Raw genomic sequence first — 71046 nt, 5'->3', positions numbered from 1 at the left:
AATTTCATCGGGAGACCAAAACCAATTCCTCCTCTCGGTCCCTATCGTAGCCTCTTGTATATAGAGATTTATACCCACCACATACCCACCTTCTTACCCAACCAATAGGGGCCGGCGAAGCCAAGCTTGAAGCTCAAGCTTAGGGCCAGCCAAGCCTAAAGGTTGAGCCTTAAGGTGGTCGGCCACATCGTATTAAAAAGGGATTTTTGTTAAAATTATTTCTTATGTGGATATCATGGTTTTAAAAGAGAGTTTAAAATTTAAATTTTTCCTTTTATAGCTTTCTACAAAATATTAAGAAAAGATTTGAAATTTTCCTTATTTGTAGATTGAAAGGTAGATTTTAATTTTGAGAAAACTTTCCTTTTTAATCATGTTCATGATTTAAAAGAGAGTTTAAAAATTAAATATTCTCTTTTATAAGTTTCTACAAAAAATTAAGAAAAGATTTGATATCTTTCCTTATTTGTAGATTAAAAGAGATTTTAATTTTTTTAGAGATAACTTTCTTTTTATCCACATGTTTAAAAGAAAGATTTTAATTTATAAAATTTTATTTTTATAAACCACCATGAAGGGAAAAATTATTGGAGAAATTTTTTATAAATTTTCGGAAACAAATTAGGAAGTTTTAATTTTTGTTTTAATTAAAACTCTCTTTGTTTTGGGGAAATAAGTAGCCGGCCATGTATATTGAGAAGAGAAAATTATTTTTAATTAAATAAATTTTCTTTTTCATGGAAAAAGAATTAAGGAAGTTTTTATTTAAATTTCCTTATTTGCCAAGACCAAGGATTATAAAAGAGGGGGTAGAGGTGCCTTCATGGGTGAACGACTCTATTATTCTTCTCCTCTCTTTTCCTCCTTGGTGGTCGGCCCTAGCTTCTCCTTCTTCTCTTCTTCTTGTGGTCGGCGTCAACCCCTCTTGGAGCTCTTGATGGTGGCCGGTTCTAGCTAGGAGAAGAAGGAGAGAAAGGAGTTTTTGTTTCTTGCATCCCTTGAAGCTTGGTGGTGGTGGCCGGACCTCTACTTCTCTTGGAGAATTGTGGTGGCCGAAACCTAGAAGGAAGAAGAAGGTGCTTGGTGGTTCTCATCTCGGAAGATCGTTGCCTACACAACGTCCGAGGTTAGAAGAGGAATATAGTAGAAGATCAAGAGGTTATTTTTGCTTACAAAGAAAGGTATAACTAGTAATTGTTTTCCGCATCATACTAGTTTTCTTTGTATTGTTATTTTTGGAAATACCAAACACAAGAGGCATATGATTCTAGAGTTTTCGAAATAGTTTTCGAGTTTGTGTTTTCTTCTTTTTCGAATTTGTGATTCGATTGTTCTTTTTGGTTAACCTAGAGTTATTTAAGGAAATAAATATTAGCTTTCCTTAAAAGGCTTTACCTAGGCAGTGGTGGTTGCTCCCATATCCAAGAAGGTCATGTGCCTCGCCATGCAGTCCTGGAAGCTAATTTTGGAAATTAATATTTATGGAATTAATAATTTAGGTAGATTTGAATCAATAGTGTTAAGTTCCGCTTGCGATTCAAATCTAAACCATTAAGAACAGATAAGTTAAATTTGGAATCAATGATGTTAAGTTCCATCTGCGATTCCTAATTTAACTTTTAAAGAACACAATAGGTTATTTAAGGAAAGGTTCGACACTTGTACAAAAAATTTTTGTACAGTGGAAGCGGTACGATTTTCTTAGGACTAACCAACAGGAGGGAGGCGAAGTGTGTGATGTCGGCACACAGAGGGGGAGACAGTGTCGTCGTTCGACCATGAACAGTGTAGAAGAAATTGCTGGTGGGCAACTGTGGATGCCAGAAAGAAGAGAAGGGAAGATGTACCATCGACCAACTAGAGACGAGGTAAAGAGGTGCATTCGCGTGGGGGATCGACGACGTGCGTCGAGGGACGAAGGAGGCAGCGCTAGCGTCCGGCGCCAGCGTGCGTAGCTTTCGTGGTGGCGGAAGAACCCAGCTCCCTTTGTGTAAGGTGGCGGTGGCAAGCACGAAGGAAGAAGAAGAGAATGTCATGACCTGCGGCATCTGTCGCGACGTCGACATCTCTAGCATAGGCAGCGACTGGAGGCGTCTACAGGTGAGAGGAGAAGGAGAGAGGAGACAGCGGCTTTCACTAGGGTGGTGGCGCTGGCGCTGGGGGTAGGCAGCGTTGGCCGAGTGAGAGAAAATGAAGCGTCGTCCATGCGAGAGAAGAGGAAGGACGGTCTGCGACGCAACCCTTGAGGGGCGACGGTCTGGTGAGAGGCAGAAACGGTGTCCCTATGCACCTTCATCATGGCGGCGGAGAAGAAAACCCACGCACCCCCCCCCCCTTTCCATGAACAATGCCTCCCTTTTTCTTAAAGCCCTAAATAGTGCAAAGACTAAAATGCCCCCCCCCCCCCCCCCCCCCCACAATTTAATTCCTCCTCTGCCCCTAAACCATATCCACATCACTCGGCCAGCGTGCCGATCTCATATCCCGGCCTACGTGCTAATGTTATATCCCGGCCGGTGTAGCGCGGCGAGGTCCTGGCCTGCATGTCGTCTTCCATATCCATGTCACACTCGATCAGCTGTCGTCAGATCCAGCTCTCGTCCTGCTCAGAGTTATCTGCTCTTCCTGGTCACGACTGTTGGTGTGGTTAGCACTAATGATCTAACTCGGGTTTTGATGAATGACAAATCAGGTTAAGTTAGGTTGTTGTAATCTAACACTCTGACCGAGTGTGCAGACGAAGTCCAGACAGGTCGACGGGCTGACTGGATGTCTGGAAAGAAGTCTAGCTAGGTCGACGGGCTGACCGGATAGCTGGCGAGAAGTCCAAGCGGGTCGATGGGCTGACCGAACGCTTGGCGAGAAGTCCAGACGGGTCGAAGGGCTGACCGGACGTCTGGCAGGTGAGTAAAGGTAAGTCACTGGAAGGGAGTGACTATGAGGACGCGTTCCCAGGAAGGGAACATTAGGCGTCGATCTGGCTTAGATCCATTTCGGATATCTAAGTCGAGATCGTGACTAGATTCTGGTCTCGGAAAGACGGAATCTAAGTCATACTCTTTTTGCTAAACTATAAACTAAACTAACACTCTGTTTTGCAGGTTATATAATCTATATATTTGCCTCGGACTAACCTTATTTTGCAGGAAATGTGCTCCCTGGAAAAAGATGGTCCGGGCGCCCGGAGGGGATCCGGGCGCCCGGGAGGCAAAGTTTATCCAAACGCGTCGTCGCCACGTGGAGCTCACTGGTTGGACCTGCCACGTCCCACCAAGGCGCCCGGAGGGAATCCGGGGTGCCCCGAGCTTCATATAAAAGAAGGGGCAGGGGTGGAGCTTCAACAACAACTCAGAATCCAAGATCTGCTGCTCTGTGCTCTTGCGACGCCACGAAAAGCTTTCTGACTCAGTGCTGGTTTTGTTTTAATTCTATTGTCGGTATTTTCTTTATCTGTCAATTCTTGTACTTAACTCTGTAATATTCGAATTGATAGTGATTGCCCACCGAAAGCGGTCAACGACCGCGGGCCTTGGAGTAGGAGTCGACACAAGCTCCAAACCAAGTAAAACCGAACTGTGTTAGCCTTGCCTTCTTACTTTGTCTGTACTTTTCCGCTGCGCTTACTTGATGAAAGTTTTAATCGATATTCACCCCCCCCCCTCTATCAAACGCTTACGATCCAACAAGTGGTATCAGAGCAGGTACCGCTCTGATTTGGTGCAACCACTAATCAGACAGGGGGTGAACTTTCTGTTAAGTTTTTTTGGTTTTATTTTTTTCTCTTGCATAATTCCAAATCGGTAATCTTGCCTTTTTGGAAAGATTCTTTTTCCGTTATCCAAATCGGTGCAACACTCATTTAGATCTTTTTATCATCTTTTTCTTCCCACACTGCTAATCCAAGACCAAGTCTTGGGACTTTTTCTTGTCTATTTTTCACTTGTGTGCAGGATTAAAATGTCTCAACTTGAAGGATTCAGCACAGTGCGTCCTCCCCTTTTCAACGAGGATGACTTCCCGTATTGGAAGAAGAGAATGGAAGTCTATCTCAAAAGGGACTTCGACCAGTGGATGAGCATCACCAGACCATATAAAATACCAGTACACAGTTCCGAAAATCTACTGGACCCAGAACATTGGACGTCAGACCTAAAGAAGAAGGCGTTAACAGAAAACAAGGCAATCAACACCCTACAGTGCGGATTGACCAGAGAAGAACTGAACCGGGTCGGACCACATAAGAATGCCAAAGAACTATAGGACAAACTGATCGAGCTGCACGAAGGAACAAGTGACGCTAAGGTAACAAAATGAGACTTATTATTAAATAAAATATTTAATATAAAAATGCAGGAAGGAGAAACTGCAAGTCAACTTCACGCGAGGATCAAGGACATCCTCAATGGGCTCCACGCCATCGGCCACCAAATGGAGAACTGGGACTTAATAAGGTATGCATTAAACGCATTTCCACGTAATAGTTTGTGGGCATCTATCGTAGATGCCTACAAAATTTCTAAGAATTTATCGAAACTTAAATTAGACGAGTTGTTTTGTGGATTAGAACTACACGAACAAACTAACGTCGGGGCCGAGAAAGGAATTGCTTTGTTTGCAGGTCCCTCCAAAGAAAAGAAGAACAAGCCTGAGCCTGAAGCAGATTCTGACCAAGACTCTGAAGATGAAGAGCACCTGGTGAACTTGGTAAGGAAAATGTTCGCCAGGAGAAAGAAGGGCTTCACCAAGAAAGACCTTCAGAAAATCAACTCCCTCGAATCAAAGAGTGTGACGTGCTTCGGATGCAACAAAAAGGGGCACTACAAGAACAAGTGCCCGAAACTGAAGAACGACAAACCGAAGCTGATCAAAAAGAAGGCGCTTAAAGCGACGTGGGACGACACTTCCTCGAATGAATCGGAAGCCGAAGAACAAAAGAACCAGAGCTACCTCGCGCTGATGGCCCATGAAGAAGAATCGGAGGATGAATCGGAAGACGGGTCTGAACCCGAATCAAGCCACGAGTCCGTACTCATTTCCGAAGGTTGCGAAGAGGTATACCGATACCTAAACAGGAAATTTTTTAAAATTATTTCCTTCTTAAATAATAAATTAGTAAAAATAGAAAATGAAAATAAGTCACTCCTCGAGGAAAATCAAGACTTCAAGGAACAAATCAAAAACTCAAGTCCAACTCAAGATCTAACACTTGAGGAGGAGAATCTATCACTAAAAATAGAAATTAATACTTTAAAAGAAATATTAGAAAAATTCACAACGAGGTCAAAGAACTTAGATTTAATTCTAAACAATCAAAAAGCAAGTTACAACAAAACTGGATTTGGTTACAAATCAAGTTCAACTAAAACTTTTAAATCATTAATAACCCAACACAAACCAACAAAAAAAGCTTGGGCTCCGAAAGCGTGTTTAATCACGCAAGTAGGACTTAATCAATACTACATCCCTAAAGATAAAATATATTATAAATCAAATAAACCAGAATACAAACCTGAACCAAAAGGGTTAAAATTTAAACATATTAAAACTCAACAAAATGTAAACTATCATCAAGTGAAATTTAATTATAAAAGAAATAGACATAAATCGAGAACAAAGTTAAATTAAATGATAATCAATTCAGGGGGAGGCTCCAGAATAGCTGGTACCTCCAAAACTAACCTACCCGGCAGGGTAACCCTAACCAACCTACCCGGCAGGGTAATTAGGATTAGTTAAAAAGGATTCAAGTTTAACTTGAAAAATGGTACTGGTGAAATATTGGATGATAGTACGTTAGGGAAGCTTAGTCTATGCATGTCTAGGAAGATATGGCTTCGACTTGGTGCATTTGGCTAAGTGGAACTGACCGAAGCTACCCTTTATGAATCCTAACCAGTTAGACTAAGGTTTTGTACTAAGTCCAGTGGATAGGACTATTTGGAAAACCTCGAAGGCATGGTTACTTTAATGATGTCCGAGTGACTCACCATAGCCCAGAAGTTTATCCAGAGAACGCCTATTTATTGAACCCAAAGCTAAACCTGAATCTAACACAAGTTAAAAACAAACTCTAAAATTGAATCTAATTCATCTCACAAAATTATAGGATTCCCTGATTGAAAACATAGATCGAGTGAGATGACTAAGAAAATTGAAATTAAATTAATTAAATTAAATTAAAATTAATTAAAATTAAATTAATTAAATTAAATTAAAATTAAATTAAATTAAATTAACATTAATTAAAATTAAGTTAAATTAAAATTAAATTAAATCAAATCAAATTAAATTAAAATTAAATTAAATTAAATTAAATTAAATTAAAATTAAATTAAATTAAAATTAAATTAAATTAAATTTAAATTAAATTAAATTAAATTAAAATAAACTTAAATTTTTTTTATCTTAAAAATTTATTTTAAAAAACTTAAATTTTTTTTAACTTAAAAATTTATTTTAACTTAAATTTTTATTTTAAAACTTATTTTAAAATTAAAACGTAAATATTTTAACTTAACAATTTATTAAAACTTAAAACATTTTTTAAGTTCAATAGTTAGACTAACCCCAATTCCTACCTATTGTAGGAAACTAAGTGGATTTTGGATAGTGGTTGCTCCAAACACATGACTGGAGATCACACAAAATTCACTCAACTCACCTACAAAAGCCTAGGAACAGTTACCTTTGGGAACAATGGTAAACTCAAGGTAATTGGTATAGGTAACATAGAACTAAAAATTGACTTTATTATTACAAATGTTTTACTTGTTGAAAATTTTAAATATAATCTCTTGAGTATCAGTCAACTGTGTGATACTAGGTATAAGGTTAGGTTTTTATCTACAGAATGCTTAATCAAACACCTAGACAATCCTAACATAAGCCTAAAAGGGTTTAGAAAAGACAACATCTATGCAATCAACTTAACCACTTCTTCAATTGAGTGTCACTTAACACAAAAAGAAGAAACCTGGTTATGGCATAGAAGGATGTCACACACAAATTTTAGAAATATAAGTAAACTAAATGGATTAGTTAGAGGTCTATCAAAATTACCTAACTTAGACTCAACCATATGTAATGCTTGTCAACAAGGTAAACAGACAAAATTCACCCACAAACCAACTAATCAATCACAAACCAACTCAATACTAGAACTATTACACTTAGACCTATTTGACTCCCATGGAGTCAAATCAATAAATGGAAGTCTATACTGTCTAGTGATAATAGATGACTACTCTAGGTTCACCTGGGTAAAATTCTTAAAAAATAAGGATGAAACTTTTGAAATTTTTTCAAACTTTTGCAAACAAGTTGAAAATGAAAAGGACCTTAAAATTAAAAGGATTAGAAGTGATAATGGGGGAGAATTCAAAAATCATAATTTCAACAAATTCTGTCTTGAAAATGGCTACCATCACGAATTTTCGTGTCCTAAAATCCCCCAACAAAATGGGATTGTAGAAAGAAAAAATAGAATCTTACTTAAAGCCTCTAGAACGATGTTAAATGAATACAACCTACCTAAATACTTTTGGGCAAAAGCTGTCAGTACAGCTTGCTACATACAAAACAGAACAACTCTAAATAAAATCCATAACAAAACATCTTTTGAAGTTTATCATAATAAACAACCCAATATAAAATACTTTAGAGTATTCGGGTGTCCCGTTTTTATCCTAAACACAAGAGAACACTTAGGAAAATTCACCTCTAAAGTTGAAAATGGAATCTTTCTAGGCTACTCCCTAAATAGTAGAGGCTACAGGGTTTACAATAAAGTTACCTTAAGATTGAAGAAACTACTAATGTGAAATTTGAAGAATCCAAACAAAATCCAGAACAAACACAACTTCAACCAATTGAATTTGTTCAACAAAATAATAATTCTGAAGGAACTAACCAAACTCTAAGTCCTGAAGAAGAAGAACAACCTCAGGAAAGTCAACCCTCTAGAACTATAAGAGTCAACCCAAATCACCCAACTAATCAAATTATTGGTGACCCAGATCTTACAGTTCAAATTAGATCATCCTTCAAAAATCTAAGTCAAATATCTTTAATTTCAAAAATTGAACCCAAAACCATAGCTGAATCACTACTTGACCCAGACTGGGTCATAGCTATGCAAGAAGAATTAGCTCAATTTGAGCGAAATGAAGTTTGGGACTTGGTACCACCACCCAAAAATAAGAAAATAATAGAAAAAAATGGGTATTTAGAAATAAATTAAGCGATACTGGAGAAATTACACGAAATAAAGCCAGGCTAGTTGCTAAGGGGTTCAGTCAAGTAGAAGGACTTGACTATGATGAAACATATGCCCCAGTAGCTAGACTGGAATCCATTAGAATGCTACTAAGTTATGCAGCACACAAAGGGTTTAGACTATACCAAATGGATGTTAAGTCGGCATTCCTAAATGGACTAATAAAGGAAGAAGTCTACGTAGGACAACCACCTGGGTTTGAGAGTCTAGAACACCCTGATTATGTCTATAAATTGAAGAAAGCCTCATATGGACTTAAACAAGCACATAGGGCATGGTATGAAATATTAACATCTTACCTAATTTCTAAAGGATTTAACCAAGGACAAATTGACCCAACCTTATTTGTCAAATTAATAAAGGAAGATATCTTTATAGCACAAGTTTACATAGATGACATAATCTTTGGTTCAACAAATTCAGATTTCCTAGATGAATTCACAAGTTTAATGGAGCACGAGTTTGAAATGAGTCTGGTAGGTAAATTAACCTACTTTTTAGGATTACAAATCAAATAAACAAATGAAGGTAACTACATTTATCAACAAAAATATACTAAGAAATTACTTAAGAAATTTGAAATGTAAAACACCAAAGAGATGAAAACACATATGGCAGTAAACACAATCCTAGACGATGATCCCAATGGAAAACCAGTTGATCTAAAGCATTATAGGAGTGTCATAGGTAGCCTACTATACTTAACTGCAAGTCGACCAGATATCTTATTTGCAGTTAGTATGTGTGCAAGATACCAAACCTGTGCTAAAGAATCCCATCTGACTCAAGTCAAAAGAATCTTTAGATACCTTAAAGGAACAACAAATGTAGGCATTTGGTATCCTAGGACTAATAACTTTGAATTAATAGGGTACTCTGACTCAGATTATGCTGGATGCAAGTTAGACCGCAAAAGCACAAGTGGCAGATGTCAATTATTAGGTCTATCACTTGTCAGCTGGTTTAGTAGAAAGCAACATTGTGTTGCCCTTTCTACAACTGAGTCAGAATATATAGTAATAGGAAAGTGTGTTGCACAATTATTATGGATGATGCACACCCTAAAAGACTTCAACTTGAACCTCACAAATGTCAAAGTTTTAATTGACAACATTAGCTCAATTAACCTAACAAAAAATCCAGTGCATCATTCTAGAACTAAACATATTGAAATTAGGCATCACTTCATCAGGGATCATGTTACTAAAGAGGACATTGAACTCAAATACATTGAGTCAAAATCCAATTTAGCTGACATATTCACAAAATCACTCCCTGAAAGTGAATTTAGCAATCTGCATAGACAGTTAGGAATGTGTTTAATAGACTAGGATTTTCAAAATTCAGAATTGCTTTCAAATTGATTGTTTTAAATTCTAGGTTAAATTTGTTTTCATTCGTTTTAAAACCTTCCAACTTTTAGAATTTCAAAACAACTTTAGCCTTAGCCTAGAAAAATCCCCTTAGAAATCATGTTCCCCCAGAGCTAGTATTTGAGCATCTCACCAACACCCTAAATTTACCTTGCTTATGATTGACAAACTTAGAAAGGGGTGAGATGTATAGGCCAATTGCCTGGACTTAAGATGCTTATGTCAGTGCATCGATATAAGTATGGGCGTTAAATACAAAACCTACATTAATCAAGTTAAGTTATTCAGCTTAGTCAACCACTAACTGATCACAATGAACTTAACTTGACTAACCAAGTGAAAATTGTCATCTTCTGATAGTCAGTAAGTAACTAATTGGTTAGACAGCTATTTTAAAATGTCAGGTTTAGGGGGAGGATTAGTTAGTCTCACATTTATTTTTTCCTTTACCAAAATTGGTTTTTGAAAAATATTTTCTTAAAAATATTTTAACAAATCTGACTTTTCTTTGTAAAATCTAATTTCTGAAAATCTTACTTTTGCAAAATTATGTTTATAAAACTTATGTTTAAAAAGGTGTTTTAACCTTACAAGCTTATTTTGAAAATTTCAATAATTGGATCTAACCTTAAAGTTTGATTTGAAAAATTAAACTTCACTTCATTTTTGAAAATCTAGATTTTGCAAACTTTGACTTGAACAATAAATTTTAATTAGCTTTGAAAAGTAGATTTTTCAAACTTAGTCTTAAAATAAACTAAAGGTTTAGTTTTGAAAAGTAGATTTTCAAACTTAATTTTAAAATTTTTTATTTTGAAAACTCATGTTTGTAAAAAATTCCAAGTTGAAACTTATTTTGAAAATTCAATTTCTTGAAATTTGGATACCTATACTTGAAAATTAGCTCTTAAATTCATACTAAGTTATGTTGCTAAATTAGTTATCTTTCAAAACTTAGTTATGTTACAAAAGTTAAACTACTATATGGTGAAATTTAAAACTCCCCCAAGTTAACTTGACATCATTTCCTATATTTTTTTATTCTGTATTTTTGAATGTTTTAATTATATCCTTGTTTGATGAATGCCAAAGGGGGAGGGATAGGTGGTTAAGTTAAAAAATCAAAATTAAAAACTAACTTAAACCTCATGCTAGAACAAAATGTTTAACCTTTTTTTCGCATATTTTTACTAACTTAACCAGGTTGTCATTCCATCAAAAAGGGGGAGATTGTTGGTGCGGTTAGCACTAATGATCTAACTCGGGTTTTGATGAATGACAAATCGGGTTAAGTTAGATTTGTTGTAATCTAACACTCTGACCGAGTGTGCAGACGAAGTCCAGATAGGTCGACGGGTTGACCGGATGTCTGGCAAGAAGTCCAGCTAGGTCGACGGGCTGACCGAATAGCTGGCGAGAAGTCCAAGCGGGTCGATGGGCTGACCGGAGGCTTGGCGAGAAGTCCAGACGGGTCGAAAGGCTGACCGGACGTCTGGCAGGTGAGTAAAGGTAAGTCACTGGAAGGGAGTGACTGTGAGGGCGTTTCCGGGAAGGGAACATTAAGCGTCGATCTGGCTTAGATCCATTTCGGATATTTAAGTCGAGATCGTGACTAGATTCCGGTCTCGGAAAAATGGAATCTAAGTCATACTCTTTTTGCTAAACTATAAACTGAACTAACACTCTGTTTTGCAAGTTATAATCTATATATTTGCCTCGAACTAACCTTGTTTTGCAGGAAATGTGCTCCCTAGAAAAAGGTGGTCCGAGCGCCCGGGAGGCAAAGTTTATCCAAACGCGTCGTCGCCACGTGGAGCTCACTGGTTGGACCTGCCACGTCCCACCAAGGCGCCCGGAGGGGATCCGGGGCGCCCCGAGCTTCATATAAAAGAAGGGGCAGGGGTGGAGCTTCAACAACAACTCAGAATCCAAGATCTGCTGCTCTGTGCTCTTGCGACGCCACGAAAAGCTTTCCGACTCAGTGCTGGTTTTGTTTTAATTCTATTGTCGGTATTTTCTTTATCTGTCAATTCTTGTACTTAACTCTGTAATATTCGAATTGATAGTGATTGCCCACCGAAAGCGGTCAACGACCGCGGGCCTTGGAGTAGGAGTAGACACAGTCTCCGAACCAAGTAAAACCGAACTGTGTTAGCCTTGCCTTCTTACTTTGTCTGTACTTTTCCGCTGCGCTTACTCGACGAAAGTTTTAATCGATATTCCCCCCCCCCCCCCCCTCTATCGAACTCTTACGATCCAACAACGACAACTCGAGAAGCATTCCGACCAGCTCACCGGCAGAGCCATACCGATATTTGACGAGGCCCGAAGCAAAAATAAAAAGTGACCCTTTTGTTGATAAATAATTGTAATGTTCAGTTTGCAAATAATAAATACATAAAATACAAAATAAACCAAAAATAATATATTGCATCAATAAAAAGTTAATAAATATTTGAAATAATTACGCAAACACTACTCGTCTAACTGTTTTAGAGGCAAAAATATTTATCAAATCTACATAATCTAATTGTAGGACTATTTCTTTCTCAATCGATAACATTGCTAGTCTATTTAGTCTATCCTGTGACATTGTTGATCGAAGATAATTCTTGATTAACTTCAACTTTGAGAAACTTCTTTCTGCGGATGCAACTGTTACTGGTATGGTTAACAAAATCTTATAGGCAATGCAAATATTTGGGAATAAACCATTTAGTTTTGCCAAACATTGTAGCATATCAATTGCTCTTTTTTCATTTGTTAAATAACATCTCACGACCATCAACTCTGAACACAACTCATCGCCATTAATGCCTGAACGTCCATCGTGACTCAAAAATTATTGAAGCTCCATACAAGACTTCATCAAGCTAGTTAAAGGCTCCCTCTTTAATTTCTCCAAATTCAATAAAAACCCAAAAATCTCTTGATATTGTTTAAATTGTTCAAATCGAACTTGAAAAGAAGATCGAGCTTGATCGATTATAAATAGAAAATATTCAACTCTAAAAGACTCTTCACCTTATCGTGTCACATTATCATTGTCACTTTCATCAAATTGTTTCTTTCTTCGAATGATGCGTTTTTCTCAAAATTTAGGTTCAATCCCCATTTCACTTGCCATTTGTTTAGCCTCATTCATGGAACTAGCAAACCCTTATTCTCTAAACTCATCAAGAAATTGATCAAGTCCTTGTAACAGATTGATCGCAATATCAATATCCATATCTTCAGATTGAATAAACTTACTCACGGTATTTATTGCTCGTAATAAGTTATACCAGATTACTATTCCAAGCAAGAACTCAAAACTCTCAAGACCATATAGGGCTAAGGTCTCAGCATCACTCTTTGTTTTAGAATCTTCAGCAACTTCTGCCAAGTCAAGTAAAGCATCTCTTATATGTACAATTTGCTCTTTTATGGCTTCACACTTTCAACATGACTTCCCAACGGGTATGTGACAATGGCTTAATAGTCAAACCAGGCACCTTACCTTTAAAAATTTTCCATCTCTTTGTAGAGGAAGAAAACAATGTGTAGATGCGTTGCACCACTCCAAAGAATGACTTGGCTTTAGGACAACATTCCACCATATCAACTAAGGTCAAATTAAGACTATGACAACTATAGTTGTATAAAAAGTTCTAGGATTTATTTCAAGCAATCTTTTTTGTACACCTTTGTGTCTTCCACTCATGTTAGATCCGTTGTCATACCCTTGTCCTCTTATGTCATCAATGTCAAGCCAACTCTAGTTAACGCATTCATAAGTTCACTTGATAACCCAAGACCTGATGTGTCATCCACCTTCAAAAACTCAACCCAATATTCTTCTACTTTTGGTGTGTATGTTGAATCATCCAAGCATCGTAGCACTAAAGACATTTGTTCTTGATGACTCGCATCTGGAAAAATATTTTGCATGTTTAACTTTTGCAATGATTGACCTTTTCACTTCATTTGCCAAAGTTTCTATCAATTCATTCTGAATTTTGGGACTAAAATATGTATATTGAAATTCCTTTGCTTCACAACGTCGAACATGCTCTTCCATCACTAGATCAAACTCAGCAATCATTTCTATCATTTGCAAAAATAACCCATTATTCTCAACATAAAGTTTCTCATCATCTCCTCAAAAGGCCATAGTATTTTTAGCAAGTGTTTTCACAATGAAAATTATTCTTGTTAACACTTGCCTCCAATGTTGTCTTTCTTTGTTGATTTGAAGTTGCATACTATAATCAATTGTTTGATTTTTTTTCGACCTCTTTTCTGATTCAACCCAAGCAATCATGCAATCCATATAATCTCTACTAGCTTCATGTTGTTTAAGACTTCTATGCATATTACGCCAGTCTTTGTATCCATCATTACCCAAATTCTTGCAATAGAAATAAAATATTTTATCCAATGAAATAGAATATACAAGCCATCTTCTATCTATTATTTGTCCATTTGTCATTACTCATGTATAATGCGATGAATCAAAATGTCTATTGTTACTATCCTTAGGAAACAAAAAATCATTCACTGTTTTTGGACTCATTTCTATTAAGTAATCTCTCAATTTTTAACTAATGTTATTCCAATTTTCAGGATCCTGAAAATTCATAGTTGAATCTAATTTTAAATGTTGAGAGTCTTCTTCTAAGTTTTCATTCAACTTGATCAAATTGGCAGCCTCAACCAATTCCTCATTTTCATTGTGACTTTGTTCTTCAATTACCAAATTATCCCCTAATTCCTCTATTTCTATTTTGCTACTTCTAATAAAATATTTGTTAATATCACCGGCTTGACTTTAAATTAATGTCTCTTCCCTTTGTTTCATTTTCTCTTTTTTTGAGCTCCAAACATATATTTAGGAGGCATTTTCAATATTCTTTTACTATATCTGTAAGGTATTAAAATTGAATATTAACTCAATAATTCGTGTCTACATTGAAGAGTAACAATATATTATGTCAGATTTTTTTGGATAGTTTTCTGATAAAAAATTGCTTAAACCAAATGACATTTAATAAGAAGAGACAACTATAATTAACTGACAATGTATATAAGAATACTATTAGACTAATTTTAATTTTCAATGAATAAGAAAATACATTATCTTACAATTTACATAATATATTTATATAAGCTAATTGCAAGTTCAAAAGATTCAATGACCTAACTGATTTTCTAATAGGTGATAGATACAAACTACAAAGTAAAAGACGTAGCACGGAAAATCATCAAAAATGAAAGGAGTTTAACCTTTTCTAGAAAATCATCACAGTAAGCTAATTGCATGTTCAATTATGAATTAACAAGCCTGAAACTAAAACTGATAAAAGAAAAAATATATATATGAAAATGATAGCACAAAAAGTAAAACATATAAACTTCTTCATGAAGATCACCATTTAAAAATATATTCTTGACATCCATCTGAGATATTCTCCATCGACGAACAGAAACAACAACAATCAAAATACGAACAGTCATCATTTTTACAACAGGAGCAAATGTTTCCTCATAATCCATGTCATACTCCTGAGAATAACCTTTAGCAATAAGACGAGCTTTGTATCACTCGATAGATCCATCAGATTTAGTTTTGATCTTATATACCCAATGAGAACCAATAGTATATTTTCCTGGTGGCAACGGAATCAAATCTCATGTATGAGTCTGATGAAAAGCAGTTAGTTCCTTAGCCATAGCACTCTGCCAAAGTGGATTACAAACTTCTCTATAGGATATAAACTCAAAAAGACAATAAATAGATGTAACAAATGAAGCACAAGAATGAAAATAATAAGAGTAAGCAAAGTCTGGCAGTCTAGTAGACTTACAAACGATGGTGGAGAGAAGGATCATCCGCAACTTCAGGAGATGATTGGGTAGTGACAGAAGGAGGAGCACGTGGAGCGGATATCTCAAGAACCAAAGTACCAGATTCAGTTGAGCTACCAGTAGGAGCTGTGGGTGAAACTTCCTTGGTGTCGGTATTGAAAGGATCAATATAAAGCAGATCTAACTTGATCATATTATGTGAACTAGCTGGAATAAAAAACAATGGAATATGCTCAAAAAACATAACATGACGAGAGACGTAAATTTTGACGTCAGCATCGAAATCGGTAGGATAGGTCGTCAGCGTCGAAATCGGTAGGACAGGTCGTCGGCATTGAAATCGGTAAGATGGGCATCGACACTTAAATCGATAGGATAGGACGTCGGCATCGAAATCAGTAGGACAAGACGTCGACGCTGAAATTGGTAGCATGAAGTGTCAACATTGAAATCGATAGCAGTAGGAGACGACAATGCCAACAGGAAGCAATAACAATGATCGATAGAAAAATTAAATCAGGATAACCTTACTCTGATACTATGTAAAAATTAAGAAAAATATTAATTATATTATTGAATTCAAAATTGATGTTTAAAAATACATAGTATAAAATTTTATATAATCTTATATAGTTCAGTTAAGAAATCCTAAACTCTAAATATAAAATAAATATTAAATTATTTTTTAAAATATAAATAAATAAATATATATATATATATATATATTCTAATGAACTTAATTTAAATTGATAAACAGATGCAATATCAAATTACACAAACATAATTTGAATTGAGAAAATGGTGATGTGCTATTGCCAAATTCAAATATACGTACATGGCTGCCACTACCTAATAATATGTTCCTTATACAATAATTAATGAATAAATACTCAAACATGTCAACGTTTTTAGCTTGAGTGGTCACCCATAACCAAGCCCAAAGTTAAAGGAGTTACGATTGACAATTAGGATAATTGCTCTCATGGATGTAATGCAATAATAAATTTAAAAAAAAAACAGAATTTAAATTCTAATCAAATCTGACATTCTAGAGACCAATCTCTGTATATGTAAAATTAAAAAAAAAAACTCTATATAAATTATACTTTCAATTTTTCCGATAGGTAAATAAAAAGCTGAGTGAAGCTGATTATAATAACAATAAAAAAAGAGTTTATTAGAGTAAAAAATTTCTTCATATAACTTGTGCCCTCTGCATTTGTAGGCAATCCCTTCCCTTTCTCGTTGTACTTGTAAGGTCTTGGAACCGATTAACCATGGGAACATGCGTTAGCAAATGCTATTCATCTGATCCTTTCATCCATTTAGATTCCGATCAACTTAATGACGAACTTGTTGTCTCTGAAACCTCTCCTCCTCTGCCACCAACCTCCTCTGTATCTTCTTCTTCTGCAGCTTCTGTTTCGTCTCCTAACCCTAGCACTCATGCGGCATTCTCGTCTTCTTCTTCCTCTTCCTCTCCTTTTGCTGCGCCGAGTGCCGAATCATCGTCGAAGAAGCCCTTGCCGCCCACCGAGATTAATCCGATCGTATCAGTTGGTCCGCGGCAGAAGGAAGCAGAGAGCCAATCGGACCGCAAGCGTGCTCCTCCTGCTCCAAGGGCAACGAAGCAGCAACCACTCGCGCGAGCCAGCACCGTGCCGGCGCCGGCCAAGAGAACCCGTTCGTGTTCGCGGGCGGCGATCGGCGAAAGAAGAAGTTCCACCGAGTACACGCGCGGAGGGGCTGCTTCTCCGCCAAAGGTTCCGCGGTCGAGAAGCCTGGTTGTGAGGAAAGAGAGCGTCCCATCGGCGGCACGTCCCGACCGGGCGACGTCGATAAGCCGGGGAGGTATGGCTTCGCTGAATCAGACTGATCGCCGAGTATTCCAAAAGGGATCAAACTCTATTGTTGGTCGAAGTGTCGCTGTGGAAGACCTGGATAACCCTCTAATTTCTATGGATTGCTTCATTTTTATCTGAGGATTCAACATTCTTTCTTATTTCTTGGACTCATTCCCATAGATTGCCTCACATCCCAGCAATCGAAGCACTGTAAATTAAGGATTGAATGTGTTCTTTTGTGTATCCCAAATTTAAGAATCAAATGCGACCCCGTAATATACACAGCTTATCATTGCAATACGGTTCCACTCGAACGTTTTATTTACAAGAACTGCTACAAGTTCAAGTTACGGAAACGGACGCAGTAGTGACACATGATTACTCAAGGACAAGAACACACATCACAGAACACACTCCGGAACAGAACACTGAACACGCACAAGAAAAGTAGAGTATATTTTCGGTGAGAAATGAACCTGAGCATCTAGTTCCCAGAGATCTCAATGGACTTGACATCGGGCTTCTTGACCTCCTCCTTGGGCACCGTCACCGTGAGCACGCCGTTCTCCATGCTCGCCTTCACTTGGCCCACCTTGGCGTCCTCCGGCAGCCGGAACCGCCGCAGGAACTTGCCGCTGTTGCGCTCCACGCGATGCCACTTATCGTTCTTCTCCTCTTTTTCTCTGCTGCGCTCGCCGCTGATCTGGAGGACTCGCCCTTCCTCCTCCACCTCCACCTTCATCTCCCCCTTGTTGACGCCGGGGAGATCGGCCTTGAAGATGTGCGCCTCGGGGGTCTCCTTCCAGTCGATCCTTGTGTTGGCGAAGGCAGAGGTGTCGCTGACGAAGCCAGGCCGCGTCTCGGCTAGCGAGCGGAAGGCGTCGAGGGGGAAGCCTTGGAAGGGATCCCAGAGGTCGAAGGAGAAGGGATCGCAGATGTCGCTACGCTTCACAATCGACATTGTTGAGATCGGAATGTATGCTACGCTGCTACGGCTGTTGAGGAGATTTGAGGATTCGATTGCGCTGCTTCTTATTCGATGGTTATGCTGCGACGGTGTTGAGTGTTTATATAGGCACGTAGAAAGCATTGATACTTCGAGAACCAGTTTTTCATCAGGTCCTCTCCAGAAGCATCTGGAAGATGATCGGCCGACGCCTAGCCAGATCGGGATGGTTCAGGAAGCTTACCGGGCCATGGGCTTTGTGGGCTGACAGCAACCGTTTTCTCATGCTATATCCCTCCTGTATATATATATATATATTTAAAAAAATTGACTAAAAGGCATTTAAGAAATTCTTAAATCAGGGTGCACTGATTTTACATACCCTTCCCATTCTACCCCTTCTACCAGGCTAACTTTTTATATTTTTTTCTCACTTTTTTCCATATTAAATTTATTTTTTCTCTCCTTTCTTACATACGTATAACAATCATTGTAATATTAATTTTTTTAAAACTAACATCATAACTTAATTATATTAATATTATGATAATATTGATTTCTAAAAATCAGTATCATAATGATGGAGAAATCAGGATCAATTTAGTCCTTATCTGTTCTTAGATCAAACACGATGTAATTCTGATCTTTAGATGATCATATCTCAAAGTGTTCTAATTGAAAGTTAAAAGATTAGAGCAAAATAAGTAATAGATGGCACATTTAGATTCATTATAATCTTAAAAACTCATAGAACTTGAAAATGAATGTAATTTGAACTTTTTAAGTCGATCAATGAGTTTTGACTGAAATGGACCTAGACTATTTAAATTTTATAAACTTACACTTATCCAGTATAGTTGAGTGAGAGGAAGACAAATGTTGGTTTTGATAAAAAAAAAAATATATATGAGATCAATACTACTTTCCTTGATCTGCTCTCAATTCAAGCCTAACTTGGTCTTGGTAGGAAATCAGGTCTACTTGGCCCTGATTTACTCTTAGATCAGGTCTAAAGTGGTCCGAGTCTTCCTACATTATACTCATTATTTTTTTTTATCAAAATTAAAATTTGACAACATATTTATCTTTCTCTCATTCAATTTTACTGGATGGGTATAAATTTACAAATATTCAAATAATTTAGATTTATGAGTAGATTGGGTGAAAATTAAATGATTAATTTAGAGAATTCATATTATACTAATTGTATGTATGTTCAATCAATTTTTAAGATTATAAAGTGTCTAAAGGTTCCATCGTTATTTATTTCAGACTCCTAAAGAAGATGTTTTAATATTATATTAATTTTCTGTTAAAATATTTAAATATAGACCTGTTACATTAACGATCCTCTTAATATCGATCCTACATATATGAAAAGAGGTATATGTATATACACATATATCTAGTGCATGATGAAGTATATCTCATATCATCAATTTCTAAAAATCAATTCTTAATTATTATATCAAAAATATTATATGTCTACTGTTTAGCTACATTCTGGATACTTTTGTTAGAATATTTAAGCTTCATCTTCTAGAGATGAGGATCCGTAATGTTGATTTTTAGAGGTTAGTATTGAAGTGATAGTTGCATGTATTGTATTTGGTAAGAGAAAAAAAAATTAATTAAATGACATAGAAGAGAGAAAAGTTAAATTAAAAAAATGATAAAAAGATATTAAAAAGTCAATTAGATAGGAGAGATAGAACGGAAAAGCCATCAAATTAGTGCATCTTTTAATATTTTCAAAATACAGTGCGTGATTTAATAATTTCTTAAATCTGCGTAACTCCTGATCAATTCCCTCGTTTTTTTTGCTTCTCGTTAAATTAATAATGTAAAAAATACTTAGAATGAAAGTTTAAAGTTTAAACCAGATTTGTCAAACCTTACTAAAAAAAACAAAAAATAATGATACCGAATCGGAAATGACTGATTTGTCTCATATAAATTTTCCACCGATCATAAATCCGTGTTCGTGATGGACAGCATAAGCTATGGTACATCCCTTTAAAGGAAAAATCCTTATTAATAGCGCCGGGGCAAAAAGTGAAACCACGGTATTGTCAAATCTCTAGATTTAATTAATGGAGGAGTTGTAGTCTTCTGATGATCTCATAATGTACATAATTGTTATATATATATTTTAAAAAAAATTAAAGTTAGAGAAAAGGCGATTTTTGGCATTTGAATTGTATCGTATCAATCATTTGCTTCCTCTCTCACGATACCCTACCAGAAGGGTTGCTGAAGAGTCGGGAAGATAGATCTCGCGCATGGATCCTTCGGTGTCTTCTCCGTCTTTCGCCTCCTCCTCCTCTTCCTCTTCCTCTTGGTTCCCAGGTATTTTCCGGTCTCGTTCGGGGAAGTCCGGCTCCGCCGGCGGGGGTTCTCTGCCAGTCATGGCGTCCGCCGATGGGATGCCGGGGAGTCGCAAAAACCAGCTCCGTGGCTATCTGTTTAAGTATGGATCTAAGTCTATTCAGGTATGGAGGAGTAGGTCATGCGCTTGTCGTTCTGGGTGTGATGCCTTTCTGATTTTGTTTTTGGATAAGTATAGCTAGCTCTCTGTAACTAACTGTGACAATAGCCATTTCGACGCGTGAATTTGGAGGCTTCCTGGGGTGCTCCGATGTGTTGTAGGCCTCTAGCTCTTGAACAGCTAAATCTTTTCTTAACCTTATTTTTTTGTTTGATTTTATCTCGAAGGAAGGTGTCCGAGTTCTCTTGGTCAATGAATCTGAATCCTTTGTTTCGTCTGAATAATCTAATATGTTGTAGGACTAGGGTAGTTATTCTAATTGGGTTCGCTTGCACATACCTTTGTGTTGGGTTGAACTTCATATTCGAAGGGATAACTCAAATTTTCATGCAGGTTTCTTTTTCTCTTTATTGCTGCATCCAGTTTTCATAGTCCTTTTTGTTCTCTTTGTCTGATAATATTGGTGAGCTTCTTTGCCTCTCCAACTATGGTGAGCTTCAAATCACGTATTTCACATATATTATCATGTGACAGCATCACCGTTAACAAGTCGTGTAAGTCCCAACTATTTGGGATATATTACATGGATGTTATCCCTCTATTATGCTCTATGCAATTTTTTTTTTTTTTGAACGAAGGTGTGATAACCTATTATTTATATGGAAGCGAGCCCCAATTTAGTGAAGCAGACTAAGGTCATTACCAACTTGGTAGTAGGTACCGCAACCCTATGCACATATTAGTATATCTGATTTGGACACTGTTATTGAATAGAACTTTCTAGGTATATAGATGAAATTGGAATAATGTATACCTAGTAAACAAAAATTAGTGTAGGACTAGTCTAATAAAATATACTATAACTTCCACATGACTTATATCTTGATCCATTAGTAGTTGCAGATGAAGACTGATATGAGAGAGATATAGGAGTGTGTTGATCACCAATTCTTACAGATCAGGTCTTGTGTGAAATTCCCTGATGGGATAATGGGACCAGTGGTGGATTCCTTGGTTTGTCATCTGCTTTGAAATTTTCCATAATTATGGATAAGTAACTAATGCTTGGCCTTTGAATGTCTATGAATCATCTACCATCGTGGGCATTTACTTTACAAAATCAGGGCTCATTAGTGTTCTTCATAAATAACTATGTTTTTCATTGATCAAATTATGCATTTTCATATTTTCTATTTGCATAGGTTGCATTCAAAACTGGTGAATTCAACCAGCAAGTCATTTTTATTGGTGGATTGACAGATGGATTGTTAGCAACTGAGTATGCCATTTTTCTTTTAGCATATGTTTTTTCCTTGCTGTTTTTATCAAATAACTTCAGTATTTTTCTGTGTAAGTATTGATTTGCCTATCTGTATTAAGATTTGGATTCAAATGTTTGGGCCACAATGCAGATATTTATATGGAAACACACACCTCATTTGATCTGTTTTGACAACGTAACCAGTTTACACCTTGTTCTCCCTCCGCAGAAAACCTATTATTCTTCAGTTTGACTTTCCATCTGCAAGAGTAAATGAATCCTTAAAGAAAAGCTAAGAGAACAAGAGCAACAAGAGAGCTAGAAAGATGTATACTGGCTACAAATGCCTATCAAATATTTGTGAAATCATGAGAACTGATCCGGCGGTAAGAATGGGGGACCCACTTCCTGAAGGGTCCCAGCCTGAGGACGGATGGAGGGCTGACTAAGCGGGTAATGGCCGCGTCAAGCAGTTGAGCAGGTCCGAGCGGAGCCAGAGATAACCCAGCCATAGGCTTGGGTTTCCGACGCCAAGGCGGGAGGACTGAATGGCCGAGCGGGTGTCTGGGCCGAGCGGGTGGTCCGTTCGGCCAGGATAAGGCGAGGATACAAAGGTTAGCCGAGCGGCCTATTCGTTCGGCTCGGGATATGGGATGTCGATAAAAGCAAGTCATTATATCGTACACAAGATTTCACGATAAAGGATCTTGTCGTCACATCATGGAGAGGTTGATACGATGGCGGTATGGCCTTATGGATGCCCTTCTGACAGGCACACCATGGTCGAAAGCGGTGATTGCTTTGATTGGCGCGCTCCCTCGAGAGGTCTATATAAGGTCTCCGTTTCTTCACCGGAGATGCGAGTCTTCATCCTGCAACCGCTTTCTTCATCTATTCCCTCGCCTGACTTGATCGTCGGGACACCCCCCCCACCCCGGCTCGGTTTTGTTGCGGGTTGGCGGAGCACTCGAGGATCCACCAGGGAGCGCCACGTCCCAGCGTTCGTTGACCCTGGTTGGACAGGATCGATTTGGCGCCGTCATGGGCGCTCCTGCGTCCGAAGGAACAATGGGCGAGGTGGGCGACGACACTGCAGTGGCGCTTTCCACGGAAGAACTTGGCTCTGGTCGAGATAAGGGCCGCCAACTTGTGGAGCAAAAACAGAAAGGAGCAACAAGCAACGTCTGCGTCGGGTGGCCGAGCGGATCCCGCCACCGTCGCATTCCATCGAGCCTTATTTCGCACCCATGAACTAGCTCGAAGAGATAGAGGATCTTCTTGAACGAGATGCCTAGGTGAGATGAAGGGAAAGCCCCGGCGGACTCGTCTCCGGCGGATCAATCGTCGATTTTGGAGGCTATTCTACGAGACCCTCCGCCAAGCATTACGTGCCTCCGACGATCGGCGAGTACGATGGAACAACAGACCCGGATGATCATCCGGGTAAGTTTGATAACATGACCACGCTCCATCAGTACACGGATGGGTGAAATCCCGAGTTTTTCTTACCACTCTCTGGGATCGGCTCAGCGGTGGTTTGGAGGTGCCGGACGGATCTATCACCGACTTGAAGACTTAGAGCGGCTTTCCTCCACCACTTTGCAAGCGGTCGGCGATATCGAAAAACTAGCGTTAGTCATTCGCTATCAAGCAAGAAGCCGTGAATCGCTCACGAGCTTATATCCGATTTAACCAGTGGCGATGGATATTCCAACGACCTCGGAGACCGTGATGAATGCCTTCACCCAGCCCTGTGGATGGGGACTTCTTCCGGTCGCTCGTCCAGAAACCGCCCGAGATTCACATGCTACAACGGGCCAACGAATACATAAGCGTGGAAGAAGCGCAAGCCGGAAAAACTCCAATGGCGGGCACTATTCGCCGACGGAAGCAGACGCCGCTTATCGGTAGCCCGGAGGACCGAGGGCAAGCAATCCGATCCCCACGCGGATCACACGTCTGAGGTGGTGCTCGGCTAAGCCAAAGAAGAGATGGACCCTATGTTCGCTCCTTCCACTGGACGGATACGCACAACACGAGGGATTGTCGAAATCTTCCTTCGTGGCTAATCCGTTCCAGGAATGCCGAGACGGTCTCCTCCCATCAGCGGAAGACAAAGGACCCATGAAGCCGTAGGACCCGCGAGGCGGCATCAACGAGCCCGTCGGCGGATCTCGAGCAGGAGAATCGGCGGCGTCCGGAGAATGGTCGGACCGTCCACTCGAGAAGAGGAAAACATGAGCAATACTTCCGGGCGAGATCAGCGTTATTCTTTGGTGGCCGGAGGAGACTCAGCCGAGCCGAAAGGCGGGTGTCCGGCGACTCGGATCCACGCATGATCGGTTGCGGCGGGCAAGTGGTGAAATCACTTCGGGCCGGGGACTTAGAAGGAGTTGAAGTGCCCTACGACGACGCTCTGCTCATTAAAGCGGTAATAGCAAATTACACTATTCACCGTATATTTGTTGACCAGAGAGTTCGGTCAACATCGTATTCGAAGCGTTTGACCAAATTGATCGAGCAGTTGCTTCCATGACAACCCTCTGCGGGTTTCGGTAGGTTCAGGCGGATCCTGGCTACCTCATTGGGAGAGGAGCCGCTCGGGAGACCAAGACAATAAATTTCGTGGTGGTCGACTCTCCCTCGTCCTCTAACGTCATTTTGGGACGGCCGGCTCTCGTTCCGAGCGGTCGTCTCGACCTTCCACGAAGATGAAGTTCCCTGTAGACAATGAGGTGGGAGAAATTAAGGGAGACCAGTTGGCCGCTCGGCGGTGCTATGTCGAGATGGTCAAATCTGAAGCAAGGGTCGCGTGGAAGATCCCGCGCTTGGAAGTTAGCACCATCATGGAGGAGCCTCTCTCTTTAATTTATGAGAAAAAGGAGGAAGTCTAGATTCACCGCCGGTCGGAGGCCACGACATTTGCCGCCTCCGACTGGACAGAGGAGAGGAAGGTAGAGTTGGTCGCATGCCTTGGCGAAATCATGATGTATTTGCCTGGTCGACATACTAGGTCCCAGGAATTTCGCCAAGCGTAGCTCAGCACGAGTTTCATGTCCAACGGACGCTCGACCGGCGAAAAAAAGGAAGAGGGCGGAGGTCGAGAAGCTCCAGGAGGCCGACCAAGTGCAATTTTCGAGTTGGTTGGCTAACGTAGTATTAGTCTCCAAGCCGGGCGGCAAGTGGAGACTTTCGGGACTTGAACAAAGCATGCCCCAAGGACTTTTATCCTCTGCCCCGGATAGATCAGCTGGTGGACTCTACGGCCGGCTGCGAATTGATTTGTATGCTCGACGCCTACCAAGGCTATCACTAAGTGCCGCTCGCCCGGGAAGATCAAGAACAAGTAAGCTTCGTAACGGCCGACGACACATATTGCTATAATGTGGTGCCATTCGGATTGAAGAATGTCGGGGCCACCTATCAACGCTTGATGAACAAAGTGTTCAGGGAGCAGATCGGGCGGAATCTGGAAGTTTATGTGGGCGACATTCTTATCAAATCCGCCCGAGCGACCGATCTCTTCAAGGACATGGAAGAAACCTTCCGAACGCTACGCAAATATGGAGTCAAGCTAAATCCCCAGAAGTGCCTGTTCGGAGCAAAAGGAGGGCGTTTCTTGGGGTATATAGTGACCGAGCGGGGAATTGAAGCTAATCCCAGCAAGGTGAAAGCTCTACAAGACATGCCGCCTCCAAGAAATACAAGGGAAGTGCAGCGTTTGACCGGTCGGATAACCGCATTGTCCCGATTCATCTCCAAAACTGCCGACTTGCGCAAGGCCACTAAGTTTCACTGGGATGACGAATGCGATCGGGCGTTCGAAGACTTGCAGACGTAACTTAATTCTCTGCCTGTACTTGCCAAGCCGGTCCGGGGTGAGTCACTTTATATTTATCTGTCTTCAACTGAGCATGCTGTAGGCTCGGCACTTGTAAGGTCCAGCGGCGAGGAACAGCCGGTGTATTTTCTGAGCCACATTTTAAAAGATGCCGAATCTCGTTACACTGGGCTCGAGAAGTTGGCCTTTGCTTTGGTTCTAGCCGCTCGGCGCCTTCGACCATATTTCTTGGATCACACCATCATTGTCCGGACGAACAGTCCACTAGGAAGAGTACTGTTGAATCCAGAAGCGTCTGGACGGCTCATCAAGTGGACGACAGAACTAAGTGAATTTGACATCCAATACCAACCCCGCTCAGCGATCAAAGCGCAATCCTTGGCTGATTTTGTGACCGAAGTGCAAAGGCCAGAGCCGGAAGCTATGTGGAAAATATATGTGGATGGGTCTTCCACTCGGCTCGGAAGTGGGATTGGAATATTGTTGCTATCACCCCAAGAAGAAAAGATGCACCTATCCGTCCGGCTGGACTACAAAGCCACCAACAATGAAGCAGAGTATGAGGCCCTCATAGCCGGATTGCAGGCAGCACGGCATGTGGGAGCCGGTCGGGTGACTCTCTATTCGGATTCATAGTTGCACCTTTGAGATCAACAGCGTTCGGCTTAAACTCTACGTTGAGGCCTTTGAAAAACTTAAAGCTACTTTCCGAGAGGTTCTTATTCAGAAGATTCCCCGAACGGAGAACCAGGCAGCCGATGAGTTGGCCAAACTAGCAAGTTCTATAACGCCGGTCGTCATTCAGCAACCAGTTGAAAAAGTACTGCTGGTGGCGCACGTCGACCGGATGGAAAGTCTTACATTTCCAAGCGATTGGCGGACACCCATCATAGAATTCCTCCGCTCGGGCGCCGCACCATCCAATGCGTATGAAGCCCGGTTGCTAAGAAGGAGGGCCGGTCGGTTCGCACTCATCGGCGATCAGCTTTACAAGAAAGCTTTCTCGCGCCCGTTATTGAGCTCAGAGGACTCGGTTTACATCCTCCAGGAAGTGCATCAAGGATCATGCGGGGGGCATCCGGGCGGACGCTCGTTAGCCAAGAAGATCCTGCTTGTCGGAAACTGATGCCGCTCGGACGATATCTACATGCCTTTCGTGCGAAATATCATAACGTCTCCCACCGAAGAAATGAAGGCATCCACCATTTCATGCCGATTCGATCGATGGGGAATGGATATTGTCGGTCCATTTCAGATGGCGGCCGGCGGAGAAATTTGCTAGTGGTCGTCATTATTTTTCCAGTGGGTGGGCAGGCCAGCAGGATCACCGAGCGGATGGTCAAAAAATTCATCCGACACATCATCTATCGGTTCGGCATCCCTCGCCGATTGGTTTCGACAACGGCGAAATCACGGGGAAGGTGCTAGAAGATTGGTGTAAAACTACGGCATCGAGCAACACTTCACGTCCGTGGCATACCCCAAAGCAACGGTCAAGCTGAAGTAGCCAATCGGGAAATTCTCCGTATTCTGCGCGCTCGGCTCGACCACTTGGGAGGAAGTTGGCTGGATGAAGTACCGGGCGTTTTATGGGCCATCCGAACGACTCCTAAGGAAGGAACGGGCGTCACACTAGTGTACGGCGTAGAGCGGTCATTCCGGTTGAAGTCGGCGTCGAGTCCGTCCGGGTCGATGTTACGATGAAGGCAACGCCGAGCGAAGGAACATGGAGCTGGATTTGATTGATGAGGAGCGGGCCAAGGCATCCGTTCGGTGATGGCGTACCGTCAACGGATGAAGCAAAACTACAACCGGCGCGTCGTTCCCGATCATTCCGGTCGGCGATCTTGTCGGAAGAAAGCCGGTCGGCGACGTCGGCAAGCTTGAAGCTCCGTGGGCAGGCCCCTTCAAAATCATCGAAAAGCTCCGCTCGGGCGCGTATTATTTGGAGGATGAGGACGGTCGGCAGCTAGATAGGCCGTGGAGCGCGAATCATCTCCAGCCTTACCGGGCGAGGTGAAAGGTGTGCCAATGTAAATCATCCTGTGTACTTTTTTCGACTGAATACTTGAAATGCAGAAATGAAAAATCAAGAGAACAAATATAAGGCATCGTCAACGAAAAAATGAAGGCCCCGAGCCGTTCGGCCGGAGGTATAATAATCGAGCCAAGCGCTCGACCAATGAAGGCCCCGAGCCGTTCGGCCGGAGGTATAATAACCGAGCCAAGCGCTCGACTAACGAAGGCCCCCGAGCCGATCGGCTTGGAGGGTTATATATTTACTTGTAAGCGAATGATCCGTGCTGTTCGGCCGGGCATAAATATTGTTCTAGCGCGGGATATGATACGAAGGCCAAGGTCGCTCGACCTGGTAAGGAGTTAGCCTTGAAAGGCCGACGAGTCCCGTCGTTAAAGATCGAGAGTCGCGCCGACCGGCTATAAATATCCGCGCCGTCTAGCCCAGACGTTAAACCGTAGAGATGAGCCGGCGTCTATAAACTCTCCGAGCGGAAGACCGTCTAGCCCAGACGTTAAACCGTAGAGACGAGCCGGCGTCTATAAACTCTCCGAGCGGAAGACCGTCTAGCCCAGACGTTAAACCGTAGAGACGAGCCAGCGTCTATAAACTATCCGGCGGAAGACCGTCTAGCCCAGACGTTAAGAGACGAGCCAGCGTCTATAAACTCTCCGGCGGAAGACCGTCAGCCCAGACGTTAAACCGTGAGAGGCAGGCGTCATAAACTCTCAGCGGAAGACCGTCAGCCAGACGTTAAACCGTAGAGGCGAGCCGGCGTCTCCGAGCCGACGAGCCCAGACGTTAAACCGTAGAGGCGAAGCGTCTATAAACTCTCCGGCGGAAGACCGTCAGCCAGACGTTAAACCGAGCCAGCGTCTATAAACTCTCCGGCGGAAGACCGTCTAGCCAGACGTTAAGACGAGGCAGCGTCTATAAACTCTCCGAGCGGAAGACCGTAGCCCGACGTTAAATCGTGACGAGCCAGCGTCTATAAACTCTCCGAGCGGAGACCGTCCAGCCCAGACGTTAAACCGTAGAGGCGAGCCGGCGTTTATAAACTCTCCGGGCGGAGACCGTCTAGCCAGACGTTAAACCGTAGAGGCGAGCCGACCGGGCCGACGAGCTCCGTCGTTAAAGATCGAGAGCTGCGCCGACCGGCTATAAATATACGCGCCGTCGAGCTCCGACGTTAAAGATCGAGAGCCGCGCCAACCGGCTATAAATATCCGAGCCGTCGAGCTCCGACGTTAAAGATCGAGAGTCGAACCCGCGACTGTGAGCTTACTGGACGAAACTAAGGACGCCAAATAACGAGCGTTCGCAAGTACTAAATTGATTAAGTCCGATCGCCCATCAGTTTGCCAATACTTCGCATTCACTGAATGCAAACAGCATAGCCAAGCGCTAAACGATTTCGAGGAAAACAAGTCAACTGATTAACCTGATCGGTCGTCTAGTGGGGAACACGTGGAGCTTAACTGACTCTACGGATGAGCACCAAACAGACAAAAGAAGGGCAATGAAGGGCAAACAAAAATACAAGCAAAGGAACACAACTATGCCGAACGGCGCGTACAAAAATTTTACATCCGCAAAGCGGATGAAATACAGAAAATACTTGGAAGAACTCGCCTCACTCCGGGTCTTCAAAGTTAAAGAAACCGTTCCAAGCGGAGGCGGGAATGTGCATTTCCGCCGGGAGGTGGCCACCCTTCTTCAAGTACGCCATGGTGACCTTGACCGCCTCGGCGAAAGTTGAGGAGACGTTGCCACCGAACTTTTCGCCGAACCGCTCCAAGCGGAGGTATTCTTGGCGCGTTGCTGCTAGGCGACTCGGCTCCCCCTCCTTGTACTTTCTGAGCGCCGCTCGGGAGGCAATTAGTGAATCTTGGAGAACTTTTTGGTCCACCTCTGCTTTAGTGCGTTCAGCGGAGCGCTCATCCCGTTCGGCAGCTAGTTGGGCTTCTAGCTTCTTAGATTGCTGATCTAGGGCTCGGACTTCAACTTTCATCTTGTCCAGATCTAGGGCTCGGACTTGTTGGAGGTCGGCATATTATCAAAAAATTTGAATCCTATTCTACTTTGGAAAATAAAAGTGCCCAACTCGGATTGTTTGGGGTAGAAGAAGAAGTGGAATATTTTGGGGTCGAGTGGGATACTGTGCAGCCTAAAGAGGACGACCACCCCGCTCAGTAGCCTAAAGGAATTCGGCACAAGTTGGCCGAGTGGGATGCGGAAATAATTACAAACTTCCAAAATAAACGGATGGGTAGGAAATCTAAGGCCGCCTTGGAATTGGTCCAGAAAAAAACAAATGGTACCGATCGGCGGGTTATGGGGCCGGTCGGTCGGGTCGGCTACAACTATTTCATGGTCGTCCGGGATCCCGTACGTCCGAACGAGACGCCGAGCGCCCTCCTCGTCAAATTTACTCTCCATGGTCATATACCAGGGACCATGAACATCAACAGCGGGTACGGAAGTGCTCGCCATGACTAAAGTACCAAGAAAAAGAAAGAAGGAAGCCGAAAGAAACTCGGAAACGGAGGACAGATGAAAGTTCGCAAGCAAGGGGACGAAAGGAGTTCCCCGCGAAAGGGAAAGGCCGAACAAAAGGAAGGGAGAAGCTTACTGAGGGAAGATGAACGGAGAGGATCACCAGAAAGCCGAAAACCACCAAGAGGCAAGAACTAGGACAGCCGGAACGACGCAGCCGCGGGCACCTTCGACGGAGGACGCGCAATTAAACAGGGAATGCAGCGTAAGGGCGAAGACGAAGGCTTTATGCGAACGAGGCTGGTCGGCCTCGTCCGTCGGATGCAGGTCACGAAAGACGAGGTCATCATCTAACCGTCCATTTCAAAACAATCGGCGTCCCATCGTACTGATCATCACCGCCACGCGAGAAGAGCCACGTGGCGCTCTGTCACCAGGCGCAATTAATGCGCCCATACCGCGCATGCTTCGACTTAATGAAAAGGATTTGCGTGATTTTCGAGAAGATTTAGACAAGCAAACATCCACGTTAAACGCCAAGACATCCAAAACGAAGAGTCGAGCGGCTGAATTTATATTAGGGGCTCAGCGATATTGGCTTGACATCGAGAGCGGCAACTTTGCACATAGCGTCCAGTCGGTCGGACTCACGCCTCCTTCGACTAGACTTGAAGGGGAGGCAAGTGATCCGGATGTAGATTGGGACCCATGAAGGGAATTAAGAAGAGGAAAGGGGGCATTTGCGTCATTAGGAAGGAGAAGGCTTAGGGATTTGAGTGCTTATAAGCACTGTTGACAGGGGCGAAAAGGGGAGGGGGTTCGTGAGAGGAACAGGAGGCCGCCGCCAGGGGATAAGGGCGAGGATACAAAGGTTAGCCGAGCGGCCTATTCGTTCGGCTCAGGATATGGGATGTCAGCAAAGGCAAGTCTGATGATTATGCCGTACACAAGATTTCACGATAAAGGATCTTGCCGTCACATCATGGAGAGGTTGATACAGTAGCGGTATGGCCTTATGGATGTCCTTCTGACAGACCCATACCTGGGCATGGTCGAAAGCAGGTGATTGCTTTGATTGGCGCGCCCAGGCTCCCTCGAGAGGTCTATATAAGGTCTCCATTTTTTCACCGGAGGTACGCGAGTCTTCATCCTGCAGCCGCTTTCTTCATCTATTCCCTCGCCTGACTTGATCGTCGGAGGGCCGTCGCCGGGACACCCCCCCCCCGGCTCGGTTTTGTTGCAAGTTGGCCGGAGCACTCGAGGATCCAGCAGGGAGCGCCACATCCCCAGTGTTCGTTGACCCCTGGTTCGGACAGGATCAAGAACAATAAAGATTATGTAGGAAAGAGTGGACACTTTGGGAGCACTTGCATGTTGCTTGATTGGTTGCATATTGACCTTGAGATTAAAGAATCCTTAAAGAATGCCCCCCTAGACTTTTAAATGTTTGCATAACCTTGTGAATTGTGCATACCTCTTTAGGTATCAGTATGGTGCATGGTTGAATTTAAGTATTCTAGAAGCTTATGTTGAGTTGGGCCTAACTAAAAGCATGTACGGCAGCATGTTGTATGCACAACTATGATAATATCTATTGGGTTAATTTATACAGCTTGAACCATGCCACGAACAAATTTATACTGTTGATATACTTACTATGGCACAAAACGTAGTTTGCCAAAGTTTTCAAGGCTGGGTAACTATATCTTTGTTGAAGAATATATTTCTTTTCTTTTTTGTTTTTGCTTACAGGGTATCATCCATAATCAGGAAAATCTTTCATTATACAGGTATTTGGAACCTTTATCAATTGCTTTGGAAAATGAAAAATGGTCTCTGGTGCAACCTTTGCTCTCTTCCTCTTATCTCGGATATGGTACTTCTAGCTTAGATCAAGTAAGACTCTTGTTCATTGCTTGTGTGATATTTTTGTTCAAAATTTCTTTAATTGAAGTTTCTTGTATCCAATGCAAAAACCTAAAGTTTAACTTGTTGGCTAGGTGCAATTCTACTATATCCTTTCTTAAGGTTTGTCAAACTCTTTTTCAATGTAAAGATCCATGTTTCAATCCCACATTTTTGGGACTTGTGACTTGTAGGTTGTAGCACTTTTTGAAATTTGCTACTTTCCTTTTTTTGTAAGTTAAATTAATAGTAATTGACACTGGGTAGGGTATTTTTCAGCGTCCATGGAAATTGGAAAATGATATACTTGTTTTGTTATCTCACTTAACACTGATGATGATATTGTGGAATATAAAGTCACAGTAATTTGTATAATTTAATAAGAAACTATTATGGTTAAATTTTTTTTGTTAGTGTTTCATTATCAAACATGTTATTGCAAGATTTCTTGTGTTTACAATAAGATCTATTTGTACCAACCATACATTACAAGATTATATAGAGAATTTTGTCAAGGTAACCTATGTGATTTTAGTCCTCATTGCAATTCACCTATGAATGTGTCAATCAACACCTTGGAGATTAGCTAGGTGCTAATCTTGTAGGATGTGTTAGCATCTGAAATGGAATGACAATCAACTTCAATATTTTGCTGCTTATGTAAAGTAGGATTATGGATAATGTAGGTAGAAAATTGGTTGTCATAATGCATAAATATAATCACTAAGTGCCACTTGGGATTTCCATTAAGTGTTTTAGGCGGTATCTTCTACTAGATTAATATTGTTGCATAAGCATAAGAAATTGTTTTGCACTCCTTTTGTTGTCTGTCACCTAGATATTATATAAGAATATTTTTTGAAATTAATCATTCATTGGATAACCATTTCTAAAACTAGAAAGATCATCACATATTTGTGCAAGAGCCATGATCATTTTGATGCTAAAGAAATTAACAAAAGGCAAGGATTTGATTAGACTAACTATTATTGGATTTGATAGTTGCATGAGATGAGTATTATTTTTCCAAATTGAATTGACTTGAATCATGTAGAATTATGCTCTGTGAAGTGGTAGAGATAGCTAATAAAAGGTTGTAAAAAGTTTAAAACTGTCTATGTATGAATTGGGCTCTCTTAATTTGAATAATTATAATGGCCTTGATAGGCATTATAGAAGCATGAGAATGTATTGATTCCTGCGGCTAGCAAAGGCAATTGGGCTCCTTTTGTTTCAGCATAGCCTTGATTTTTTTCCCCTTCTTTCTAGTCTTCAATACATTCATTGTTTTTTTTTTCTGTCAATAGGATGCAGTAGAGCTGGATCAGTTAATTGGCCACTTGATTAATAAGGAAAATTCTGAAGGTGTTGTGCTACTTGGGCATAGTACTGGTTGCCAGGTTGGGATTAGTGAAAATCCATAGAGAGTTTAACTCTTTATCCATTTTGGCATTACTGCCGACACTTTGTTCATGTGTTGCAGGATATAGTGCATTATTTAAGGACAAATTCTGCATTCTCCAAAGCTGTTCGGGGAGTGATTTTGCAGGTAATTAATTGTATGTGTAACTGGTTATTTAGGATGTGAACTTGTGGGTAGTTTAAAACATTTATAAAAAAGGCGCTGTTACTTTCTCCTTTTCTTCTTTTTTGGTTGAAACTGGTAGCTTTGAAAAATAACCGTGTGTAAACTAGAAAGGTGTTCTTCAAGCTCCAACCATGGCAAGTACTAGTTGGAGCACTTTCAAGATTTGTAAGGACACTTTATGAACATGAGAGAGTCTTCAAATTTGTGAAATTTGCCTAGAGCTAGTAAGAAAATAAATGTCTGTGCGTTTATAAGGTGTGACTGATGGCTTCAATTAAGAAGGGGAAATGGTAGATTCTGTTGAGAAGATTAATCCAGAAAAAAGAGGGAAAGAGTTACTAGGGTCTAGGGTATGGGGATCCATAATTATTTGATTCTGGTTTACATCTCTAAAGAACTAACCTAAATTAACTTTTTAATTAAAGTTGTGCTAATTTAATTTAATATTTGCACGCCCAATTTGACTTCAATTCAATGCTGAAAATCAAATTTATTGATTTGGTTCAACTCATTTTGCTTTTAAATATATATATTTTTTTAAAATTAATTTAAGATGTGGGAAAATTAAATAGATGAAAACGTGATATCTAACAATTCCACAACCTCTTCCTTAGTCAATGACAATTGTTTGAGACTTTGGCCTTTCTAGAGCTTTTTATGAGTCTAAAAAGAAACTCTTTGGATTCGTTCCACCTCCACAAAGCTTTTTGGAAAAAAATTCCCTAAAGTTGTATTGCAAGTTGTGGGCCCTTGAAGATGCTCCTTCATTGTCGTAAAGAACAAATTGTGGTCTGCTCGGGTGTTTGGTTGGTGGATTTGGGAATGAAGGAATGAAATGATAATAAAAGATAGTGTTTGGATTGTGGGTTTGGGAATGATTTTCAAATTTATGGGAATCAACCAAACCCATATAACTAGGTGAGTTTCATTCTCATTCCCATTCCTATTCCACCTTCCTATCAAACTCATACCCATAGTCATTCCCATTATTTAACCAAACGTCACCTAAGATTTGCTTGTCTGATTTTCTTTCAGTTAACATATTTATTTATAACAAATAGGATTATAGCATTCAGATAATAAATTAAATTAAACTTTGGAGAAACAAATTATAAAAAAGGAAACATTATTTGAATTTATCTTGATGCATGCCAAAGTGTGTGGAGTATCAGCATGGTACAATATTTGTTGACATAGTTTACAGGTGACAAAAGAGAGACACTCATGCCGTTCTGTGTTAGGTTTCACTATTTCACTAAAATAGTACATTTTGACCATGTTGTTTGGTACAATATGAGATTTCAAACCATGACGTACTTTTTTGGTACATGATTTTGGTTCATTTTGAATCTTGTCATCCATAATGCTACCTGAGTGTGCTAAGTAACTAATTTCATTCTTTCCCCTTTAATTTGTTAACATAAAAAAGTGTAATTGATGGATTATTGAGGGTTATGCATTATATAGTTGTTAGGGCGTGATAAGATAATTATTGAAATCTTAAGAAGCTTTACTAGTTAACTGGCATATTCACTGATCAGGCCCCAGTAAGTGACAGAGAATATCGAGCCACTCTACCTGAAACTGCTGAAATGATAGATTTGGCTGCAAAAATGATTGGCGAAGGTAGGGCAATGGATTTAATGCCAAGGGAAGCAAATCCAGATGCCCCCATAACTGCGTACAGGTCATTTTGTCTCATGTTTTCCATCTATTTTATGTAGCACATGTTTATTTTTCTTGGCAATTCATTCTCGTATCACAAAATGAACTTGCATAAACATGCATAAGTATCATTCACGATAGCATGAATAGTTTTATTTGTAACAACCTAGTACATTATCATGGATTTAGATTTTACATTGGAGCAGGTTGATACCACATGTATCATTCTAACAGTATATCAAGGTTGCCACATGTTCCGGCTGTAAAAGTAGGCATTAATATTTGGCAATTCTACTTGTGTTGCTCAAAACGAGATGATACAAGCAATACAAAGTTTGCTAAGGAGCTTGGTGCAAACGATACATATCTCAATAAAAATGATACGGAACCTGAAAAAGAATAATAGAAATTCAAAGAATTGGTGGTATAATTACTGTTTCGTGTGTAACATGCATATATGGTTATAGCCAAAGAAAATTGTCAGATAAAATCAATCTAGAAAGAAAATTGTGTAGTTATCCAAAAATGATTAAGTTAGAGAAGCTATGATTAATAACATAATTTAATCTTTTCAACTAAAAACATAACCTTATAATTATAAACATTTAATCTAGTATTGCTATTAATTTCAATATGGATGCAACATAATAAGATCAGTTTTGAAATCTGGAGGTATCAAGATGAAAAGACAGGTGTTGTTGGTCGATGTCATAAGTTGTCAGAAGATTGGCAATTTGGTGAGGTAAACAATGAAAATTCAAAAATGTTATAACCTTATTGGTACTAATTCTAGAGGAATAAATATCTAATTTAAGAGAGTTGAGTGAGATTGGTTTAGAAATCAATAGATTATCTTTGTAGGAATATTTATTGTAAATTCATGCAAAACCCCCACCAGGTCAACACAGTCAAACAGCTGTTACCTGAATCATGTATCCTTACAAGATGGCATCAATTTGGTAAGGTTCCAGGCTAAGGACAAATACAGTATCAAACCTAAGATTTAAAACCTTATCTACTTTATAATAGTTGGATGAAGGGATGCAAGATTATATGCAAGTTCATCATATTTGCCTAATATGGTAACAAAATATTCCTCAAATCTAGAATTTTCTTATATGTATACCTGATAAATGCAAGAGACATTATATTCATGAGTAGACATGTGGCCTAAAGCATCAGATGTTTCAGCCAGAAAGAGTGACATCATAAATGATGCAACAGCTGGTCCATGTGATTAAGCAGCAAGTTAAAATATAACACCTTTGCCTTGGCATGCAAAAATGACAACACTTCAAATCAAGGAACTGGAACGATACGTTTTCGGTATTGTTCCATGCCAATATAGTTTCAGTATTTTTTTAAAAAAAATTAAATATAAATGTATATTAATGATATTTGGTTATTAAATATGCTTTATATTTTGAGATGTTTAATTTATATTTCAATATTTTCTCATAAAATAATGTTTATTAAATTTTCATATTTTTTTTAAAAATAAGTAATTCTCAAAATTCAAAACTAAATTTAAAATTATAAAATCATTTGAAAGGCTAAAATAATTATAAAATTATTTGAAAATCTTAAATTATTTTTTAAAATTTATTTGTAAATTTTTAATTTTAAAAAATTTATTTGACATGTTTAAGAATTATATATATATTTTTTTTTAATTTTAGATTAATTTTAAATTATACTTAATTTTAAAATTTTAAAATTATTTTATAAAATATTTATTAAAATTTTAAATTATTTAAAAAATTTGAAATAATTTTAAATATTTTATAACTATTATTAATAATAGTTTATTCATAAAAAAATTCATATTTAAAAAATAAAAAATTAACTAAACAAAAAAAAACCTAAAAAAAATCGTTGCTATGTGACTCGCAAGGTCGTCATGACATTGCGGCCTTGCTTTAGAATTTTAAATAATTTTTTATATATTATAATGGGTTAATTCGATTAGGATTTTAGGAAATATGTTTGACTATCTATTTAAATTAGGTGTTGATTGGATCCATTAAAAAAATAATAACATAGCTAGAAGATAAATAAATAAAAATTTTATTATATATTTTTAGAATTAAAATAAATAAAATATATCCCTAGAGGTGTCAAAAATATTTTTGATTTGACTATCTAAAATATTATATTAGATAATTTTATTAGGGTTTAATTAAGCCTTTTGAATTATCCCTAGAGGTGTCAAAAATGAACCCGACTCACCAATTCGATCCAGTCAACCCGAAAAAAACCAGGTTCGGGTTAGGGGTTTTTGAGTTTCAGTTAGGTTCGGGTTGGGGGTTTTTGGGTGTTGGATTCAGGTTGACCTAGATTTAGGGTTTAGGGATTCTTTTGGGGTTAAATCAAATTTTATTTTAAAAATTATATTTTATAGACATAAATAGCATTACGTAGTATAACAATGTTGAAATATTGAGATAAAAAATGAAAATTTATAGGGAAATAACAAAAAAAAGTTTTTTTTTTAGCTTGGGCGAGTTATTTAGGTTATCCAGGTTCAGGTTTAGGGTTTCAGATTCGAGTTGGAATTTTTTTTGGTAACTGATTTTCAACCCGACCTGAACCCACCCAACCCACCTGAATTGACACTCTTAATTACCCCAATCATAGCTAGGAGTTGATTGAGATAATCAAACTAAGTTTAGTTTTAATTAAAAAAAAAACCTTGGGCGCAGTCATGGGGGTCGCGCGATCCCTTTGGGGTGGCCATGGTGTCATGCGAGCCTTTTGCGGCAACCGCACTACGCCTCTTCAGCTGTTGTTATCTTGGTGTCGGGCGCTGCTAGTTGGCGGATAGAATGAAATGTTTTGCCCATTTCAACTGGCTCGACATGAGATTTCAATCCATGCTTCAAATGCTCAAGTCCTGAGAGGATAGTTGGAACCATCAAGTTTGATATCTGGTGTGATGGAAACATGGGATATGGGTTCATTGGTCAGTGGATATCATGTGAAATAAGAAGTGACACAAGAAGGATGAAAAGGTCATAGTTGCAAAGTGATAATTCCTTGAAGGAGTTTAAAGATTCACACACCTCAACCATAGGAAGATGGAGAAGAAGGGAGTATCAGTGGAAGAGGTTGGGAGAATAGGCCTACGGAAGCGAGAGTGGATATACTGAACTTTCAGTGGTGGTGAACAGGTGGGGGTTAGTGATGGGAGAGAGAGGGACAATGTTACCTTGAGGACATGAGAATGTTACCAAGAGTACTTATTTGCTGTGTATGATAAGGTATGCTCTTGCTCTTCTGGAATTTTATTCCAAGTATGACAAGGTTATACCATCCACTGGCATTTATGTTGAGGTCATGGATTGGCTGACATTGTAATGTTTTACAGTAGATTTAATTCCATCACATGAACTCGTAGAATTCTGGTTCATTATGCAATTTGGTCCATATTCAAAGCACACATTACTAGGTCTACTAGCCTATGCTCTTAATCTTCTGGTCCTCAACATTGACAATTTTATTGCAAAGTATAATAAGATTATATCTTCCACCAGTGTTTTATGGACCAAAAAGTTATGTCTATCTTCCAAATGATCAATTGGAGCAAGGAAAATGTTCTGAACACATTCACAAGTTGACCTTGCACTCTTGTATGTGGAAACTGTCAAGTTGAACGTTGCTAGATATAGAGGTCTGGCATGCAAACTTAAGCAGATATTTAACTAATTATTATCATCTTCAAAATTGTAATGGCATAAATGAAATTCTGAATCATGGAACTAAAATACTATGTTTATGATAATGCTAATTTATCATGAGCCGTTGCTGATATTAAATGACATTGTAAAGGTATCACTCTCTTTGTGCATACACGGGCGATGATGACATGTTCAGTTCTGATCTTAGCGATGATCAACTGAGATTGAGACTTGGACACTTGTCAAATACACCTTGCCAGGTTCTCTTGATCCTTTTAATTTACAAGCATAATTTCCTATTGCCAATGTTGTCATCTTGCTTATTTTCTACTGAGCAGTTTATTTCTTTTGTTATTTTTCTAACAGAAGTTTACTTATGACCTCCATATCCAATGATAAATCCATCTCTTACCTAACTTTTCTTGAGGGGAAGATGGATAGGGAATTACCCACCAATATGTCAAATTATATTTACCGCGGTGTGAGTGAGCAATCCAGGTGCAAATAAACAATGTGAGGTTACATGAAAGAGAACTAAGAAAGTTAAGAAACACACAAGTCCATGTTTGCCTTCAAAAGAAATCTGAAGTTCAGCATTGTGCAAATGAAATCCAGGGCCCCATGCCAATTTTTTAAGCTTATATGGATGATTAGTTGGCTCGATGAGCGCATATGAGGAAGCGGGGCAAGACGTATAGCACATAAGTTACAACCAGTTACCTCTTAACTTTGGTATGATAAGCATGAATTTGATATTACAATGTTGTTGTAGTTATGCCAGTTCAAGCTAACAAGGACGTTGGATCATTATAGTGATATTGTTTTTAGTCATGATTTGACAAGTGGATCCTATGAATAGATCAGAGAAAAGAATAAGAAAACCAAACACCTCACCAATTCACAATTATCTTCAATTGGATTATTAGATTAACATAGTAATATCTAATTTATGTCATGCCAATTAAATGTCAACTAACGACTCCAATAACTAGGCTAACATTTCATACTTCAATTAACCATAGTGGAGACAATAACAATATCTAAATTTTATCATTTTTACGGTTTGGTGTTTCTAGGAACTTCCATGTTTGTTTATGCATTGAAGTGAATCTGTTAGGTAGTAAACATATAAAAAATTAATGTAATAGAGATGAAATTTTAAGATGGAGGTGTCATGTTACAAGAAAGATTTTTTCATTTAAGAAAACCCCTAATATCCAAGAGCAATTAGTTGAAGTTGAAATTCGAAATAAATTATAAAATAAGGAAAATAATTTGAGATGATATGGACATGTCCAAGTATGACAAAGGATTAAAATTAGAGGAGTCAAATCAGTTTAAATGAAAGGTAAAAAAGTAGAGCAAGACTAAAGAAACTATTAGTAAATGCAATATAGAATGATTATTTTGATTCGAGTATTTTGATTGATAGCTTTGGGTATACTAGGAGCGTAATTTTACTCTTCTACTAGCTGTCATTGTTCTAATCTGGGGACATCCAAGGAGCTCTAGCTTGGAATCAAACATCCAAAATACACATCAAGTGAAGTGTTTCAAAGGATTGGTTATCTCGGCTGAACCCAGCGAGATCAACCTGCGAAAATTCAGCCGGTCTGTATTACAGTTCATCCAAATTCTATTGTATACTTTTCTCTAATAAGACCCTGCACGTATGCTGGCCACGTGTCGGTAGGTCATTCTTTCTGTTATAGTTTGACTACAAGGAAACTAAATTTGGATAACTCGAGTTAGTGCATAGAAACCTACAATTTCATGGATGAAGTCAGAAATGAAACAACAATAAAGAGACAACGAAAACACAAGACACCGAACAACTTCCTAAGAATCATGATCTTCTCAGAAAAAGGTTTGAAAATTGCCATTGTGTCAGCCAATGAAAATTATGCAACTATGCAAAAAGGAAAAAGGGGAAGATGAGAAAGAAGGGGATCTGGGTCTCAAATTCACTGCAGATGATGTTGCCATAGGAGAAAGCTGATGGACGACATTGAAAGGAAGGAATTTTGTAACTGTATTAATCACACACCTGTTCTAAACTTTACATGGGGTGGAAACGCATGGGACACTGGATTTTTGGAGTTTTAACTGAGTTTTACTGTCTACTATGGCTTCGAATTTGGGCCAAAATAGAAAAAAGAAAAAATGTGGAAATTTGGGAAAATATTGATAAAATTATATATTAAAAATTTGTGAAATTATAGAAAATGCTTAAAAATTAATAAAAATAAAAACATGTTTGTTTGATTCAGATCCCCGTATGGACCAACTTAACCGTCATCACAATAATACCGCTGAGTACAATGTCGGAGCTATTATCTTCAGATGGCTAACCCTGCTTTGGATGAAAACAACATACAAGGATGAGGCCTTTTACTTAACAAGTTGCTGGCTTGCTGCTACTGTTTCGTTACTTTAAATTGTTGCTACTACTGTGGAGACGGAGAATGTGAAAGAGAAAACGGTCGCTGCAATTAGTACAATATCGCACGACTGACCTTTTAATGTGAATTGCACTCGATTGAACTCTTATTGAACATGTCAGACAAACTCGTTCTTTTGATTTTTTACTCTTATTTGTGCTGTTTTAGGTTATTTTCTCCATGGCAGACGAATATGTGCCTGACTATGTTGATAAGAAGGCATTGGTGGAACGGTAGCACACTCTTGATTGAGAATACAATTGTTTCTTCTCATTCATTATTCACTTATTCTTCAAGGTAAAATAACATTGTTTTCATGACCCTGCAGACTTTGTCGAGCAATGGGCGGTGCTGAAAAGGTGGAAATAGAATGGGGAAATCATTCTCTGTCGAATAGGGTTCAAGAGGCAGTCGAAGCCATCATGGATTTTGTTAAGAGGGAGGGACCAAAAGGATGGGATGATCCATGGAGCTAGCATTCTCTCCTTTTTTATTGTTCCACCCCAATCTCTTGCCGTTCCCCCAATTTTTTTTTTATAATTCACTCTTTTGTTTTAATTACAATTTATGATTATCAAAATCGCTCAGGAACTTGTCTCAATTATTGTGAATATATTTTTATTACTGCTTGTATTTGGTTGTCAATGCCCCTTGCTTTTAATGATAAGCACATTTTAGAGTGTTGATTGTTTGCTCTGTGGAAAAAATGGCTGCTCTATTTTTTTTTTTTTTTTAGAGTTGATTTTAATGGGTTGTTTATCTGGAAGGACGAATTTAAAATTTGAGATTTTTTAATATTTATTTCATAAAAAATGGATAATTTATATAAATTTTTTATTTATCTATTATAAAATAATAGATTGACAGATTTATGGATTCACTTTGAATCCATTTTTGAGTTATTCTTTTATCCATCAAATAGGGTGGAATGTCACTTTCCTTCTTTTGTTGCATGTCTCAATTCAGATTTTTGGATCTGTGAAAAGATGGGCCACTGTGGAGAGTGATGACTTCACGTGTAAAATAAGTGGGATCATCACTCTTCATCATTGATGGAGAGTAACTCATCTTTTGATCCACATTTTATAGACTAGAGAATTGCGCTCTACACCTCTGTCCTCAATCGCACGAGTCAGTATGATTGCAAGAGGCTTTCGTGGTTGGCTCATGTTGCTGCCTTTGTCTTGGACGGCTGCCTTGCGTAGCATTGATCGGTCCTAGCCTCGCGCAATGGTATTGTGTGATAATTTTGTCTAAATAAAATTTTTTTATCTATAAATTATGGACAAGAGAATGATCCATTTATCTGTTTAAATGATGGGGTTCATCAAAATGAACCAATTGATAAAATGATCCATCCTCTAATCTGTAAATTACAGACCAGAGAATTCATGCTCCAAGCTACCTCGTGCGACTTTGCACGACAGCCTACTTCGTGTGACTTTGTGCGGGCGGCCTTATACGACTCCCTCACATGGCCGTGAGCTACGGGCGACCCTACACAACTACGAGTGACCTTGTTAGCACTGGCGGAGGCAGGGGGCGCGAGGGGGTGCGGAAGCACCCTCTTATTTTTGGAGAAAAAAAAATAAAAAATTAATTATGATTAAAAAATAAAGGATATAATTGTAATTTTTTAAAATTATTGGACTTTTTCATAAAAATATCATTAAAACACCTTTTCTCTCCTTTCTTTTCCTGCTGCTGCAACTTTTTTTTTTCTTTTCAGCCGCCGAACCTTTTTTTTACCTAAGTTAATCCTTCTTCTTTTAACCAAAAACCTTAATCGCACTAAGAGATTTCATTATTTCTCCCTGATCTCCTCAAACCGTTGCCCTCATCTTTGTCGCCTTTTCACTTCATCGACGCCTCACGCCAGTGACGCCACTACTGTTCATGGTTTGCCTATTTCGTCGACGCCGCTACCACTGTGCTCCGCCGGTGATTCTCTACAACAAGCAAAATTTCTTCAATTTTAGGTGAATCTTGTTCCTTATTTCATTTAATTTTAACCAGCAAAATCTAATGAATAAATTTTACAACATTTTCAACAGATGAACATTCATAGGATCTAGTTGTCTCCTCTTATTTGTATATCTAGATCTGATGCTGGTGGTTCAAGTATTAAAAAATAATTCATTTATTGGTATGTTCATATTTTTATGTCTGTATCATTATCATTATCAATTTAGTACTCTTTTAATATTTTTTTTTTGATAGAAAGAAATTTTTTTTAATCTTTTCTTTGAACATCCTTCTAAATTTTTGTCTAGATCCGCCACTGCTTGTTAGCAGGCACAACCAACTTTGCATGCAACTGCCGACGACTTAGCCTGTTTATTTATTTTTTTTTCGATTTCCCTCTTCTAGTTTGCCTTCTTTTTCCTCTTCCTGTCTGTAGGGATTTTTCTTTTAAAATAAATGGACACAATATGCTATGAGTAACTGTTTCTCTCTCTTGTTTTTTCCATTAAAGAAAAGGAAGAAAAGTAACCATAAAATATTTGCACGAAGATTTTAGCAACAAGATGGTTTTAGAAGATATAAAACAGTAAATTGATTTATACAAGCACAGTTTTGTTGAAGATATCAATTGACATGGCTTGCAGAACGTGTGAAATTCATGGGCAGGAAAATTGACTTCATAAAAAAAAATCAAAAAAAGACACAATATTTGATCTTTGACTTCATAAATTTTAAGAGAAAAAATTGATCACACACGCCAAAATAAATATCTGCTCTTTGACTTCCTAAGAGGGGGAAAAAAGAACAACTTAGATACTCCATAAAATCTAGATAAATTTTAAAACATTATCCAATTAATCGGTCCGGTGTCGTATTCCACCCACCAAATAAATGTACCGTCTTACGATCAGCTTACAATCCATCACCGTTGCCTAGAGAGTCCGTACACGGTACACCCCGCTTACCACCCAAGCAGCACAACAAGTCGTATTCTCCTGCAAAATTCTCTTCTATATTTTCAGAAAAAGTCTTCGCGTTGACTTCTTCAAATCCGACGAGCAAACCATCGTTGAAAACTCAACTTGTAACTTTGAAATTCAATCTGCCAGCTAAACTATCGATAAATCAACAAGAAGTGGGAGAGCAGAATCGTTCATCAGGCCAGGCCCACCACATGCACAAACACTCCCACCCACCCCACGAATCTTAATTCATATTAAAACAGGTTGAATGATTCAAAGCCCGCAGACACGTGCAGTGATATCCTCACACTCGCCACTTTTTTTTAATCATATTTATTGCAGAAATTCATCGTCAAGGATGAATTGGCGGCCGACGGCGACGAAAAGTCCAACTTTTTAATGCTTTAATTGGTTTATGAGAGATAGAAAAAGGCATTCCCAAAAGAGCAGGGAATTGCTTCTTGTTCTTGGCCTTCTTCATGGGGATTTGCCTCTTGCTCTTGATCCTTTCATGCCTTCTTCACGTCGGCTCCGGCGTCACCAATCCTCAAGACGGTAACTTGTTGCCCTGCAGGTGTTTGCCTTATTCCCCAGCTCGTATGTGTAGTTAATTGATCGATGATCATTGCAGCTGCTGCTCTACGATCGATCCTGCAGGACTGGCAAAATGCTCCACCAAATTGGGGGCAGTCCGACGACCCCTGTGGTATGCCTTGGGATGGCGTTTCTTGCGAAAACTCGAGGGTGACTTCGTTGTGAGTATGCTACAAAATGGACCTATGCATCCTCATCATTTGTTATTCTTCCATCTGCTTAAAGATCTCTATATCTTCTTAACAGGAGATTGTCAAGTATGGGTATTAAAGGAACACTGAGCGCAGACATAGGCCAACTCTCAGCCTTGCGAGATTTGTAAGTTGCTTTTCCTGAGCATTATGGTGTCTATCTTATGTCTTATTCATGCGGGTTTCAATATGATGAAAGGTGGTGGTTTAGCTGTCAGATGCATCAGGTCTCAATTCAGTTAAGGGATATAAAACAAGTCTGCAGTAGTTCAAAACTAGAACTTGCATCTGTATCTGTATTACCAGCTTGAAGGTTTGATATTGGTACAAAGTTGCTAGAAACAATGAAAATGTTAACTATGGACATGCCACCCATCAACTAGAATTGGCATCCATATTTTGAGATTGATAATGACCTTGATATTGGTAGGAAGTTGCAAGATGTGATAGATATGTTAATTATGGATATGCCGCTGGGTATATATAAGTTTTGTATCAATATCAACTTTTGATTTAAATGATTGATTGTTTGCAACTATTTGCAATTCATCTAACAGGGACTTGTCCTACAATGGTGATCTTGAGGGTCAACTCACTCCGAATATTGGAAACCTGGAGCAGCTTACCACTTTGTAAGTTCAGTAATTTTCTTGTCAGTTATTTCCATCAAGCTGACGTCTTTGAACTGACAAGAGGTCTTTCAATTTTTCAGGATCTTGGCTGGTTGCAACTTCAGTGGTCGAATTCCAGAACAATTAGGCAATTTGGCACAGCTTACTTACTTGTAAGTCCGGTTGATTGCTTACATGCAATTAGTTTCATCTTGGCTCATATTCTTGAGATCTTTACCTTATTTTTCTGTGTTGTTGTTGCTGGTCTAAACTTCAGGGCATTGAACAACAACAAATTTAGTGGTAGTATTCCAGCTTCCCTGGGACTTCTATCAAATTTGTCTTGGTTTGACATCGCGGAGAACCAATTGAGAGGACCTCTTCCAGTCTCTACAGATTCAACTCCTGGTCTAGATAGGCTTGTCAATGCCAAACACTTGTCAGTATTATACTTTCTAGTTTCTTTGCAAAATCAAAAAATTATCAATGTGTTTGATTGTGAATTCATGTGGTTCCCAGTCATTTCAACAAGAATCAATTGTCAGGGGAGCTTCCACCACAACTCTTCAGCTCAGAGATGACGTTGCTACACATGTAAATTGGATAATTCTGTAGTCAGACTTCTTAATTCCCTTTGTTTGTGCTTAACATAACTGCAACACCACTGTGCAGCCTATTCGACTCAAATCAATTTAATGGTTCAATTCCATCCACGTTGGGACTGGTTACTTCCCTAGGAGTTCTGTAAGTTAGATTGATTTGAACACTTGATGCCCCTCATTTGGAACAAAATTTATTGATTAATCAGTCGTCTAGATTGATTCGTGCTGTGTTCCGACAGCTCAGAAGGGGCTTTCACAGAGTTTCTCTGTGCAGGGTTCCTTCTTCATGTATGTTTTATTTTACACATTTGAACTGTTGAAACAATTTGACATTTTTGATATTTTATTGGAACAGTCGACTTGACAATAACAAGTTTGAAGGTGCGGTTCCATCGAACGTCAACAATCTTACCCTAGTTACTGAATTGTAAGTCTGCAATTTATACAAATTGATGAAAATTGCCACAGGTCAGTTAGAGAACTGACAAACTTGTTCTCATTTCTTCCAGGAGCTTGGCAAACAATCAACTAACTGGTTTTCTGCCCAACCTAACAGGGATGAACAGCCTCAGTAATGTGTAAGGAACAATTAGTATTTCTTGCCTCATCTATTTTTTCATACTATTTTTTACAATCTACTGGCTTGACATTCAGGGATCTGAGCAACAACTCTTTCAGTCCTTCAGAAGCTCCAGGGTGGTTTACGACAATTGAATCTCTAACAACCTTGTGAGCTTCCTTATCATGCCCACAATGTATCGCGATTTTGTTTTTTTTATCCAAGTCTACTGAGCTAACAAGGAATCCCATTTGCAGAGTCATAGAATCTGGAAGACTTATCGGTCAGGTTCCGGCAGAGCTATTCAGCTTGCCTCAATTGCAACAAGTGTGAGTACTGATTTGCGAGTTTTTATTTGATGCAAAAGTAGAGGATACTTGACTGAATGGCACCTAATGCTGAAACTTTGACACCTTGACAGATTGCTAAGAGACAATGGCTTCAATGGTACACTGAACATGGGCAGCAACATTAGCCCACAACTGCAGCTTGTCGATTTCAGAAACAATAGTATCACTGCTTTTTTGGAAACGGGCAACTACCTTAATATCCTAAGGTGAGTTCATTTGTTCAACATGTAAATTTGCTCATCAAAGGTTGGTTGAGGTCTAAATGTTTGTGTATTTATTGTTTGACAACTACAGACTTGAGCAAAATCCAGTGTGCAATTCTGTGCCGACAAACACCTACTGCAGTCCCCGGCAGAGGGATCCATACTCCACCAGTCTGAGCAAATGTAACTCTTTAACATGCTCATTACAAGATCAGAAGGTCAACCCTCAGAGTTGTTCTTGTGCCTTTCCATATCAAGGGCAGATGACCTTTAGAGGACCCAGCTTCTTTGATTTGACAATTTCTACATTGTTCCAGCAACTGGAGACGACTCTATGGACTAATCTTAGTCTTACTCCTGGTTATGTGTACATTTCAAATCTCCACCTCAGCCCAGAAAAGTATATAGTGTTGGATCTAGCCCTCTTCCCGTCATCAGGAATGTACTTCAACCGATCAGAAATTATCAACCTCGGGTTTGACCTAAGCTTCCAAAACTATAAACCTCCTGAAGAGTTTGGACCATACTTATTTCATGGATTACCGTACCCATTCCCAGGTATCTGATGAATTTTTTGAGAATCAAACTCTTAACTTGCCTTATTTGGATCATTGACCTGACACATCTTTCAGGCGAGAGTGAGACTGGAGGAGGAAAGACTAGTACAGGTGTTATTGTTGGAGTTGCTGTTGGCTGTGTTATTCTTGTTGTTGTACTTGTTTGTGTTGGTGTTTATGCCTTACTGCAGAAGAAAAAAGTTAAAAGAGCTCTTGAACAAAGCCGACCTTTCGGTAAGTATTTTGTGACTTTTTGGATCATTCATAAAGGACACATCGCTTAAGATGAACTCCAAGGAGAATTCAAACTACGATATCATTTAAAGAACATTGCAAGTCTGACCATTTCCGAATTTTGCAGCTACATGGGGGTCTGGCGGTAAAGATGACGGCAGTGCACCACAGCTGAAAGGAGCAAGATGGTTTCCCTTTGATGAAATCAAGAAAATCACCAACAATTTCTCTGAAGCAAATGCAATCGGTTCCGGCGGCTATGGAAAGGTAGATCAGTTTATTGTATCGTTGATTTACATGAACTTATAGCTTTTTTGATATAGCTAATCATGTGAACCAAACTAAGGGATGCTTTTTCTGTTCTTGCTCTATGAACAACTATTCTATTCCTTGTCAATTCAATTCGACTAACCAAAGGTAGTTTTACACTTTCAAGCTCACGCAGAGCTGCTCAAACTCCCATAAAATGAACAAAAGAGCAAGTAAATAAGTTCTCTATTTCTTGTCAGGTCTATAGAGCAATCCTCGCAGACGGGCAAATTATTGCGATCAAGAGAGCACAACAAGGATCCATGCAAGGAGCACATGAATTCAAGACCGAGATCGAGTTGCTTTCCAGAGTTCACCACAAGAATCTCGTAGACCTTGTCGGCTTTTGCTTTGAACAGGGAGAACAGATGCTGGTATATGAGTACATTCCGAATGGAACACTGAGGGAGAACTTGAGTGGTGCGTACCATGTCCAATAAACATGTTCATGTTGACTATATTATCCTTTTACCTGAATTCTTATAGTTTGTGCATATAAATTACAGGGAGCCTCGGCATACGATTAGATTGGAAGAACAGGCTTAGAATTGCTCTGGGCTCTGCTAGAGGATTAGCTTACCTTCATGAACTGGCTAACCCCCCGATAATTCACAGGGATGTCAAGTCTCCCAACATCCTTCTCGATGAGAACTTGAACGCAAAGGTTGCCGATTTCGGCCTCTCAAAACTGGTATCCGACAGCGAAAAAGGCCATGTCTCGACACAAGTCAAAGGAACTTTGGTGAGAGTTCATCTTCCAACTCTTAAATCTTTTCAACTATTCCTCCCATAAAATGAAATCTAGGATTCTCATATGCCGAAATTTGCAGGGTTACTTGGATCCAGAGTACTACATGACGCAACAGCTCTCGGAGAAAAGTGACGTTTACAGCTTTGGTGTAGTGATGTTGGAGCTGATAACAGGCAGGCAACCCATAGAGAAGGGCAAGTACATCGTTCGCGAGGTCAGGACTGCGATGGATGGGCGTGATCAAGAGTATTATGGTCTCAAGAACATGGTGGATCCTGTCCTTCTTAAAATGGGGCAGCTTATTGGATTCAGGAGGTTCGTTGAATTGGCCATGCAGTGCGTGGAAGAAACAGCAGCCCACCGACCGACCATGAACCAAATTGTGAAGGAGATCGAAACCATAATCCACACTTATGGGCTGAACACACAGCCAAATTCAGCATCTTCATCGGCTACAGAATTCGGAGGCACGCAAGGTGCTCCTCGCCGCCATCCTTACGATGGTCACTTGCACAAGAGTGAAGAGAGCAGCGACTTCCAATACAGCGGCGCCTACATTGCAGCGATTGAACCCAAGTAGCGGGAATATTGTACTTTTTTTTTTTAATTTGATTTAAGATTCCTTGATTTTGTGTATTCATTAAAGATAGCATTGTTTGATGGATTAAGTTGTTGTTGTTGTTGAATTGAATTCATGTAAATTGCTTGTCTTTGTGAGCTATGTTTCTGCTTTGGGGTGTGACTGAGAGTAGCTAGAATCCTTTGGATCATAATTTGTGGTCCGATGGATCACTACATTCATTGATTAATGGAGATGGATTCTACTTATTAAATAGATGGGATTTGTTTTCATTAATCAATCAACTTATATGATCGTAAATTACGGTTCAAAGGATTTGTGCTCGACGGAGAGGGTTTGACTTACAGTAATAATCATTTACGTTCGTATAGATTGCGATAGTTTCATGTTTATAAAAAATAATAGAAAGGGTGTTATAAAAATAATTTCATTAACCAATCATATAATTTAAATTAGGATTTATGTACATTTTTATAAAAAAAATCTATAATAATTTAGAATTTAGAATTAGTTTATTATTATTATTATTGTTAACAATATAAATTATTTTTTAAAAAGTGGGCCCCATATTTTAAATTTATTTTTTTCCGATGGACAAACTTGGTTAGCATCTTAAAAAAATATATAAAAAATTATAAAAAAAAAAATGGGCCCGTCGGAGATGGCCCTGTGCACTGGCCGGCTCGACGCCCTCGTATTATTGTATAGGAGGGTTTTAAACTCTAGATCTTTTGATATGCTACCCTTTTTTTCTACTGTATTTTACTAAAGGTCTCAATGTTATCCATTTCATTCCATGTACTTAATTTTTATAATTCTAAAAACACATATCGTATTCCAGTTTTATCCTCCCTTCTTTTCTTATTCGATTTTTATCCTCGTATAAGCCTTTTTAATGTCTTTATGCTCGCCTAAATTTGATAGATAAATTGAGAGCAGAGCTTGATAAAATTTATCATAAAATTTATAACATGTTTCATATAAGACTTAGAACAATAATACTCGTTGATTAGTACTATCAATGGATTCCTAAGATTGTTTTCGTTCAAAAAAAAAAATAAATAAATAAATAAATAAATATGAAACTTTTGAATGAGATAAGTCTATAGTTTCAGATAAAATTGACTGATTGATTTAAAGAACTCTAAATAATTTTAAACCAAAACTAATGTACCCTTGAATATACTCATGTCCTTTGATACGGTATGTTGTAAGTGGATTTAGAGGTGACGTGGCAGTCAAGGTCAAGATGAGATAATGGTCAAAGGCAAGATGAGGTGGCAGTTAGGGTTAGAAGAACGGGTTATTCTCACCAAGACTCAGCCCTTCACTCTCCAACGCTAAGGCATTCGATATAAGGATGGTCAATCCAAGAGTCGGACGTACTTCAAGGATCTAGTGCTCCACTTGTAAATAACCGGTCGCCATAAAAGCCAAGCAGACTTACAAAATTACGGTGCTCAGTATACAATTGGTTAATCTTACAATATAACTCAATATAAAATCAGCCAACCCAATAGTTGTTCAGACTTCCAAGAGTATGATCGATTGATCATAAGTCATGCCAACGCCTTTATATATATATATATAACACTTAGAATAAACCCAGTCGATTTTAATGCATCGGTCGAATGTACAGGACCCTGCTATCCACTTCTATAATATAACTCTCAGCTTACATATCGTCAGTTATACAATACAACCTTCAGTATAAAACTAACTGATCCCACGGTCGATCGGACTTATGGGGCCAAGCTCCTTTTTTTCGAGAGTCAGCTACCCATCATACGACTGGTCGGTTCTAGCGTTGACCGGACCTACGAGACTAGGCTCCTCATTGCTCATCAGATCTTTAGCATCAGAGCCTATGGGCATATATCTGACCAACCTATGGTCGGTCGGATTTATAGGATTAAGCTCCCCGTTCAAAGGTACATAGCTCTTGTTACATGAGGTCAGTCGAATTTACATGGCTCAGTGCCATAGTTGCGTATATGTATACTCAAAGGTGAAGACAGCAATTCTACAAATCCAATCAGTCATAGATCCGATCAAACCTCCATATCCTAGAGCATTCAGGGGCAAGCCCCATAACATGGGACTGATTGGATATCCTAAAGCTTGGATCCCCGCTTTTTAAGGGCATGCATCATAGTATACAATCAGTTGGCTAAAGATCCGGCCAAGCTACCTAGTTCAGCTAAAGATCCGGCTAGGTTACATCTAGGAGATAATAGTATCAGGGAATCACAGTAGTCTGTCAGAAGAATAACGGCTATTCACCAAAGAATATTTTGATATCTGACACATAAAAAACTATTTATATATGTATAATGAAAGATTCCTCGAAGGAAGATTGTACATCTTCCATTACCCAACATCTTCTGACATCGAATATTCCTTATCGCTTTATTATTGCGGAGGTTATGAGAGGTGATATAAAAAGGGGAGGTTCTCTTCATTGGTAAGGTGCGCTGGATTACGCTTTATTACAATATACTTTCTTCTCAATTTTCGCTCTGTCACCATACTAAGTTGAGTGTCGGAGTGCCTACGCCAGATATCTTTTTCCTGATTCTCACTCTAATATTTTATTGCTCTCTATTTGGTGTGCACAGAGAGGAAGGAGGCACCCGAAAGCCCTCCTTTGCTCCATCTAGAATTTCTTCTTTAATTTGAAATATTCTCCTAATCAATAGTAGAGCCACTTATGCAGCATGCTATTTTCTCAGCTTTTAGAAAGGATCACCCTCAACTCTGAATTTAACAATAATGTAAATTGAGAGTAACGAAATGGATTAAGAAAAATTTGAATGCGGAAAGGAAAGAAATCGAAAAAATGAAGAAAGGAGGGGTGTAATAGAATATAATAAATATTTTTGTAATTATAAAATTTAGATATGTGAAATGAGTGATAAAACTTACTACTTTATTAAATGTTGTTTTTTTCTATGGCAGTCAACTTCTTACTTTGAGCTTGTTGGCATACGAGCTCAATCTCTCCTTCCTATTCTTATAAATTTTAATATTCAGTGGACTTTCTGACAAATTCTGAGTGTATTTTATGTAAATAAAGGAAAAAATCGGTGTGTGAAAAGAAAATTTCCTATTTATTATATATTATTTTTTCTGTATTTTCCGGAAATGAAAGGCAATAAGAGGCCTACCGTCTATCTTCTTTCCATTGCACTCGTTCTCTCGCTCTGGCCTTCTGCACTCGTCGGCCATCTCGTCTTCCACTCCTTCAGCCTCTTATTAATGGTTATCTTTAAATAGATTATTAATAATTTTTATATTGATTTAATATTATTGTATAAGTTATACATATAGTAATAGTCATTATCTAATCTTTTAGAAATAAACAATAAAATAATTTAATTAGATAATTTTTGTGAGGCTAATTGGAACTATCCTCTTTTTCTCTATTTCTCCCCCATCATCATAGGACCCGATTTCCTGTCACCTTATGATAAATACCTTTTCTCTATTTTTCTCCACGATGGGACACTAATTTGTATCAACTTGTTAATAGAGCTAGATTAATTTGATATTATGATAAATTGAAAATTCTATGAAGATGAATTCCCTTATTGGAGATGAAGGTTGGTGTCGTGAGTGATAGGAATTGCTAGCTGCTTTCGTGGGAGAGAGAAAAAAATTCTTAAAATATACCATAAATTAATCGATTTAACTCATTAAATTTTGTTTGATTTTAATTTAGTTAGGTCAAATTAAAATAGTTTTGATTTGAACACAGGAGAAAAAAAATGGAGATGAAGCGCACCTTAACCTAAGGGTAGCTTAGCCTAAGGGTTACTCCGTCCTTTCTTTGATGGTAAAAAAGACGAATACGTTCGTCTTTAGTGTCCCCCGTCAATTCATCCCAGGGTCAACACGGAGGAGATAAATCACGAGCGACTATTGACTTTTAGAATAGTGACTAGTACATAAGGGAGATATTTACCTCGACTTTGCTGAGATTCAAACCCCAGACTTCATTGATGACAACACCTCATGTGTTAGTCATTAGACCCATCCGAAGAGACATATCAGAACACTCCGCCCTTTCTTATTGGCAAAATAGAGATCCTACGAAATTTACTTATGAAATAAAAGATTTTTTCTCCTACACAACATATCAAATAATTAGAAGAGGGAAGTATCTTCTTTCCATTGGGATGGAGAGGCTCTCCAATGGCATCAATTATTAGTATCAGGTCATGGATCTACAACATAGGAAAAGTTGGTAGATGGTCTTCTCACTCAAGGAAGAAGTATCTAAAATTCAACAAAACATAATAGAAACATAATATCATAGTCATTTTTTTAAACACTTTAATTAAACTCGTGATTGGTTTTTTCTAAAATTCAACAAATTATAATGGTAACAGAATATCACAATCACTTTCTTCAACTCTTTAACCAAACTCGTTTTTGGTTAAAATAATGCTTTTATTGAAGGTGAAAGAGGTGACACCGAAAGCATCAAAGTACATAGAAGATTAGAAGAAAAAGATGTTATTAATGAAGAAGAAATACAAGGAAGCGCCTCTGAAATACAAGATGTTCTATGACAAGATCAACTCATAAGGATTATAACTTTCACAAACAATAAAGAAAAGGATTCCTTTTGTAGCAACAACAAGATAGTTATATAGAAAATATATATGAGGAGCTAAATTTTGTAATTGATGCCATTGTTAACAAAGCAATAATGCCTTTTCATCTCTAATGACATCCCATAGATCATAAAGTGTTTGTTTTTATGGATCCGATGCGATACAAGTTAAAGCAAAGAAAGAGAAAGTACATAAACAAATTTTCCAAAGTCATTTGTCTTCGTAGAGGAGATTTTAATTAATGCACACATCTGAAGAAAAGGAAAAGAAAAAGATCATCTAAACTCTAAAGAATCATCACATCATTTCCTTTCATCGGGTTCTTATTATTTTCTCAACTCGATCTCGATCCCCTTACGCCGATCTCGGATCCCTAAACCTTTCTTCTTCTATCGCCCTCGAGATCCCTCGGTTTCCTTACGATACCCGCCTCTGTCGGCCTCGGGAACCCTAATCCGACCTCCCAGGTCCGGATCCTTGTGTGCTACTTCATCAGGCGCTGTGCGGATGGCGAGCGGCGACGTGGATCTGCCGGACGATCTCTTCATCTCGAAGCCGACCGAGGAGATCTGGGCCGGGAGAGGTGGGTCCCTGAACGCTCTTTTGTTTTTAGCTTTCCTGATATATGTTTTTTATCGTGTTCCGTGCTTGTTCGAATTGGTGAATCGATCCACGCGCTTCGGTTTCTTACCTCCAGCCGGAAGTGTGCTTCTAGGGTTTTGTTTTTCTTTTTCTTTTACTTCGTTGTAATATTTTACTGCTTCTTTGCATCGTTGATTTAGTGTGTTTTATCGAGTATTCAGGAACAAAATAAGAAGAGTTACTTCTTTGAGCAACATTCTCACCGCAGTTTGGAATAACTTTTCTATTATACGAGAGGCCTGATGAATCTATACTACCGACTGCTAATTGCATCTACTAGAACCTGTAAGCTGAGAGTTTATAATTTATGCCTAGTTTTTTATGTTGGTCAGCATTGACTCTAGTATGCATATTTGAAATATAGTGTTTTTTTTTTTGCTAATCATAAACTCTACAAAAAAAAACAAAAACAAATGAAGAATGTATTTATTGGATCCGGTACTTTTCCCTTGTTAGGCTCTCTTATTAATAAAAATGGCGAGGAAAATAGTCATGGATCTTATGAGATTTCGTATGCCTGCTTCTTCTAGTATGAGTTTGATCATGGAAATTTATGCATAATACCTACAAAATCTTGTGCAAGTATTTATTGTTCTTCATATTTAAACTATATGTACTGAAGATAGTGGCAATATTCAGAGCAGATCTTCTTCCTTAGGGGAGGGTACTTGGCATCATGACAGGATTAGATTGTTAATGGCCATCCTACATGGTTGGATGAACAGATCTAATTTAGGTCAAAACATTTATGCTCATTGCAGACAGTATGGTTATACAAACAGTTTTGTTTATGTTACTTCATGATACACAATTGTGTTTCCATAGTAGCTATTCTCCAGGCCTCTTGACAGTGCCCCCTTTAGTACGTTTGTCTCATTGCCATGATGTTGGTAAGTTAGTGTGCAACGTTTTCATTTTGCTTCCCAGATGGTATCAATTGCATAGGACTTCATATACTTCTTTCAACCCAGAAATTCCAGTATCTCTATGATTGATACTTAGATAAGAACCTTTTGTTTCATAGAATCCTTCTTCGCTGAAGTTTTCTATTGCTATGGCTTTCTTGTTTTCTGGTATTTGAATTTCTATTTTTTTTTACTCAATTTTAATTCCATCACTATAGACTTAATGAATTTTATGTTGCATTTTGCAGATCAGGTGAATCCAGAAAATGGCATTCCTCTGTCTCCCCTGTGGTCATATGCTAAACCTGGTGACAGCAAGGTTGGCTTTTTGATTACTTTGGTAGTATGGACATACCTTTACATGGCAGTCACTGATTTTTTATTCATGGGATCATATTTTAGTATTATCTCATATACTCAACTTTTATAATTCTAAAAATACATATCCCATCTCTGTGTTATCCTGTTTTCTGTTTTCTGTTCGGCTTTTAGATCTAAATTTAATAGTATAAATTGAGATAAATAAAAATTTAAAGTTAGGTTTGATAAAATTTATCAAAAATCATTATAAGATTTAGAGCAATGTTAGTCATTAATCAATACCAATGGATTTTTAGAATTTTCTCAATTTAAAAATATTAAACTTTTAAAATTTTAAAATATGGGCTAGACAAAATTGACTAATTAATATTGATTATTTCAAATTAAAATTAATATATTTACGTAATATATCTATGTTTTTATCTGAATTTGATAACGTAAATTAGATAGAGTAAATTTTTGACAGGTTGAAAAACATTTAAATATGGAAAATAAAAAAATTGAACGCGAAGGAAATAGAAGAGTATAGCGAGAATGTGATATGATGTTTTTTGAAATTATAAAAATTGAGCACGTTTACGTGATTCAGTAAATGCCATTTTTTTCTATGGTAGTCGACTTTTTACTTTGCGTTTGTTGGCCCCCTTGAGCTCAATCTCTCCTGCCTATTCTTATAAATTTTAAAATCCTGTGGACTTCTTGACAATTTTAAAATTTTGAGTGTATTTTTGTAAATAAAGGTAAATATCGGTGGGTGAAAAGAAAATTTCCCCATTATTATATATTATTTTATGTATTTTTTCGGAAATGAAATGCAATAAAAGGCCTACTTTCTATCTTTTTCCCATCGCGCTCGTTCTGTTGCTCTGGCCTTCGGCGCTCTTCGGCAATCTCGTCTTCCACTCCTTCAGCCTCCCTTTGTGATCGCTCATCGGACGTTTTCCCAACTCGATCTCGATCCCCTTCCACCGATCTCTGATCCCTAAACCTTTCTTCTCCTTTTGCCCTTGAGATCCCTCGGTTTCCTTTCGATTCCCCGCCTCTGTCGCCCTCGGGAGCCCTAATCCGACCTCCCAGGTCCGGATCCCTGCGTGCTACTCCATCAGGCGCTGTACGGATGGCGAGCGACAACGTGGATCTGCCGGACGGTCTCTTCATCTCGAAACCGGGCGAGGAGGTCTGGGCCGGGCGAGGTGAGTACCTGAACGCTCCTTTGTTTTAGCTTTCCTTATTTTTTTATAGTGTTCCGTTCTTGTTCGAATTGATCGATCTATCCACGCGCTTCCTTTTCTTACCTCCAGCCGGAAGTGTGCTTTTAGGGTTTTTGTTTTGTTTTTATTTTAAAATTTCTGGGCTGTAAAATTTTACTGCTTCTTTGCATCGTTTCTTTAGTGTGTCCTATCGAGCATTCAGGAGCAAAATAAGAAGAGTTACTTCTTTGAGCAACATTCTTGCCGCAGTTTGGAATGACTTTTCTATTATATGAGATGCCTGATGAATCTATACTACCGACTGCTAATTGCATCTGCTAGAACCTGTAAGCTGAGAGTTAATAATTTATGCCTAGTTTTTTAAGTTGGTCAATATAGACTAATAGACTCTAGTATACAAATTTGAAATATAGTTTTTTTTTCTATTCGGAAATTCTGCAAAAAAAAAAAAAATGAATGTATTTATTGGATCCGGTACTTTTCCCTTGTTAGGTTCTCTTATTAATAAAAATGGAGAGGACATGGATCTTATGAGATTTCGTATTCCTACTTCTTCTAGTATGAGCTTGATCATGGAAATTTATGTATAATACCTACAAAATCTTTTGCAAATATTAATTGTTCTTCATATTTAAATTATATGTACTTAATTTTAGTAACTGTTAAGATATTTAAATATGTGTTCAATTTTAGTAACTGTTAAGATAGTGGCAATATGGTTTATTTATTCAGAGCAGATCTTCTTCCTCAAGGAAGGATACTTGGCATCATAACTGGATTAGATTGTTAACAGCCATCCTACATGGTTGGCTGAACCGATCTAATTTAGGTCAAAACATTTATGCTCATTGCTGAAAGTATGGTTGTACAAACAGTTTTGTTTATGTTACTTCATGATGCACAATTGTGTTTCCATAGTAGCTATTCTTCAGGCCTCTTGACAGTGCCCCCTTTAGTACGTTTGTCTCATTGCCATGATGTTGGTAAGTTAGTGTGCAATGTTTTCATTTTGCTTCCCAGATGGTATCAATTGCATAGGACTTCATATACTTCTTTGAACCCAGAAATTCCAGTATCTCTATGATTGTTACTTAGATAAGAACCTTTTGTTTCATAGAATCCTTCTTCGCTGAAGCTTTCTATTGCTATGGCTTTCTTGATTTCTGGTATTTGAATTTCTATTTTTTGACCCAATTTTAATTCTATCACTATAAACTCAATGTATTTTATGGTGCATGTTGCAGATCAGGTGAACCCAGAAAATAGTATTCCTCTGTCTCCCCAGTGGCTATATGCTAAACCTGGTGACGGCAAGGTTGGCTTTTTGATTACTTTGGTAGTATCAACATTCGTTTACATGACAGTCACTGATTTTTTATTCCTGGGATCATATTATTTTTATTATATTCTATGCCAATTCAATCATTTTTTAAGACTTACGTATCCTACTTTTGGGTGTATGAAACTTTAATCTAATCCCGCGATTCTTTAGTGGTTGTATGAAGGATATCAATCTAAAAAATCTTTTAAATAACATTTTTTTTGTATGTTTACTGAACTGAAACATCATTAATTGAATAAAATCCTTCGAGTAGAGTGCTAAAGGTTGTTTCCTCTTTTGGCTGATCATCATGCACTATCTGGCCTGGAAGAAAATTTTTATAAGTTACTTGTAAGGAAAAATGCATTTTAGCAATTTAATTTTGATTGCTAGGAAAGACTAATAGGTTGGTGTTGTTGAATGTGGACATTAAAATATGTATGGTTAATTTGAAATGGTACAAATAGAAGCATTATGAACACGATCATGGTGGTAGAAGCATTGTCATTCTGCCTAAAACCTGTACGATTATCTAGTTCTGCAGTTACTATGGTAGAATGAGGGAAAGACATCCCCCTCATCTAGGAGTAGTGTACGCATGTTCAATGGTAGTTCAGTTGTTAAAATTCTGGTTTGATTAATAGTGGCTTAAGGACAGTTAAATGAGACTTAAAAATATTCAAAATATCTAAAAACCAATGCTCTTGAATTAATTAAATCTGGAAAAAATCATTGCTTTAATAAGACATGTTTTTTTTAATGGGGCTCCATCACTTATATTAGGTGTTTACTTGAAGATTTTTCCACCAATTCTCCTTTTTGGTGAACTTTGGTACGTTGTGGTTTGATTTTTTTAACCCGTGTTGTATTTCTTTTTATCTTGAAGTGGTTATAAACAAAATTTTGAACTGTCTCAAATCAATTTATGTTTATTATCTTATAGTAGTAATAGTCAGGACATTGTAACAAAGGTAATTATGCTCACCCTAGGCAAGTGCCCTTCATAGTCCATCTCCAGGTTATGCGCAAGGAGGTAAATCATAGGGTTAGCTTATAACCAAGTGGCCAGGGGATGAGAGGAATTTTTCCCCGAGAGTAATAGTCACGAATCACGATATTGAATTATGATCAAGTGGTCTGGAATCCAGAAATGTTTTAGAAATCCATGCTATTGGTTTTTGTAGTTGAATTTAATAAACTTGGTAACTCTACTATGGCTCTGATTTCTTCTTTTTATAAAGTGGTCCAGATTGAGCACTCTGCAAAACGTTGTTGTATTTTTTTTGTTAAAATTACTTTTGATAAAATATCAGATTGTTAGTATTCCATATCACATGTTGGGACTTACACCGCTTGAAGATAACACATATGATGTTACTCCTATATCTTGTTTCCAAAAAAAACTCATATATAGCATAGTTTCTCAACATTGATATCTTCATCTGTGCATCATTCTAATTCTTTTCATGATGGTGCTAACACATGCTCCAAGCCTAGTATTTCTGTGATATTTTAATGATTTAAATATCTATGTAGTGCAATTTATAGCTTGATGAGAGGCCAAGATTGCACTTTTAGGTTTAGCTTTATAATTGTTTACTTTATTCTCATAATAAGAGTATTTTCACTTGCAAATCATTCTAGGATATAGGCTTGTATATACCTGATACTGAATTTATTTGTGGCAGGATACTCGCCCACCAAATTCTCTGCCATCTGGAGGTTTGTCTGATTCTATTCAGAAAGATGTCTGGCGTCTGGATGGATCACAGGACAAGAAAGAATGGAGAAAAAATGCATCTGATATTGATGGTAGCCGCCGTTGGCGTGAAGAAGAGAGAGAGAGTAGCTTGCTTTCTAGGAGAGAACGCAAAAGGGAAGGAGAACGAGAAACTGAGTATCGTAAGGGTGATCGTCGACCTGAGAATGTCCTTATCAAAGAGTCTCTTGAGTCCAGGACTCTGCCTTCATCTGAGAGGTTGCATGAAGTTCCTAATCGTGGTATGGGAAATGAAAGCCGCCGAGATAGCAAGTGGTCATCAAGATGGGGCCCTGACGACAAAGACAAGGAGTCACGCATAGAGAAGAAAGTGGATGTAGAGAAAGAAGATTCTCATATTGAAAAACAATCTTTTACTGGTAGCCTCCGTTTACTTTCTGGAACTGATTCTCGTGATAAATGGAGGCCACGACATCGTCAGGATGTTCATTCTGGTGGATCCTCTGTTCGTGTTGCTCCTGGATTTGGTTTGGAAAGAGATCGTGTGGATGGTTCAACAAATGCTGGTTTTGCTCGTGGTAGGGGAAGATCAAATTCTGTTGCAGTATTACAGCTGGGCACTTCAATTACTTCTGCTAGCTCCATTGGTGCAATCCTAGTAACTGAGTCTGAGTTCTGCTATCCTAGAGGGAAGCTCCTTGATATCTACAGGAAGCAGAAGACAGTTTTTGTTGATGCTACACCTGTGGACTTGGAGGATGCTCCTCCAGTCACAACATCTACCTTTGTAACTCCTTTGGCCTTTGACACACCTGACTCAGAGGAAAAGGTATATCTGAATTTGTATGCCAACATCTTCATATTTTCAGAATACAAATAGGTCGATACAAGATACAAAATTATTGCTGAGAGGGATATATATTGTTATCCATCAGTATCATCATCAAGGCATATTTGTCCCAAACATTTTGGGTTGGTATATGGCATAACTAAAATATGAAATGAAAAATATTACCAACTGAGGACAATTTGGTGCAACTCTAATTGATGAAAAATAAGAGAAAATGAGTTAATGATGATATGTATGTGAACAAAGATGACCATTAGATTATATAGTGGAAAAGTTTAATCTGTTACAGTTGAATGAAAGATGTAAAAAATTTTAGTTTAGTTAAAAATGCTTAAGAGAGATGAAGGTTAATTGAGACTAACACTGCTTAATGATGCCAATGAGATTGAACTATTTCTATTATCTTTTTTTTCAGGAACTAGTTAAACTCAACTGGTTCTTCAACTTCACATCTCCTAACTTGAAGATATTTAGATAATTCTTATTTGCTAGTTCTCCTACTATGAAAATGCTGGTCTTTGGTAGTACTTCATGAGTTATTATAACCGATTTGGAAGCTTGTTTTTTTTTTTTCCAAGTGGGCCTTTTTACATGTTTTAGTCAGTAATAAAAAGAATGACTTGTTAAACTGTGTTCAAACTGGTGCCAAATGTACCTAGTGAGCATCAACAAGTTCCTACAATATGAGTATGGAGATGACTAGCAATGTGCAGGGCCTACATGAGATTTACTTTCTGGGTGGCATTTGCTATCGACACCATCCTTTCAGTTTTTTTATAGTTAAAACTAGTTTTTTTGTTTTCTTAGTGGTTCATAACTGACTAATGGGGTTCACATTTGTTGTCTTAAAAGGTTCTTTTGAAAGAGATTTGGAAAGGGAAGGTCAACAGCAGTGAAGCAAACTTAGGTCAGGAAAAGATGGAAAGAACTAACAAAACTGATATAGGTGTGAAACTTGCCTTCGTACTCCTATCTTCTACTATGATTATTGAAACTAGTATATTTTTCATGTAGGTGATGAAAAGGGCATAATTGAAAAGAAACATGGTAAAAAGGAATCAGCAGAAGATTTCAAAGGTCCTGAGGATCAGTTTCCATGTGTTGATTAAAGCTCTGTTTTGACTATTATAATTAACAAACTAAACTTGTTTTTTCATTTCAGAGCTGAATTCTCAACAAGGACAACACAATGACATTATTGTGGATTCTCTGATTAATTTGGTTGGTCCTGATCCTTTGGCCCCAAAGGCTGCTACAAACCATGATGTGTTTCTAGATAAACAAGATTCACTTTGTGACGATGTTAAGAATGCTGATACAAATGATGGTATGATGAGAGGGATAAATATCAGTGACCAATCAATTCATCTAGATGTTTTAGATGTTTTGAAAAACATCAATTTAGGAGAAGATTTTGTTATCCAATTTGAGGTTAGTGCCGAGGTAACAGATAAGTTACATACGGAGTTTGATGTGCCTCATGGGGAGGTTCCTAACAATAAAAAAATTGAAAATAAAAAGTCAGGTAACAAATTACCCAGTCCTGAGGAGTTGAGCTTATATTACCTAGACCCACAAGGTGATATACAGGGGCCGTTTCTAGGTCTTGATATCATCTCCTGGTTTGAACAACGCTTCTTTGGCACAGATTTACTTGTGTGTTTATCTGATGCTCCTGAGGGCACACCTTTTCAGCCATTAGGTGAAGTTATGCCTCATTTGAAACTGGAGCTCCATTCTACCTCAAATATCAACCTTGGTGAAAATTCTGAAACTTTGGATGCTACAAGGAATGAACTTGGCCCTTCCCTTGTGAGTGGTTCTTTTGCTTCAAAGGATCACCAACAAACCTTGTCTCTGGATTCTCTGGATTATCCTTTAAAATTTGATGTTCTTGAAAGTGGAAGCTTGCTAGATTGTAATAGTGCCAGGTTACCCTTTTCCAACGGAGAAGCATCACTGCGTATGACCGCTGAAGGTCTCAATTTGCCTGATTTTACTGGGCAAGATGCTGAAGGTTTGTATAATAAGAACAACTTGTCTATCTATGTTTTCTTCCTTCTTCACCAAACATCTTAGTTTCTGATTAAAACCGTTTGCAGTTGTGTTGTACAAAGGTAGGTTCCCGAGCAACATGGAGAAACAGCAAGAGGGAGAACTTGGTAATCACAACATTGCTCTATCAAGTTCCTTGAGTGGTCATCGTTCTATGTATCCTGAAACTGGAAATACTAGTTTAGTTAATCATAATCTTCAAAGAGGTGACTTGAATCCTCTTGGTTTGTTTTGGTCTGAACTAGAAGGTAACCAAAACAAGCCCCTTTCATCAACAATTCCAGGTTCTGTGGAGAATTTGATTGGCAATTATGATTTTGCAAGAAATGCCTCTCCATTTAACCTGAACCAGGAACAACAGTTCATCTCAGGAAGAGACCGTCCAATCTCCAATGATTCACGGTCTAAAAATTATAGATGGGGCAACAATGCAAATACAGTTCCTGATAATCTTGTTTTAGATAACATGTCGAGGTTTGAACATGGGTCTAACCAACTTAGTTTAGAACAGTCTATGCTGTTCCAACAATTACAGGAAGAACAATTACAGCATCAACTTCGTCAGCAAAGCTTACTAGCCCATCAAAATGCTGATTTAGCTGGAACATTCTTTGATCAGGTGCATGAACCTATCCACCAGCACCCTGTTAATCAACAGAGCGTGGAGGATCTAGAACTAATGCTGAAGCTTAGGTTTGAACAACAACTACATTTAGAACAATTGCAGCAACAACAATTGCAACGACAGCGACAATTACACCAGCATCCAATGCAATTTCTGCAGCATCAACTTCAATGTGATGAATCACAATTGGAATCACGACAGATTTATCTTCAAAATTTGCTGCATCAACAATTACTTGAACCTGGTGCAGGATTATCAAATGTTCATCCTCATGGGACGCAGATGATGGATCAGAATATTTTAAGGCAGCAACTTTTGAATGAGTTTCAAAAACATTCTAGCAATCTTTCGCATGAGTCAGCGATGGAACAACTTATTCATGCAAATCAGGGGCTGAACTTCCAGCAGCAGAATAAAGATTTATTAAATGTTCTTTCTCATTCCAAGCTGAGGCAAATGTCTCAAGAGCAACAATATCTCTTAGAACTCCAACTGGAGCAGCTTCAGGCTCAGCAGCTATCTGCTGCAAGGAATCTAACTGGTATTGAGGATGAGAGGCACACAGGAGGGATCTGGTCAGTTGATGAATCTGGTCAATTCATTAGAACTGCAGCTGGTTCACACCCAAATTATTCTTCCAGACTTAGCCAATCAGAATTTTTGCAGAAACCACATGGGCCATCATTGGTTGAGCATTCCAGTCATTCTCAGCGAAACTACTTGTTGCAGGAGAGAATCCAAAGAGGGTTGCATCCTCTTGATAGGTCAATGCATATGCATACAGGTGCCTCTCCACCAAACTTGGAACTCATTAATGCCAGAGCACGAGCTCAAGGATTGAATGCAGAAGAACATCTTGACCAGCTTCATGCATCTGGTCAGATGGGCCAATTTCATTCTAATTTTCACTCTCATCAAAGACAGATTTCCAGAGAGTTCTCTGGCACACACATGGATCTGACAGAGAACCACTGGTCTGAGCTTGCTAGACAGCTACCAGCTGACACAATAGAAGCACAGTTGAAACAGTTGCAAATTAAAGCAGAGAAGCAGAGAGGCGCCAATATGAATATCTCAGTTGAAAACCCAAATGCATGGGCGTCATACATAGAAAATAATGAAAGATCAGAATATGAACTCAGGGACTTGCTTCGTCAAGAAATGCTTCACCGATCTCAACACTCACTCAGGTTGGTGGATGGTGTTGCTACATCATCCTATGAGCAACAGGATCCTGCTTCTCTGCTCTATTCACGGCCTGATTCTGAGAATCAATATAATTTGAACAGAGACAAAGTGGGGTTGAATGGTGTTTTTTCAGATGTTTCTCTTTTGGAGCAAGTAAGACAGTATTCAAATGAACAAGTGATGAATCCCATTGATAATAAATTTGAAAGCAGCAACAGGTTCACTTTAAGACCTGGTTCCTCAACAGCATTTGAACAGAAAAAATTCCTGTCAAATTTAGATTTATTTGAAAGAGGAAAGCGTGTGAATTCTATCAGTGATGCTTCCTTACAATCAATAGAACTTTCTAATCTGAAGGATGGGGAGAGAGGGAGCATGCAGCATACCAATAGAAGTTCCAGGATCCAATCAATGGTGGATGTGCAAGAAAGTAGGGATATGCAAGCAGGTGGAGGTCACGAGGATAAGTTCTTTAAGCAAGATTTTCTTGACAAAACTGGTAATCTAATCAGTATTTTCTGCCCTGTGTTTACATCTTATTCTCTTGGTCAATTGATGCTGGTACTAATCTGTCGTATGGTACAGGTGCTGGTTTAGGTTTCTTTGACAACGAAACAGAATTTGATCAAACTGTCAAGGAAGAGATGTCAAATAATATGTAAGGACGTTGTGCATGGCCACAAAGTTAATACCTTGCTATTTCTTCTTGTTAATCTCATATTAATTTGTTGTCAGGTTTCTCTTTTACCATAGAGTCAGGTAGTTTTGTCTGTTCTCCTGTTAGTACACTATTCATGTGTGGGGCATTATTTATTTTGTTAATGAATGACTTATGATTGGTTCTCATTGTGCTTTAATTTGCATTAACAGTACTACATACCAATCCATTCAGTTATGCTTGTGAGGGTGCACATGCATTCATCTGTGCAATATTGTGTTTACTAGAGTGATGTTCCTCATTGGGAGAGATAATAAATATATTGCTAATGATTCCTTGGGATAGTTTCTGTTTTGATCATAAGCGTCTTAACTTTATAACTAGGTGACTAACATTCTGAATTCACTAATATTAGATGTTGATTATTATGGAGTCTTCACCAGTTAAATGTTAAATTTACAATGGATTTTTGTTTTGCAATTGTTAATTATTTCACTAATAAGCAGTTATCGAAATGGTTTGTCCTGATATCATATGGTCCAAGTCTAATTTTGTGCTCTGATACTATTGTTTTGTAGGATATATGATGGTCCAAAAGGAGTTGATAGTTTCTTAAAGCATACATGTGATCCCCATGACATGCCATCTGCAAGACCGTCAGCTGGCACGCTTCAAATTCCAAAGGGGCATAATTCTGCAACGTATGGATCATCAGAAGGTATATTGTTCTTTAGACCATTTTCTCCACATTATCATCGAAGCTTCTTAGCCCTTGCTAATGAAATATTTGATGCCTGATACAGAAGTACAGCAAGAACATGGATCTAGCCTCATTTCCCAGTCTTCTGAGGTGTTAAGACCTAACAAGAAAGATGTGAAATTTCGTCGAACCTCTTCGAGCATCGACACAGATATAATAGAGCCTTCATTCAGTGATATGCTGAAAAGCACCAAAAAATCCATGCCCGAACCCGAGAACATGGAAACAAGCTCAGTCGGAAAGAATACCAAAAAGAAAGGAAAGAAAGGGAGACAGATCGATCCGTCTCTGCTCGGGTTCAAAGTCCATAGCAACCGCATCTTGATGGGTGAGATCCATCGCCCAGATGATTGAGCATCATTTTTCCTGTAACTAATGTGTCTGGTTATTTCTTTACTTGTAAAGTTCCTCTCAGATTTTTTTGGCCTGTTCACCATGAAATGATGTACGCAGGGTTTTGTACACTTTCGTTCAAAATGAGGGTTCATATTCAATTAGTTCTATTGGTTTTTGTTTTTGTTTTGTCTTCAATCTGAATCCCTTTTCCTACTGCCTTATTTTGAAAACAATCTTTATCATGTATACTCAGGTACGCTCTCTGCCAGACCCTGCTATTCTGATCATTGGCAATGCTCTGAATTGATTGGAAAATAAACTACTTGAAATTGTTAATATACACTTGCTAGTTTTGTCATTATCTAGAACACTCATCTCCTCTATTATTAAATTTGACTTGAATGAAATACTACACTATTCACATCCGAAGCATGTTCCTTGCGGCTCGCATGCCACTCGATACACAAGTAAACAACTGCAGAAGTGACCCCTTTACAATGCTTTTGACTGTACATTCCTCTTTCACTGCCCCTCCCTCCTCTGCCTTGGCCTTTGCCACTGACTCCGTCGACCACCTTGAGCCGGCAACGTCCCTGACATGGAGAAAGGCCAGCCCGATTTCTCTCCTCGCAGCATCAACGGCGCGGCTCGCCCCCACTGCATTCCCCGATGCATCCACCACGTAAAAGTAGTTCATGGCTCGAGTTCCCCTAGTCAACGCTTGCGCCCGCAACACCGAGAGACCATTCTCCCTGAAGACGCGAGTCACGTCGGAGAGCAGCCCCGGCCGGTCGTCGCAGCAGAGCTCCAGCCTCATGCCCTGCAATTAGGAGGTGCAAGCAGCCGCACTTAGACATGAGTCCAAATTAAATTAAAGTGATCAAGAGAGAAAGACAGTGAGGACCTTTGTATCTCCTCTCTCTATTGCAGCTTCCAAACAATTGGCTAACTGAATTCTCTCTTCTTCGGAGATAAATGGGATGCCATTTTCCTTCCTGATATAGTACTCCTGCGTCACAAAAATACCAAGATTAATAAACTGTGCAAATTTTGGAAGGTGGATACGGAAGGTGGAGTTGCCTGATGAGCTTCTGGCCCTTCTGCGACCACGGCGCCGTGGAAGACGACGAACTGCATGTGGGTGAGGGTGCAGACGGTGTGGAAGATGAGATCGGGGAGGTTCTTGCACCGCACGTTCACCACCGTGAACTCTTTCCCGACGTAATCTTCCACAGTCACCGTCACCGGGGACGGCTCCGGGTCGCCCTCGATACCGGAGGATCCGCCGTCGTCGTGCAGCATCAGCTGGAGCATCCTCCTCTCGTCGCTCGTCGGCGTGGAGGAGCCGGCGGAGGTCGTCCTGGCGCTCCCTCTCAGGACGCTGCCGAGGAGGAGACGGATCTTGGAGAGGCGGTCGGATTCGGCGACGGGGCCGCCGGTGGCCGCGTCGGTGACGTGGATCACCGACGCGACTTTCGAGTTGTGGGTCTGGAGGTCGGCAGCCACGATATTGCACTGGAGGTCGGTGAGGACGGCGGAGATCTCGGAGAGCAGGCCCGGGCGGTCGAGACCGACGAGCTCGATCGAGGTCAGCTTCCCGGCCCCTTGGACGTCTACGGAGGCCGGTCGCCGGTGAAGTTCCCCTTCTTCCAACGACTGCTCCATTGAAATTGCCTTTCTAAGTCAACGCTAGAATTTTTTTTTGAAACTTTGCACCCTAAAGTTCCAGTTTTATATTTTACCCCTATAATTTTGTTCCTCTATCAAGTAACAAATGACGATTAAACAAAAATATGGAACCAATATTTACACGTATGGAATATCACCTTTAAGATTCGTTCAGCAAGTACACATTCAAATCCTCTGTCTGAGATCTTATTCCCTTCTTGATCCACAACATAGAACACTACGCGCATAAAAAATGATAATCATAGAGGAGCAAGTTAAATAACTCAAGCGGTCATAGACGCAAAATTACTCATTATATTCAAATTCTCTAAAGAAAGTAAAACATCGATAAGTTTTTCAAACACTAGGTAGTTAGTCTAACCATCCATGAACCATTCTCCATCGGAGCAAATGTATGCCCTCTTGATCACTAGCTTCAACTCCACCAACACCCGGGCAACTTCCAACAAACTCCCTTGCCTATTCGCACTGTGAACCTACACATCGCAATCAAACCGCGTTCAAATCCATCGACTCACTATCTCAAACGGCTATGTGGATCACGGCTAACCTTTATCAGAGTGGTTTCACTACAAGAAGTGTCGTCCACGGTGACCCTGCAAGAGAATTCACAACCCATGTACTTAAAAAGAGGGGATGAGGCGAGGAAGAAGAAAATGCATATCTAACCTTGGTGGATTCATAAAGACGAAAAGCTTCTCATGCTCTTCTTGGATTTCACTCGAGGTCTTGTAAAACCCAAAGCTCATGTTTGATATATTCAACCACTTTCAACATGAAATATATCTTAGTTTGTTTTTGTTTTTCCTATCTTTAAATAGTAGAATGGGGGGAGATATTAATTCCCCCAATTTACAATCTTCCATATATATATATACCAACCCTAATTGGCCATTTTGAGTGTATCTTGGAAGGTTTAGGTTAACCTCCTCTATCTCCCCCAAGATGATCTTTTTCTATATATATTAACTTGCTAGATCACTTTTAAATGATTATCGATCAAGTAGCCTACATATGTATTTCGTATGCAAAACTTCTTTTGTAGCATTCTCTCACTGAATTATCCTAAGTAAATTCAAACCCTAAACTTTAAATCCTAAACTTTAAATTAAATATAACTAAGTCTTTATGTGATTTCTACTTGAAGACCTCCTCTATGGTAGTCATTTATTTGTATTGGTGTACTCAAGAACATAAATATAAACTGAGTATGAAATAATAAGAAAGAGTAAAAATGGAAGGTGGACGAGTGGTTTCTATAAAGAGAGAAAAAATCTTTTCCAAGAGAAAAAGGAAGAAAAAAAAAATTAAAACCTAACAAAAATATTTTCCCATTAATTATGATTTTTGTAAGTATTAAAAGTGAGGAGAATTTCTTTTATTCTAGTCTTGTTTTTTCATAAGCGGTTAAATCATCACAAACTAATTATTTATTTTTTTTAAAAAAATATATCTTATTAATTTATTAAGAATTTGGACTATTTACTAACTAATTTTGATGAGGCTGAATAAAATTACGTTAATATTTTTTTTTTAATATATTTTATCATGATTCTCTTTAGTTCTACATTGTAGGATTGATAACACTATGAGAGGAGACTTCTATAAATATCTCGGGTTGATAATGCTAGAAAGTATATTTTTCTTGACTTTTGACTAAGATTAAATGTATGTTAGATTAATTTTGTATGAGTTAGAGTAGTTTCCTGTTTAATTAAAAATAAAGATAGAAATTTAAAGCCATGAACTATAATTAAACAAATAATTAATTACACAAATAATAATAGATTTTTTTTCTTTCTCTATCTAACTTTCCTTCTATAAAATTATTTTTTTTTTCTCTTCTTGCTTTTTATTTGTCGTTTAGGAAATTATGCTTTTAATGAATAACCAAAATATGATAAAAAATAAATAGATTCATCATAGAGTTCCTATTTCTCTAAATATTTTATTCCTAAATATTGATTTATAATTCAAACTTAACGAAAAAAATACAATAATTAATAACTTGATT

General features: G+C 38.7%; 5 protein-coding genes across 7 annotated transcripts; 3 read left to right on the top strand and 2 right to left on the bottom strand.

The window, feature by feature from the left end:
• Positions 1-16757: 16757 nt before the first annotated feature.
• LOC122009447 (UPF0613 protein PB24D3.06c-like) lies at positions 16758-42355 on the top strand. 2 transcript variants are annotated; one of them, XM_042565610.1, is made up of 10 exons: positions 16758-16972; positions 20582-20777; positions 21976-22052; positions 32179-32284; positions 33601-33693; positions 33777-33842; positions 35423-35568; positions 39375-39483; positions 41833-41897; positions 41993-42355. In XM_042565610.1, the coding sequence occupies exons 1-10, from the start codon at positions 16773-16775 to the stop codon at positions 42138-42140; spliced, it is 1206 nt and encodes a 401-aa protein (XP_042421544.1). In that variant the 5' UTR covers positions 16758-16772; the 3' UTR covers positions 42141-42355. The 2 variants fall into 2 exon arrangements, with proteins under 2 accessions (XP_042421544.1, XP_042421543.1); XM_042565609.1 differs by lacking the exon at positions 16758-16972 and having other exon boundaries at positions 20469-20777.
• Positions 17618-18374, bottom strand: LOC122009448 (18.1 kDa class I heat shock protein-like). Its single transcript, XM_042565611.1, has one exon. It carries the CDS (start codon positions 18298-18300, stop codon positions 17824-17826), a length of 477 nt encoding a protein of 158 aa, XP_042421545.1. The 5' UTR covers positions 18301-18374; the 3' UTR covers positions 17618-17823.
• A 2514-nt stretch (positions 42356-44869) lies between the features above and the next one.
• Positions 44870-50238, top strand: LOC122009446 (leucine-rich repeat receptor protein kinase HPCA1-like). Its single transcript, XM_042565608.1, has 19 exons — positions 44870-45146; positions 45223-45346; positions 45432-45503; positions 45934-46008; positions 46089-46160; positions 46265-46426; positions 46507-46581; positions 46660-46731; positions 46945-47016; positions 47099-47167; positions 47244-47318; positions 47406-47477; positions 47570-47704; positions 47793-48259; positions 48334-48492; positions 48620-48759; positions 49002-49221; positions 49308-49543; positions 49632-50238. The coding sequence occupies exons 1-19, from the start codon at positions 45071-45073 to the stop codon at positions 50130-50132; spliced, it is 2874 nt and encodes a 957-aa protein (XP_042421542.1). The 5' UTR covers positions 44870-45070; the 3' UTR covers positions 50133-50238.
• Positions 50239-57455: 7217 nt separating this feature from the next.
• On the top strand, positions 57456-67524 carry LOC122009444. 2 transcript variants are annotated; one of them, XM_042565607.1, is made up of 11 exons: positions 57456-57812; positions 58012-58156; positions 59075-59145; positions 60840-61700; positions 62574-62667; positions 62736-62798; positions 62884-63738; positions 63824-66088; positions 66175-66247; positions 66826-66965; positions 67051-67524. In XM_042565607.1, exons 2-11 carry the CDS (start codon positions 58102-58104, stop codon positions 67359-67361), a joined length of 4788 nt encoding a protein of 1595 aa, XP_042421541.1. In that variant the 5' UTR covers positions 57456-57812; positions 58012-58101; the 3' UTR covers positions 67362-67524. The 2 variants fall into 2 exon arrangements, with proteins under 2 accessions (XP_042421541.1, XP_042421540.1); XM_042565606.1 differs by lacking the exon at positions 58012-58156.
• A 167-nt stretch (positions 67525-67691) lies between these two features.
• On the bottom strand, positions 67692-69781 carry LOC122010951 (ACT domain-containing protein ACR6-like). Its single transcript, XM_042567411.1, has 7 exons — positions 69702-69781; positions 69583-69628; positions 69394-69508; positions 69170-69249; positions 68424-68999; positions 68248-68352; positions 67692-68163 (listed from the first exon to the last, which is right to left on the bottom strand). The coding sequence occupies exons 1-7, from the start codon at positions 69779-69781 to the stop codon at positions 67762-67764; spliced, it is 1404 nt and encodes a 467-aa protein (XP_042423345.1). The 3' UTR covers positions 67692-67761.
• Positions 69782-71046: the final 1265 nt, after the last annotated feature.

Source organism: Zingiber officinale, chromosome 8A (assembly GCF_018446385.1).
Source record: "Zingiber officinale cultivar Zhangliang chromosome 8A, Zo_v1.1, whole genome shotgun sequence".
NCBI classification, from domain to species: Eukaryota; Viridiplantae; Streptophyta; class Magnoliopsida; order Zingiberales; family Zingiberaceae; genus Zingiber; species Zingiber officinale.
Note: the sequence above shows the minus strand (reverse complement) of the source record. Positions and strands in the feature narration are given on the sequence as shown.

What these genes read in the sequence shown, in the direction of transcription:
- LOC122009447 (XM_042565610.1), top strand. Translation starts at nt 16,773, where the DNA reads ATGGGAACATGCGTTAGCAAATGCTATTCATCTGATCCTTTCATCCAT. An exon ending in GCCCCCATAACTGCGTACAG is followed by an intron (nt 35,569 to 39,374) that starts GTCATTTTGTCT and finishes GACATTGTAAAG; the next exon opens with GTATCACTCTCTTTGTGCAT. An exon ending in TGTCAAATACACCTTGCCAG is followed by an intron (nt 39,484 to 41,832) that starts GTTCTCTTGATC and finishes GTGCTGTTTTAG; the next exon opens with GTTATTTTCTCCATGGCAGA.
- LOC122009448 (XM_042565611.1), bottom strand. Translation starts at nt 18,300, where the DNA reads ATGTCGATTGTGAAGCGTAGCGACATCTGCGATCCCTTCTCCTTCGAC.
- LOC122009446 (XM_042565608.1), top strand. Translation starts at nt 45,071, where the DNA reads ATGGGGATTTGCCTCTTGCTCTTGATCCTTTCATGCCTTCTTCACGTC. An exon ending in ATTACCGTACCCATTCCCAG is followed by an intron (nt 48,260 to 48,333) that starts GTATCTGATGAA and finishes CACATCTTTCAG; the next exon opens with GCGAGAGTGAGACTGGAGGA. An exon ending in TGAACAAAGCCGACCTTTCG is followed by an intron (nt 48,493 to 48,619) that starts GTAAGTATTTTG and finishes CGAATTTTGCAG; the next exon opens with CTACATGGGGGTCTGGCGGT.
- LOC122009444 (XM_042565606.1), top strand. Translation starts at nt 57,737, where the DNA reads ATGGCGAGCGACAACGTGGATCTGCCGGACGGTCTCTTCATCTCGAAA. An exon ending in ATCAGCAGAAGATTTCAAAG is followed by an intron (nt 62,799 to 62,883) that starts GTCCTGAGGATC and finishes TTTTCATTTCAG; the next exon opens with AGCTGAATTCTCAACAAGGA. An exon ending in TACTGGGCAAGATGCTGAAG is followed by an intron (nt 63,739 to 63,823) that starts GTTTGTATAATA and finishes AACCGTTTGCAG; the next exon opens with TTGTGTTGTACAAAGGTAGG.
- LOC122010951 (XM_042567411.1), bottom strand. Translation starts at nt 69,781, where the DNA reads ATGAGCTTTGGGTTTTACAAGACCTCGAGTGAAATCCAAGAAGAGCAT. An exon ending in TTGCTGAACGAATCTTAAAG is followed by an intron (nt 69,000 to 69,169) that starts GTGATATTCCAT and finishes TCAATGGAGCAG; the next exon opens with TCGTTGGAAGAAGGGGAACT. An exon ending in TAGAGAGAGGAGATACAAAG is followed by an intron (nt 68,164 to 68,247) that starts GTCCTCACTGTC and finishes TCCTAATTGCAG; the next exon opens with GGCATGAGGCTGGAGCTCTG.